This window comes from Lissotriton vulgaris, unplaced genomic scaffold (assembly GCF_964263255.1).
Source record: "Lissotriton vulgaris unplaced genomic scaffold, aLisVul1.2 SCAFFOLD_837, whole genome shotgun sequence".
In the NCBI taxonomy this organism is placed as follows: Eukaryota; Metazoa; Chordata; class Amphibia; order Caudata; family Salamandridae; genus Lissotriton; species Lissotriton vulgaris.
In genome coordinates, this window is record NW_028247673.1 from 169,865 (window position 1) to 241,953 (window position 72,089).

Here is a 72,089-nt window from a genome sequence, read left to right on the forward strand (position 1 = left end):
TTAATAATTGGTTGGACCGGTTCTCAGACAGATTCTCTAAATGTAAATTTAAACCAGATAAATCCCACAAATCATTTAAATAGACCATTGACTTTTGTCTCATTTGATACATGGAAAACTTGAAATCCAGATACTACAGAATTTACATTCTATTCTCCTGTTCATCATACCAGATCTCGTATTGATTATATTTCAATCTCCAAATCACTGTTACCTTGTCTTCTAAAATCTGAAATTGGTTTTTTTTTTATTTCTGACCATGCTCCTGTCTCAACATCTATTGATTTATCCATCACCACATGCAAACAGGGTAAGTGGTATTTTAGTAATTCCCTCTAAACAGATTGTACGTTCCTATCAGAAGCCACAGCCTTTATTAAGGAATTGTTGTCCTTAATAAATATATAGATACATCTGTACACAATAATTGGGATGCTTTTAAAGCTTCCTTTAGAGCTTTTACTATTAATACTCAAAGATTTGGCAGTAGGGAAATGTTTTGCGCTAAATAGTGTAGAATGAATAATTTTCCTTTATATATCTAAATAGCATATGCTCTAAGGTAAAGATGCAACCACCAGCAAGGGTTGTCACCACAGATAGACTAATGTCTATCCAAATTTCAAAACACAATTTCTTCAACCTGAGCAACGCTAATAAATCAAAATGTCCATATCAATAACACTCCTTTTTAACTGTGTAATTTTCGTCTCTTCTTTTTTTTTTCAAGTTCATACATTTCAGTTGTATCATCTCATAACTTGGTCCAGTCATCGGGTACAAATCTTTAGGAAAATATCTTCTGTATTTACAAAGGTCAAACAAGTTTTTGCCAACACGTGTTTCGTCTGGCACTTTGGCCAAAGACTTCTTCAGGGCTAAAAACAAGCAAAAGAATATTTTATACACCATATATTCATCTGGATATAGACCATTATAGTCTAACATAGAGGATATCTTTATACAACTTAAAAGGAACTTGTCGGGAACAAAGAAATTGAAAAGTATAGGAAGGAAAGGGGTGACAATAAAGCCTATCCCGTAGTGGTATTTCAATTATAACAAGTGAGGAAAGAGTTAATTTTACGGAAAGCCGAATTTTCAAAGAGGAAATTAGAATAAAAAAGCCAAAACCCGTAAATCCAAGAGGAGATTTGTGCAATATGAAATAAGCTATTTAAAATAATTGAAGTTCGTGATCTTAAAAGGATGTGTCCTAATTAGGCACAAATAATTGTGCTTTCATATATAAAATATAAAGAAGCTTACCAATTCAATTAATATTTGAGAGCTGGTATTAATAAATAGAATGCAGTTCCAAGAGATCATAGAACCAAATATATTCTCAATCCTAAAGGAACACAAGTTAAGAATACATAACTATCATGAAGTTATCAACTTATTTTAGTGCTAGAAAGTTCATTTCAGAATTATCATTTGACCATTGAAGTCACAATGGAGCAAGATATATATGTGTATAATTGAATGGTTATGTGGGATAACATTGCATAACCTGCATTGCTTTCCTTAATGAAAATATATTTCAACAGATGGAGATCCAGTATCTCTTCTATAAGCAAACTAAAGTGTATTTATTTTTCTTATGTATACCTAATATTTCACGGGTACTGTTAAGGACATTTAATATAAGAAGGTATAAAGTATTGTACCTCCCTTATATTAGATTCTGTTTATGTTTACAATTGTTCCTTCCCATAATTGTATACTTTTTTCTATACCAAAGTTGATGACTGTACTTTTTCATTCCTGTGTTCTTTATTTCAATAAAAATTACTTTAAATAAAAAAAAATAGTGATGTACCCACTTTGGCCGGGCTGGAGCACCATGGGTTTGCAGTGGTGTTCCCACACCACAAATCTCTAAATTAGGTCATTTAGATAATGTCACAGTGAAGCTCATAAACAATTGTATAGCATGACATTATTAAAATGTGCTCTTATATTTCCATTCATAAACTTTTTACTGTTTCCCATGTGGCCAGTGCCAATGTTCAGACCGCATAACACTCTTCTTCAGAACTGGTGGGCCAAACCCATTCATGAAAGGAACACATTTACCATGGTCACATTCGCCAAAGTCAGGCCGACATTTTTTTTATTACGCAACCATGTTTTTATTTTTTTTAACCAGGAAAAGCAAGAGTCATATTACAAAGAATAGAAGCAATCAACACAACTTAAATAGACCATGTAGCAAGGGATAAAGACAAGGCGAATAATCAAGCAAAGGCAATAATTTAAACAGAAGAAATCATAGAGTAAACACATAGGGAAAAGAAATAAAGGCACAGATATTTGGATCAACCAATACCACTAGGAATAATGCCAGCTTTCCAGTTAGTAACCGGATGCCAGAGTGCTTCCCTAGATTTAACTCCTCTCATTTCAAAAATAGCAGTTTCATATCTATAGACCGCTAGGAAGCTTGCTAGCCACATCTGAAAACTTGGCGGGTCAGATTCTTTCCAGCGAGCCGACAGAATTAACCTTAATACCGCTGTGCCTATAAACAATAATCTTTCTTCTGATTTTGCTAGATTTAAAGAATAATCATGTCCTAATAAAAACAAAGTTTCTGACTCAGGTATTTTGTGACCAAATACCTCTTCCCAAAAGGATAACATCATACTCTTAATCAAAGTCAAATCGGGACAATTACAAAACATGAATAAGGGTTGCCGGCCCTTGAGTACATCTAGGACATAAATCATTCTCACGCTTACCCCACAAAAACAATTTAGCAGGAGTGAAATAAAGATCAAATAATGTTTTAAAAAGTTGCGCTTTAAGATTGCTAGCCATAAAAAGCTTCTGACTCATCTCTAACACTCTATCAATGTCCACGTTAGGATTATTTAATTTTTTTACCCATTTACTTTCGATTTTATATAGATCATCATGTTTCTTGCTCAAAAGAATATTATACAAGGTCCCTATCCTGGTGTGCATTCTAGGTATAGCATCCAAGATTTCAATTCTAGAAAGGCAAATTAAGGACTCTTTGGCCTTTAATTTAGCAAATGCCTGAGCAAATTTTAAAAAGTCTCCATTTGGTAAATTATATTTTACTTTCAAATCAAGAAAGTTGGGGCCTTATTTATGAGGCCATGCGTCAGTTTTGCGCCGCCGGTGCATCACTTTTTGTGACGCACCAGCGGTGAAAAAAATGCGCCTCGTTGCGCCATATTTAAAAAGTGACGCATCTATGTAGATGCGTCACTTTTTAAACCCCTGCGCCACATTATACCTGCGTCAGGTATAATGTATGCAGAGGGGGCGTTCCCCCGCAAAAAGCCTCGTAATAGTGACGCAGTGAAATCTATGAGATTTCACTGCGTCACTTTTAGGACGCTGTTGCGTCAAAATCTTGTGCCTGCCTCACAGCAGGCGTAAGACTGACGCAGGCCCTTTCACACGGGGCTTGCCCCATGTGAAAGGACGCATTGCTGGAGTTGCGTCACTTTTGTGACACACTCCAGCAATGCGTCACTTTTGCTCTTATAGATACGTCAGAAAAACTGACGTATCTGTAACTCCTTGCGACATGATGCGTCATACATTAAATATGACGCATCAGGAATGTCGTAAGGAGTGCGCAGTGAAAAGTGACGCATCGCTGTTTTCACGCAGCGATGCGTCACTTTTCATAAATGAGGCCCCTGGTATCAAAATCATTTACTAAGAACTCACCAATTGTTTTGATTCCCATATTGTCCCATTTCCTTGAGACACGATCGAAATCCTGGCCTTGAATGGCATTGGAGCGCCAGAGCGGCGTATATTGATTAATCTTCCCAATATGCATATATTTGGCCACTAGCTATAACTTCTCCCTTAAAATCCTTATAGTTCCTTGCCTCAGTTTTCCGTAAGAGTAAGCCCTTGGCCTCCTGACTTAATAGAAGCTCATATATTGAAGGTATTGCTCCAAAGCCTTCGGGGCTCTCTACACTTAGACCACAAATCATGGGAGTGAGCTGTTTTAAAAACGCCGCCCAATGATAAAGAATTATGTTAGGTATAGTAAGGCTGCCTCTATCATAAAGAAGTGATAATAGCGTAAGCGATCTCCGAATCTTACCATGTTGCCACATAAATTTAGACATAAGCGAGTTAATCAGAACTAACACTTTCTGATCTATGGCTAGCGGAATTGCCCGGAATAAGTAGAGGCAACTGGGTAACATATTCATTTTTAAATAGTTGGCTCTCCCTATTATGGAGAGATGGAGGCTATTAACCCTTTCAAGGTCATCCTTTATCTTAACCACTAATGAACCAAAATTAGCTTTTGCTAATAACTTAGTATTAGCACAAACAACAACTCCCAAATACGTAGCCTTTTCAGCTCTTCGTTGATCCGGACAAATGGTATTATCGGTGCACAGAATAATCGTCTTTCCTCTGTTAAGAGAATACCCCGAGCAGCTCCCAAATTCCGTAGTCACTCTCTCTATTTCACAGATAGCCTCAATCGGGTCAGATGTAGTAACCGCGATATCATCGGCATAGGCCAATACTTTAGTTTCAAAATGACAGCTAATAACAGGCTTAATAATGTCACTTTCTAATAGTTTCAAGATAAGGGGATTAATATATAAAGCAAAAAGCAGGGCCGAGCACGGACACCCCTGCCTAGTGCCCCTAGCAATGTTGATATGTCCTGATACTGACCCTGCTGCTAGAATTTTTGCTTTGGGGCGAAGATACATTGACTTAATAGATTTGATAAATTTGGGGCCGAAATTATTGCGTTTCATGACTTCCCACAGAAAGTCCCATGAGACGCGGTCAAAGGCTTTCTCAGCGTCAAGTAGAATCACCGACATCTGTCCTCCCGTGGCAGCCATAGCATCAAACAATGCAATTACCCGGCGGGTATGGTCTGTAGTCCCTTTACCAGGGATAAAGCCATGCTGCCATGGGGAGACAAGTCGTTCAATGACCCCACTGAGTCTGAGAGCCAATACCTTTGCATATAATTTAGAGTCCGAATTAATCAGGGATATTGGGCGATAAGAAGTTAGCTGCTCGGGGGGTTTCCCCTTCTTTGGAAAAATGATTATGTTAGCCTCATCTCAAGAGTCTGGTGGAACACCATTCCATTGAATCCCAAGGAATAAATCATATAAAATAGGACACAGTTGGTGGCTAAGAATTTTAAACAAATCAATCGGTAATTTGTCTGGACCTGCTGCTTTACCAGATGACAATAAAGATAATGCAGAACCCACCTCTGCTAGAGTAATTTCTTGTTCAAGCTCTTACCTGGTGGTATCATCTAGAAGCTTCATAGCCTCAGAATTAGTAAGAAAATTCTCAATATAATCTGCTATATCATTTTCGGTGGCTGGTGCTTCCTCCGAGTAGAGGCTCTGATAGTACATTTGGAATTGATGACTGATGTCTGTCGCATGAGTAAATGTCTGCTTATTATCTACTATTGAGGAAATGCTATTCCTAAAAATATTCTGGCGCATACGAAGTGTCAGCTGCCTACCAACTTTCTCTCCACTTTCATAAACTTGTTTCCTGTGTGCTTGATATGTTTGGGCGGCTTTCTGACTGAGCTTAGTGTTGAGTTCAGATTTCAACACTGCTACCTGAAACATCAAGTGCCTGGCTTCTTGTTTTTGTGTAATTCTAACAATATGTTCTTCCTCAGCTTTAGCCAAGGCAGATATTTTCAATTCGTACTCCTTTCTTAAGATTCTTCCGGCTTTATTTTGGAAACTAATGGTTTCCCCCCTTAGTGCAGATTTGTATGCATCCCAAACAATATTTCTTGATGCACTAAAGCGATTCATATTGAAAAATTCCTCTGTCCAGGCTTTAATATGATTAATGTACTCATTGTTAGATAGCAGCTTTCTATCAAAAGACCAAGAGCATTGTTGAGTGAGATTGGCATCGTAGGTGGTTGACAATACTAAAGGATTATGATCCAAGATTATTTTAGGTGGTTTATTTATGGATGAATAGGATGCTAGATCCCTAGAGGTAACCATATAATCGATCCGGACGTATTTTTGATGAGGGTGGGAAAAATAAGTATAGCCTGGGTCATTGGGATTGTTTTGTAACCATATATCAATTAAACCCAAGCTACATACCAAGCTTTTAAAAGCAGTACACCCTTGGTTTCTGACCCACATATTTCTGCTTCGGCGCTAGTGCCGTAAATGATGGCAAAAGTGAGATGTTGAAATCACCACAGAGGATTAGCGGACCTTGCCACGTAGCTAATTCCGTTTCCAAAACTTCGAATACTGCAGGGTCATCATAGTTTGATCCATAAACAGAGCAGATGATAATTCTGCTGGCCAATTTAACAATTGCCCACCTTCCATGTGCGTCAGACAGAAAGCGTACTCCCAGGCCAAAACAGGATTTTGTAAAAATTGCTACACCCCTGGTATTAGAGGATTGGGATGATGTTATCAGCAAATTATACCCCTTGAGGCTCAATAAAGCTCTTTTATGCAGGGAACATGCGTCTCCTGAATGCACAATATATCTGCAGGATTTAATTTCATTAATTCGCCCAATCAGAGACGTTTGTCTCTGGATAGGAGCCCCCCTACGTTCCAAGATTGATAACTAAGTCTACCAATTGTTTATGTAAAAAGATTGCAAAGTGACCTTAATCAAATAATATTCCTTGTCTTGCTTTACCTCCTTTCCCATTGTTTCCAAAGTTAACATTGCCCTTGCTAATAGACCTGGTTAATTTTTTATTTTTGCTTCCACTCCCCCACACCCCCCCTTCCCACCACCCCAAGAATCCCTCCCCTGAGCCCTCCCCCATTACCCCTCTCCCCCTTATGTAGGCATTCAGACTCAACCAGAGTCTGGGTGATGTAGTTGCTGCACTTCTACTGAGCTACCGCTCCCCAACAAGAAAAGTCTAATAAAGAAATAAGTACAAAAATATAAACCATGACCGATGTGGCCCCTATATCTTACATAACATCCAAATAAATCTTAGCTCCTACCTAACAATTATTACGAGATATCCACATGTACATTACATAATGCAAACTGACCATGCTTAAATGCTGTTCTTTCCTAAACATGTACAGGATATTACTAGCAATACCTACAATTTATCTAAGATAGTTCATCAAGATAGGCTTTTGCTTTCATTTCAGACTGGAAAAACTTTGTCTGACCACCATATACAATTTTGAGTTTAGCGAGATTGTTCAGGAATGCCAAGGCTCCCTTATCTTGAAATGGTTTAATCAATAGACGCAACCGCCACCATCTTTCCACGGTTGCGTGACAGAAATTGGGCCTTGAAAAAAATGAAAAGTCATTGAATGATAGTTTGCGATCAGGTCTCGCTTTCTCTGCCACCATCTGCCGTAACAAAAAATTTCCAAAATATACTAGAATAGCATGGGGATACAACCCTGGTTGAGGTGGCAGGTTGAACGGGACTCGGTGGGCCCGTTGTATTTCCACATCCCAATTCCAGTTTTGCAATTCAGGCATAGATTCACTGAGTAGTTTGATAATAAAGGCCCGCATGTTCTCCCCCTCCATCTTCTCTGGAACTCCTAAAATACTTAAGTTATTACGCCGCTGCCTATTTTCGAAGTCCTCAAGCTTCTACTTGATATCCATAAGCTCCGCCTCCTGAAGCATAATTTTCTCGGAATTCTCAGAGGAGTCTTTTTCAGCCGACATTACCCTTACTTCCATCTCCGTGACACTTTCACCTATGTGACTGCAGGTTTTAGAAAGCTTCTTAACAACCCCTTGCATTTTGCGCAAAGCTGCACGAGATCTTTTGCTGTCCAGAGCAGTCTCTTCTCTATGTGCTGCTATAGCCTGTAAGATAGTCTCGACCGCCGTAGGGGGCATCTCCGAGATACCGGAGCTGGCACCATGGCTGACACCAGGGCGGTCCTTGGCCAGACCACATTGCATGACTCTAGATCCTGCTTTAGTCTTAGCTTTAACAGTGTTGGCATTCTGTCTTCCTTCACCATAACTATCTTCTGAAGAATTAGGATGAGGTTCCGACTCCTCATCCTCCTCCGTAGACTCATAGCTCTCCGACCATTCCCCCACGACATCGGCTCCGACCTCGCCGGTCTCGTCAGAGAAGGAATAAAACTCCCTAAGGTCTTTTTCACCCTCCGGCAGCAGGGCGGTTTGTAACAGGCTTACATTAGGCATTAGCACATTGACACCTTCGTTCACTACAGTCAGTTCCGAGGGACTGCTAGGATGCATGTGTGGGGGTATAGTCAACTGTTCTTCAGAAGCAACAGGGTGTGAAGTAACTGGTGTAGTGGGTGTAGCAGGTGTAGCTGACAAGCTTGCAGGTATGGTCTGATTTGTGACTAATGCATCCTCCACAGCCAAGTTATCTAACTCATTTTGTACCCCTAGTATGTTTCCACCAGGGCCTGTAAACGACATGGTGCGCCCCTCCGTGCCTCGGAACTCGCCAGCTTCCAGCCCGCTCACTCCAACAGTTTCGGCCAACTCACTGGATTGTAAAGGCTCAGAAGTCTCTGTGAAAATCAAGTTATTTACCATAGCCATAGTTGTGGGCTGGGGTTTGGCGGCAGCACTAGGGGGGCCGGATGATCCATTAATTAAATCCAGAGTGCTATTTGTTTGAGGCATGGGAAGAACTGGGAAGCCCTCGTCCAATATATTATTCTGAACATCATCTGGAGGTATAGCTAATAATAACTCAGCCTGTGGACTAGCCTGAGCCAATTGTTTCCTTAAAAGTAAATCAAGTACTGTGCCCCCCCTGTAGTACTTAGCTTCCTTCATGAGGCGAGGACCTCCTGTCTTGGAGTATTGTTCGTGGGTACAGCTGTTTGTTGCTTCTTCGTCTTAGCTTTCACCATTTTAGCCGAGGTGCTGTCAGACTCTTCCCCGTCCAATGAATCCTCTTGTTGTTGCCTTTCCGCCTCTTTGCGTAGAACTCTAGCTGCCTTCGCAACACGCGCTCTGGCCGCGGCGTCTGAAGCAGCAGAAGCACTCTTCGGCGGCATGACTGGTGATTTCCGAGATTTCCGTGAATATTTCTGCACACGTGGCTGAATCAGAAAGGTGAAGCTGCCACACACTATGAATCCCGAATTCTGTAGCAGCGGCTGTATCGTCTGCGATATCCACCTAAGCTCGGCTACTGAAGCAGGCAGGAGTCTGTCCGGAGCGTTACTATGAGGCGGAGACACGGATTTCCGCATATGCCCAGGTGAGTTCAAATGTTTTTTGCAGCTTTCCCTGTAGTTTCTGAGCTGGGACAGCCCCTGTACCATAACGCCACGTATTTTCGGAGCAAAAAACGGGTAGAGACGTAGAACACGGGTTCAAAATGCACAATTTACATGATTCTCAGCCATCATCATTCAGAAACTGGTCGGCAGTCATTACAGGCTCCATCCGATCGAGCGTTGAGCGGTAAGAGCATGGGTCATCTCCGGTCTGGTCACGGTGAAGCGGAGCTCAGTGAAGTGCTGCAGTACGGTCTAACACTAGACCACCATCTTGCCCCTCCCCCTCTCAGTCGTAATTTGCTATTTTCTATACATGAATCTTTTCTATACATGAACCCCATGGTTTTGTAGAACTTATGATTATTCACTGCAATAAATATTACACTAAAGAAAAAAAAATACAACTTTTTGTGTTGTTTTTTTGCTAATGTTCTTATTTCTTCAATGTTTTTCAGGGAACCTTTTGGTGGAATTAGTAAGCTTGCTTTGACTCAATCACTACGGTCAAGAATGTTGATGTAAGTCTGCCTGAACTGTGGAATCTGCATTCTCAGCTAGAGTTTTACGTATTTTTTATACTTTTAATTAGAGTCTCATTTTCCATGTCCTCTCTTTGTCACTGTTACACCTTTATATTCCTTTACACTCTCTGATCTATTAAGATCAAAATATATAGTGGTTTCTTGAAGATAAAAGTTTTTCTATGCACGTGTATGCATTGAGTGACTTTTCCTTGCAGGTGTCGACATGTGCAAAGGAAAGGTACACCGACCTACACGCCTATTGAGTCCACACTTTTACCTTTGTAGGTCGAGCCTAGAGCCAGCGCGCAAGACTTGTTGTGGTGGAGTAGCGAATAGAAGCTCCGCCCAGTCTCCGCCCATATTTGCCATTTGCTTGTGTCATTGTCTTTCCTAAATGCTGTCTTATGATTCATCAATAGGCTTGTTAATCCCTCCTAACTACTGCCTCCGCTTCATTTGTCACCTCCCAGGCCGACTGGCTCCTTTGCTTTGGTTGTTACACGGTTCGTCTTCTTTAGTCTTTCAGCAGTATTTTCTTTAATGAGGTTCTCCTCCTGCAGGTAAGACATGCTTTGGTACCTTCTCGCCCCGTGCCCTCCCTCCCATTGTCCGTGCTTTCTCCTCTCCCCTCAAGCCCGCCCTGCTGTTGTCCATGCCTACTCCCACTCACCTGTCCTCCCTCCCGTTGTCCGTTGCCATCCATTTGCAATGCAATAGGTATCACGTAAATTTGAGACCTATTGCATTGCAAATGTTTGTTCCCCATAGGAAAGTACTGCCCATTGTCTGTGTTGTCTTTGCTTCTGCCCCTCTCCTGCTGTATGTGTCATTCACCTCCCTCTTCCCTCCTCCTCTCCCTTTTCTGGACACGTGTTTTTTTTGTTTACTTAATGTTAATTACACTGTACAATAGTGCATGATCGCACGTCCACTTACATTACTTGAAGTTGGCGGCCGAGCTCCTTCAGTAAGGGGTTTGTTAAAACCGAGACTGGATCGCTACAGCATATTTTTATAGGCAGAGGCCATCTTATGTGTGGAGTCCACTGGAAGAGGAAAGACAGCAGGGTGACATATCCAGTGACGCATTCAGTTTTATATTATTTATTTTCTTTATTTAATGCGATTTTATATAGCACAAACTTTACCCGTAGGTGTCAGAGCACTTTACATAAGAAACAGTTTCAATACATAAGGACTTAGGATTATGTGTGTTACTTAAAAGATACAAGTAGAAAAAATTGCAAATGTACAAGTTGTAAAGTAAGACAAGGAAGAGAGCCACTAAAGGAAGCGATACAAATGGATAAACTCTAAGCGTCACATAGGAATGGTAGAGAGTACAATGGTCTACAGCATATACTAGTGATTAGAGTTATCTCTATAAACATATATATATATAAAGAGTAGAATTGGGTGGGAGTAGGGAGGGTGGGAGGGATACTGGGGTATGGAAAAAAAGGCAAATCAGAAACATTTGCGGATCGTCAAGGGGGAAACGAGGCCGAAGGGTAAAGGCCGAGGGAACTGACAAGATGGTGGGCCACGGTCAGGAGAAAGAAGCGGCCAAGAGCAGCAGCAAAATGGAAGCCAGGACAAAAGAAAAGAAGTAAAGAAGTCCATGAATGAAAGGAGCAGAGAGGGGGCAGCCACAGGAGCAAGGAGGGAAAGGGATTGAGGGACCACCGAAACAAAAACGAGTCAGTAAGATGGGCAAGCTCTCAGGGGCCACTGGGCAGCAGAGCCGAGGATGTTCAAAGGCACAGTCTCAGGGTCGCAAGGGCAGCAGTGCCCCTCAGGCTGCACACCAAATGTCTGTGGAAGTCTGCGTGGGTGCCAGAGATGCAGTCCAGGAAGGCGCGCATCCCCAGGTTAAGACAGCAAAGAAAAACCCTGGGGCGTCATGCTGAAGTGTCGAGATTCTCCCCGAAACTGCACCCCAGTATCTGGCAATAGGGAAAGGCAACAGCAGCGGAGTGGCTGTAAGATAAAGTGTCCTCATATCGCCTCACGTTATTTGGCATCCCTGTGCTGAGGGCTAGACGGCTGGAAGTGCAAGTAGAAGAAGGTGGGCCTCAGGCGGTGTTAACGTCCGGCTCTGGCGGGACTTGGGGGCCAAGGCTCCATGGAGGGAGCCCGCGCTCCTTGGCACCAGATGCGCCTCAGCGCCGGCCACAAGGCTCTTATGGCGGCAGCCGCGATCGCCGATCCCCGTCCGAGGCTGCGCCTTCATGGCCCCGTAGTGGTTGCTGCTGCGGGTGTCACTGCTCGATGTGCGCAGACTTGGCTTCACTGGAAGCGGCGAGGCATTCCCCAGGCTCCCCGCTCCCCTCACAGGCAACAGAGGATTCTCGCCACTCGTGGCATGGATGGCGGCATCTTGGCGAGCGAGGGATCTGTTTGCAACTCTCCCGATCGCAGGGACACTTCAGCAGCAGCTGAAAAACGCCCAGTTTGTGCCCCGCAGCATGTTCCGCCCGCTGATGGTGTGTTTCACGCAGTCGAAACGCTGGTTTGGCACGCTTTACACGGAAAAGCATGAGGCTGACAGAAGTGCTCTCGTCAACAGTACCACCGTGTACTTGTGAGTCTACAACATCCTTAAAAGAATCATTTTGCTATTTGAACTAGAGTGATAATGTTTTGTGCTGCTTACTTACTGTACAGTAAGCCGACAATTGAGTGTTCTGGGGGCTGATTGGGATGGCACACTTGTCCTTGTGCATTGTGAAAAAAGTGAAAGCGAGGCATCTTTTTGGTACCTTTCCCCTATGAGTCTGTCGCAAAGGACGTGATGCTGGAATCTGAGCAAGTGAGTAGAGAGAGAGAGAAGGGAGAGTAGAGAGAGAGAAGAGAGAGAGAGAGTGGAGAGAGAGTGGAGGGAGACAGTGGAGAGAGAGTGGAGATAGACTAGAGAGAGTGAGAGACAGTGGAGAGAGAGATAGTGGAGAGAGAGTGGAGAGAGAGTGGGGGAGAGAGAGAGTGGAGAGACAGAGAGTGGAAGAGAGAGAGTGGAGAGAGAGAGAGAGAGTGGAGAGAGAGAGTGGAGAGAGAGTCGAGAGAGTGTGGAGAGAGAGTGGAGAGAGAGAGTGTAGAGAGAGAGGGTGGAGAGAGAGTGGAGAGAGAGAGTGGAGAGAGAGGAGAGATTGGAAAGAGTGGAGAGAGAGAAGAGAGAGAGTGGAGAGGGTGGGGAGAGAGAGTGGAGAGAGAGAAAGTAGAGAGAGAGTGGAAAGAGAGAGAGTGGAGAGAGAGAAGAGAGTGGAGAAAGAGATTGAGAGAAGAGAGAGAGAGTGGAGAGAGGAGAGAGAGAGTGGTGAGAGAGAGAGAGTTGAGAGAGTGGAAAGTGAGAGAGTAGGGAGAGTGGAGAGAGAGTAGAGAGAGTGGAGAGAGAGAAGGGAGAGTAGAGAGAGAGAAGGGAGAGAGAGAGGAGAGAGAGTGAGAGGCAGTGGAGAGACAGTGGAGTGAGAGACAGTGGAGAGAGAGAGACAGTGGAGAGAGAGACAGTGGAGAGAGAGTGGAGAGAGAGTGGAGAGAGACTGGAGAGAGAGTAGAGAGAGTGAGAGAGTGGAGAGACAGTGGAGAGAGAGACAGTGGAGGGAGCGACAGTGGAGGGGGAGACAGTGGAGAGAGAGAGACAGTGGAGATAGAGTGGACAGAGTTGAGAGAGAGAATGGAGAGAGAAAGAGAGATAGAATGGAGAGAGAGTAGAGACTGACTGACTGAGAATCTGAATATTGTCTGATGGAGAGACTGACTGACTGAGAGAGACTGACTGACTGACTGACAGACTGACAGAAAGAGAGAGATAGAGAGACTGACAGAGAGAGAGGGACCCAATGACTGACAGACTGACAGAGAGAGAGAGAGAGAGAGAGAGAGAGACTGACTGACAGACTGACGGACTGACTGAGAGAGACTGAATGACAGAGAGAGAGAGACTGACCGACTAAGAGAGACTGACTCATTGAGATGTTTTAAAACGGAAACGAGAAGGAGCAGTGGATGCACTTTTGTCAAAACTGAATGATGAGTGGGCCCGATGTTGTATATCATGACAGCAGCCTGCATCAGGAAACCCACCTAAAATTGGGCAAACTTCCCCAGCCTACTGCTGGCAGGGACCCTGTAATGAATGGACCACCACCTATGATAGCCTGCGGGCAGACTAAGCCCAACCTTTAACTCCACCATCCAGTGTTACTTATAACAGCTGTATTGGTGACAGTGGCGTAACAATCGCCCACATCCCCTGCAGTATGGCGGGTCGCTGGCCTGAGAGCTCTAGACTGGCATGGAGGATGGGAGGAGGGCCCCCTCCATGTAGTTTGCAGGGGGCCCCCTCAAGGTTCGTTACGCCACTAAACCTGCGAGTGGTGGTTGTGGCCTCGTTGTGTAAGTGAAAGCGCACAAAGCACTGAAAACACAAGGGAATTGTAGCCCCTATTGCTAAAGCTCGCGTCTCACCTGTGGTGTTTACATTAATTAGGCAAAGAGTTCTTGCTAATACAAGCTATACATTAAGTACACAGTAAAAGATTCAGTCCTGCTGGGAGGTTACAAATGAAGAAAAGGCGGTACTAAGGAGGAACTAAGAAGCCTATTAATGAATCAGAAGCCATCGTTTACGAAAGGTAATGACATAAGCCAATAAAAAATAAAGGACCGAGAGCTCGGCGGCACCTCCAACCCCCCCGAGTGGGGTGGGAGTCCAGCCGAGCACTTTGCCAGGGATGGTTGTGGTTCCCAGTCCGGCCCTGGCTCGACCTAAGAAAGAATGAGAAAAAAGACAGAAAACAAGGTTTCTTTCCGTCTCCAAACATTCATATCAGCATTCCAGAGCTTTCAGAAAGTTCTTGCATGCTGACCAATTAGTTAGCACCTGAGTCGCTTGTATACAGTCCCGGCTGGACCAGCACTTTGTTTAGAGGGAAGCCCTCATCAAAACAATATATTACTCAGCCTTGTGTTAATGAAAAATCTTGAGTTTAGATAAAAACGTATAAGGTCTCAAAGCAAGACCTATTGGCTATGCCAATGCTTGTTATATTTATCATCGTTTTTGCGATAAGCACGAGTCTTGAAAATCAATCTTCTCACACTACAAAAGAATCCACTAATGAGCAAGTGCCATTCACAGATTAACCAACACCATGTGACATGTGAATAAATTAACATGGGCCCAAGGCAGATGTGTAAACAAATCTGTGAGGCTAGCACTCATAAAAAGGAGATTACATTCGGAAAAAATTACTCTGGATTCATGCTGTTCATATGAGATGTCTTCAAATCACTGAAGCCGTTTAAGTAATAAAAGACAACATGATCTAAAGCATCAAGAATGTTTGTTAAAAAAGGAGCATGATGATTAAAGTTGCATTTTATGTTTTTCATCAAACACTCTAGATAATCAGTAATTATGCTGAATATTGCTCTCTCAGTTTTCATTATAAACATAGAACATAAAAGAATGTCATGGTTTTAGGAAATTGGACCGGAACTGAGCACAGCTGAAATGCTTACATTGTGTGAAATACAGTGTACAACAACACAGCACTGTAAAAGCATAATCTATATGTGTTGAGTTTATTCTAACCCTGAAGAAGACCCTTAAAGCGAAACATATTTAGCTGCATGCATGGATGCAGGTTTCTGCACACTTCAGTAGATGTTCTACAACCACAGATGAGCCGCAACAGTGACTAAAGCACAAAGAGTTTGTAATCATAATTAAATTATAGCTTTTATTCAAAATCATTCTCATTGATCATGTTTTACACAGAGTTTATTTTTTAAGGGAACCTATTCAATGTTTTTCCCTGGCGTCAATCAGAGCTAAGTTACTGCAAAGAAAGTTCTAAGCAGGCTTTACCCAACAAGAAAAGACTTAGGGGCAGATTTATGTCAGACTTACAGCACTTTTTTGCGCAGCCGTTGCGTCACTTCTGTGACGCAGCAGCGGCGTAAACCCTGCGCCACGTTGCGACATACTTACATCGTGACGCATCTATGGAGATGTGTCACGGTGTAAGGTCCTGCGCCACATCAAACCTGCGTCAGGTTTCATGTGGGCGTTTCCACGCAGGGGGGGGCATTCCATCGCATGAACGCCCCTGAAAAGTGACTCAGTGAAATCTACAAGATTTCACTGAGTCACTTTACCAAAGCTGATGCGTCAAAACCCTGCGCCTGCTTGAAGCAGGCGTAAGGCTTCACGCACCACATTGGAGATAGGGCAAGTAGGAATAGTGCTGGAGTTGCGTGCCGCACGCAACACAACTTCAGCACTGCGCCAACTTCACGCCCTAGATGCGACACGCATCTGTTTATTCCTGCGCCATGATGCGCCGCATTGTAAATGTGGGGCATCATGGGTGGCGCAAGGATAAACTTGCGTGCCGTATCTTTCCTGGCGCATCTCTGCCGATTTGCAGAGATGCGTTAGGCAACATAAATCTGCCCCTTTAGGTTATTTGAAGACTCGCAAATCAGGGTAATTTTCCTTTGCTTTTATTTTTTTGTTGTCCTACAAGCCCAGACTACCATCATTCACAAACGATTTGTTTCACAAACTTGAAATTTCATGTATAACCGGATCCAGTGACTTTCACCACTAGTATGAACTTTTCCATGTGAGAAAATATGTCACTAGGGTATGATAGTATATGTTATCCAGCAGGTACACCTGTCAAAGTATGTATGAGTGCATCTGGATTTTGAACTGAACAAGCCTAGCAGCGATGCGCTGTACTGGGTCGAATGAAAAAGTACAGACAGCATTTCCATGGAGAGAGTGGGGGCTAGGTATGGGGTTCTGACTGAGTAAGGGAACTTTTTTCAATTTTTCCCTTCCCTTCCCTTCCCTTCGCCGTCCCCTACCCCTTTCCCATTCCCTTTCCTTTTCCCTTATCCCTTTTGCTTTTCCCTTCCACTTCTTCTTATCTTCACTATTCCCCCTTCCCTTTCCTCTCCATCCCTCCCCTTTTCTTCCCTTCCCATCCTCAGAGCCTCAGCAGCAGTGAGGAGGCTACTGAGTGGCAACAGATGGAAAAGAAGCAGGGCTCTGAAACCATCAGTAGTGAGAGAGTTAGTGATGGTATGAATTAGTGACGGTTCATTACCGCCGGCATTTTGATAAATTAATAATATCCATTGGCTGGTACAATTCAAAGCGTCTGCCCTGGACACCACCAGACTGAGAACACCAAATTGTCTCAAGAATCAACAAATATTGCCTCATTGCTTAACAAGAGGGGCAGCAAAATATCACTTCCTAAACCAAATTAAACATCAGCATCGGTTGATACAATGTCCATTCGTGCTTTGATGATAGTCCAGTTAAAGGAATGTTTGCTCTGTGCTACTTGGCAAGGTGGCTGCACTGAAAGGTCTTTTAGGGTAAATATTTCTATAATTTCCTCTCACTTCAGCATTCTGGGTTTCATGAACTGCTTTGCATACATGATGCTGGGAGGTATTAAGTTGGTTTTATAATGTTTGAATTTATTTTCATGCTTGGTTCACAATAAAAAGAACACAGCCAGCAGAGAGCTGTGGTTAGAGCGGCTTCTAGTACAGACAGGGGCCGCTAGAGATTGCAGCTGGGGTAGAAGGACCAGCCCAGCAGGCAGCCTCAGCAGCATCAACAGAACATATCGCTGAGGGGTTTTTGTCTCACTTCCCCATCAGTTTGTGTCAGTGTGTAAGAGTTGCTGCTATCATAAGACTGACAGTAATACACAGCCTCGTCCTCAGCCTCGACTCCGGTGATGGTCAGATACGCCGCGTTGGGGGTTTTGTCGTAGGAGCCGGAGAAGGGAGAGGGGACCCCCGAGGGTCTGCTGCTGAAGCCATACATGACAAGTTTAGGAACAGTGTCCGGCTTCTGCTGGTACCAAGACACATAGTTGCTGTCAACTGTGCCGCTGCTGCGGGTGCAGGAGAGCTTCACCGTCTGCCCGGGGGCCACAGTCACTGAGGGCCCCTGAGCCAAAGAAAACTGAGCCACAGAACCTGGAACAGAAGAACCAGAGAAGAGGACTGAATAAATGTGTACAATGCGGGTGTTTTACTAGAGTTACAAATAATCTCCAGTATTTAAAGTACTGATGAGAAATTACAAGTAAAGTTATAATTCACAATTAAGCTTCACCTGCACAGAGGGCGCTGAGCGCGAGGAGGAGGAGAGCCCGGGACATGGTGATGCCTCAGCAGAGCTCTGGCCTCTGGTGCAGACAAGTCTCGAGGTGGGGTCCTCCAGCTCCTCCATAAACCCCACAGGACTGGATCAGCCCCTCTATTCAAATGATCTGATGGCTGATTGGTTGTCACAGATGTCTTGAGCTTTTAAATGCATTGATGAGCCTTTGGGAGGTCAGATCAAAGCAGGTGGCCAGAGGGGCGCTCCCCGAAGGCATGTCTACATTTGTTTTCAGCTCTGTTGGACAAATACCAACATTTACAAGTGTAAGTTCCCATTTGAAATTCACATAACGTGAAATGTTACTTGTTACCCAAATTAACATGAGTAAACTTTTATCCAGGATGGAAATGAGGAGGAAACACCCTGATAATAAGTATAATTGCAGGAAAAGAGAATTCTGCCTGAGGAAAAATATTGCACCATTAAACAAGCATTAGAAATGCAATAGGTCTCGCAGCATTAGAGTTAGTGCTTTTAGAATTGTTTATGGGTTTTTTTGTAAATCTTTAGCATTTTTGTTTCCTGTAGCCAATGCTAAAGAATTTAAAAAAAAAAGCCATGAACATTTCTAAAAGCTCTAACTCAAATTCTCCGAGACCTATTGCATTGGAAATGCAATAGGTCTCGCAGTAGGAAAGTTTGAGCTATAGGTGTTATTTATTTTTTTGTTTTTTATTTATGTGTTGTTTTTTCTAAATAGCTAAATTAATAGCTTTCTTCTTTACAAAGCCAATAGTTATAATTTTTGTAAATGTGACACCTCTAGCATTTGTAAAGCAACATGTTTTGTATTAACGGGACTTATATGTGACTTATATGTATTGATATTAAAAAAATCAATGGCTTTAAAAAACAATTAATAATTAATACGTAAATAAAATGGATTTTATTTTATATTGCCAATAGCTTAAAGTTTATTAAATATATTTAGTGAAGATGCTGTGGTTGCGCTGAGTGAGGGTGAGTGAGGGTGAGTGAGGGTGAGTGAGGGTGAGTGAGGGTGAGTGAGGGTGAGGGTGAGTGTGAGTGAGTGAGGGTGAGTGAGGGTGAGTGAGGGTGAGTGAGTGAGTGAGGGTGAGTGAGTGAGGGTGAGTGAGTGAGGGTGAGTGAGTGAGTGAGTGAGTGAGGGTGGGTGAGGGGGTGAGAGGGTGAGGGTGAGTGAGGGGGTGAGGGGTTGAGGGTGAGTGAGGGTGAGGGGTTGAGGGTGAGTGAGGGTGAGGTGTTGAGGGTGAGTGAGGGTGAGGTGTTGAGGGTGAGTGAGGGTGAGGGTGAGTGAGGGTGAGGTGTTGAGGGTGAGTGAGGGTGAGGCGTTGAGGGTGAGGTGTTGAGGGTGAGGCGTTGAGGGTGAGTGAGGGTGAGTGAGGGTGAGGTGTTGAGGGTGAGGCTGAGGGGTTGAGGGTGAGGCTGAGGGTGAGTGAGGGGTTGAGGGTGAGTGAGGGTGAGGGGTTGAGGGTGGGTGAGGGGTTGAGGGTGAGTGAGGGTGAGTGAGGGTGAGTGAGGGTGAGTGAGGGTGAGTGTGGGTGAGGGTGAAGGTGGGTGAGGGTGAGTGATGGTGGGTGAGTGTGAGGGTGAGTGAGGTTAGTGAGGGTGAGTGAGGCATCACAGCAAACCTGTAGAGAAGAGCCACTATAGTTTAGTACAGCAGTGTCCAAATATGCACAACTCTTGGTACTTAAGAAGGAGCGTTTGCGACCATTTTAGCCGCTCTTCAATGTCACGTTGGGTGTTGACGATTACAAAGTGGCCTATGCTAGAATCAAATTCCTCCGTTTGAAATGACATGGTAGCTGCATTTCAACATGCTCACATATGCACATTCCGCAGTATTCATGTTGTGATTGTGAACACTGTAATGGGGAAACCACCATAACCTTTAATGATGCGCCCACCCAATAAATTGATAAAGCCCAGTGGGCTTCCTTGCACAAAGTCAACAATGTATATAAAAACATCATCTCGAATACTTTGGGCGCCAGGTTTTAAAACTGCTAGTAAATTGTGAGGATAAACGGGGTTTACCTAACGGCTGGGGGTTGTTCATGCTGATTTAGTATCTGCGCCATGACTGATTCATCTGTTCCAGTGTTTGTCACAGAGAGACCCGTGGCGTTTTGTGCTTCAAAAGATTGACAATGTAAATTTACATAGCCGCGTGACGTGCCAGCTTACTTCAGAGCTGCCATGTCGTCTTTATCAGGAACAGCAGTTTGAGTGTCGGGGATTAGTTCGACCGAGGGGCGGGGCTTGCGAGTTTACCCAGCAGACTGCAAGCACGCAGACAGCGGTGATTGATGGGATGGGAACAGGCAGGCTGAATGCGGAGATGCCCCTGCGTGCATGTCCTGAAGGGCTCCGCTTGACCCTTCCTGAGCAGACATTGATACTGGGACACACTGATTACCCCTGGAAGGAGCTGCCATTGTGCAGACATTCAAATGCAAATGTTTTCAAAGTCTCCCCTGAAGGTAGCCCACCCTTGTAGTTGTGCCTATCAGTTGCAGGGCATCTCATGTCGCTGAGAAAGGAGAAGGTATGTTAATTGGTAAGTAGCCGTCCACTCAGTGGCTTAAAACAAGAAACATTAAATCAGTCCTGTCTGCAGGAGGAAGTGTTAAAGAGACCCCTTGCCGAGATACTTGTGTGTGTGCTATTTAATTAGTAGCAGCTCGGTAATGTAGGAAAAAGCTTGTTTTTTTTAATGATCCGTGTCAGAAACGCATTCATTTTTTCCGCAATGCTCAATGCATTATAAAACTGACCAGTCCTGGTGGCTGTCTTCGGGCACTGTGTCGGTAGGGCTAAGAGGAAGTTCCTTATGTACACGTGTCATGTGTACCTACAAAAAAACATTAAAAAAGATCGGGAGGCGGAGAGTTGAGGCAGGCAGGCAGGCATGGGAGGAGAGGAGGAGGGGGGAGGAGAGTAGGGGAGGCACGGCCTAGCGGCCGTGCAATCAAGTAGTGAGGGGGCGGAGTTGTGGGAAGGCTGAGAGAGAGAGTAGGCGGCTGGGGGCATGTGCACGTGCATTTAAGCTCAATGCGCATGCGCATTGAGCTTAAATTTATCGTGCACTGCAAGGAATCGCCACTATTCCTTGCAGTGTGGATAAAGAGCGGATAAGTGCCAATACTCTCGCCTTGCTCGATGCGCATGCGCATCGACAGGCGAGACCTAAAAAACACTAAAGACGACATTGGAAAGTGCAAATGCAAAAGGGCAGCACACTCCTGCTTGTACAGAGGCACAGATTCTACACTTGCAAAGACAATAATTTTGCTTGTGAGTAATTTGATATTCACAAAGAATTCTAAAATCACTGTATGACTTTTGTAGCTTTTCTGTTTTACTCCTGGAATGCCAAGTCAATTCCAAAGAAATAGGACATTTTCTCTAAACACAGTTGTAAGTACATTTCCAAACTTTTGAAGCATTGGGGTGATCATTGAGAATACCATATTTATTCAATCTCACATTCTTAAAGAGCACTGGGAGGGTCCAAGCTATCTGGAGGCTGTAATGAAACAATAAAGTCTTCAGAATCTTGATCTCATTGGATGAGGCTTCTGTGTCTCTGTGAGCAGAGGGGCTGCAGGTACAAAGGAAGTCAGAGAGCAAATACCATGGGCCTCATTTATGAGAAATGACGCATCGCTGCGTGAAAGCAGCGATGCGTCACTTCTCAGTGCGCAATTCTTGTGACATTCCTGATGCATCATATTTAATGTATGACGCATCATGTCGCAAGGAGTTACAGATACGTCAGTATTTCTGACGTATGTGTAAGCGCAAAAGTGACGCATTGCTGGAGTGTGTCACAAAAGTGACGCAAATCCAGCAATGCTTCCTTTCACATGGGGCAAGCCCGATGTGAAAGGGCCTGCATCAGTCTTATGCCTACTGTGAGGCAGGCGCAAGATTTTGACGCAACGGCGTCCTAGAAGTGACGCAGTGAATAATCATAGATTTCACTGCGTCACTTCCATGACCCTTCCTTGCGTCAATACGCCCCTCCATGCATACATTATACCTGGCGCAGGTATAATGTGGCGCAGGGGTTTACAAAGTGACGCATCTACCTAGATGCGTCACTTAGTAAATATGGCACAACAAGGCGCATTTTTTACGCCACTGGTGCGTCACAAAAAGTGATGCACCAGCGGCGTAAAAGTGACGCACAGCCTCATAAATGAAGCCCCTTATGTCTGTGAGAAGCAGCAAGACTCAGGCTCAGAAACATAACAGAGGAACCACGGGCCCAGCTTCTCTCACCATGACCTCCTCAGGTCGGACTTTTAAAAAATGAAAACAAGTCACCACCCTTCCCCACCACCGATGCCCCATCACGCTTTTAGCTCAGCTGGCCCCTAGAATGGATCCAGCTCGATGACGCTCCAACGCTCTCAGCTGCGCTTGTGGTGACGCACAGTTGCTTACAGGGTGCAGTTACCCTTGTATTTCTCTGGCAGCATCCTCGCTTCAACCAGCAGTAGCTGGTATTTAATCCATTGTAGTGCTTCCAGTGAGTCAAGTAGGGTCGCCGTGGAGGACATGGAGTTTTTACAGTAACTGAATTTGACTGTTTGTTATTTGTTGTCCCAAAATATGCATTTGATGAAGTTTTTTATGTATCTTTATGCTTTTCTGTCTCCTTCTCCCTACATTACCATTATTAAACATACAGTGGAAAAGAAAATTTGATTTTCATGAGTAAACATTTATGTTGTGAAAGATACTCGAATCGAAGGTAACTTCAGATGCTTATGTTTGATCTCCACTGTTCCACCAGCCAATCCAGCTACAGGTTCAAACAGCCGCAACTTTCCCTCTCTACCTTCTCAAGTGAGGCTGCCACAGCCAACATTCTAAGGCAGCCTCTAGACCAGAGGTCTTCAACGTTTTGATGCCGAGACAACCTTGTCAAACTTTTTCAGGAGTAACTACACTCCGGACAAACATTTCTAGTACCTGGTACTCATCATCGACAACCATAAATGCCCCAATTCCAACACAAAATCATTTTTACAGTGGGGAAACATTATTTAACACTGTTTAGCAAACCAAAGGTCAGTGAGCAATGGGGCGTGGTCAAAGGTGTTTTGTGTGGGAACCCCCACGCAGCGCCCACGGAACACCTCCTTAATGCAGTGATAAGCAAGGTAGTGACGTGCGCTGCTTTGTCTTACTCCATATCTATGAGGCCACGCAGGATGACTTTACGCCGCCTCATAGGAATCTTTGAGATGCTTGCACAGCCGGAGTGTCAAAATAACGGACGCTCAGGTGGCGCAAGTCCCTCATAAAGAAGACCCTAATAGTCTGTATGTTTTTTAGGTTTTTCACCATTAGGTATCTACATATAAAATAATGGGCAGCGTAAATGAAAAATAAATGAAAAAAATTGTTACTTAGTGGGAAATGCACTGTAGTACATTATGAAGCCTCTATTAGTTAATGTACTGCAGAGGTCTGTGTGTAACCAGAGGGACACAGAATTAAATCTTGCATTAGACACAGTAAAATATAGACTGATACAATATAGTTTTACAATAAAAAGGTGCTTCCAAAATGTAGATTTTGGTAATACCAGGGAGTTTGTAATGCCGTTTCTTTGTTACATAACTGTCCCTTCAACACCTCCTTAGGGGTACTAAGGGCTGCTGTGTAAGTCCAATTAAAAGCAAGCACTTGAGTTGTTAACTCTTTGCACTACCACTCCAAAAAGAACAACTCATTGTCATCACAAAGCTTGGAGTGATTCAGCACCCTTTGCACTTGCAGATTAACTAATGGGGCTAATTTGCATTTCTTTCAGGAGAACTTGCACCCTGGCACAAAAGCTTTTCACAGCACAGTAGACTCAGCTGAACCATTTTAAACTAATCCTGGGCAGAGTTCGCAGAGTTGCACTACGCAGAGCTCCGCAAGCTGTGGAGTACAATAGAAAAATTCATTTCGTTGTGATTGCACAGTGCCTTGATGTTGAAGCTCGATAACGAGGAAAAATCTCACAGAGAGGTTCAATTTCTTCACTTGCGGTAGCAAACTTGATGTTGACGTACATGAGCGAGGAAAAAAACTCTGCTCCGTGGAGTGCAGATAACTCCGCAAGTGGAGCGGAGTTCACTCTTATTTCAAACAATGGAAATTAGCTGTGCCAGGACGGCTGTATTTTTCCAAAACCAAAGCAAATGTAATGCATTCAAGCCCAAGTGAAGCTGGGGAATGCGCAACCCCCTTACCAGGACTCCACAGCCCCTCTGGGGTCGCGCCCTACAGATTGAAGACGTCTGCTCCAGACCAACTGAAGGGCAGTACTAATGCAAACACGACGTCAGGAGGTAGGAAGAGGGGCACAAAGGGAGAAAGGCATCCCCATATAAATACAATACAACAAATATAATATAGAAGAAATAAAACCAAAGGAAACAAAATTCAGTAAGAGGATATAACATTTCAACCTCACAATGTGTATAGAAAAGACTAATATTTTGAAATCTGACATAGACAAATGGCCGATCAAATAAACAATAAATGCCTCCTGGTCAGGAGACAAAAAATTCTAGCAAAATATAGAGCTGAGGATGTACATGCAGGAAAGTTATATGTCAACAATTTGTAGCAGGCAGAGTTTTGCATTTAGCCCTCAACTTAGATTGAAGTTATCAAGCTTTAGACTTCCTGGACTTTGCAAAATTTGCAGCATTTACCAATCAGTGGCTATCCAGGGGGGAGGCTATCTGCTGAAGAGAGCTCTGCAGCTACACAGGGATGCCAGAGCAGGGGAGAGGGATCAAAGAGCATGAGGCTTCTAAGGAGGATAGGACGGGCAGGGAATGCCCGGCCTACGTACCCCCAGTTCCCTTTGCCCCAGCCAGCTAGCAGGCTTAAGGAAGAAATTTGCTGATGCTTGGGGTAGGAGAGTAAGGGAAAAGAGCCACACCGAGACAGTTGGTTTAGTTAGCTCTTACTGCTCTGTTGCAAATTCAGCCACCATGGATTTTGGAGGAATAGTGCTTTCTTGGACAAGAAGATGCCACACTTTAGAGGAAGTTGTCATGCGCCTGGGTGGCACCCTGCATATCATTGGTCAAGGGTAAACCCCATCTTGATGCCCAGAAGCTGGGACTAAATATTTAAGAGGGACACAAATCTCAGTTCTGCTGCCTGAAACTACAAGAAGAAGAAGGATTGTCCAGCTGGACTCTTGAACTGCACCAAAGGGCCTGTCTGGTAAAGACTGTGCCTGCTGCACTACCTGGGACTACAGCTTTAAGGACTTTGCCTTGCTTCAACAAGGAGCAAGGAGTGGACTCCCTCCAGCAGGTGCTTAGCAGATCTTAACTGACCCATCTCCAGCCAGAGTCCCCCTCCTAGAGTGAGTCCTGTGGAGTTTTAAGGGCTTGACCAAGTGTATAGTGGGAAGTGAAGTCCAGGCCTGCCAAGAACCATCTAGGAGATTTCAGATCCTTGAATGTGGGTTCTGGACACTTGAAACCCACCAGGACACATTCTGAAAGGATGTCCAGAAGTTCAGGAAAGTTTGGAGAAATTTTTTGGAAAAAGCTCCATGGGGTGACCGACCAGACCGCGAGAGCCAAGCCTGCCACCTTCAATCACTACTAGGCTAGATTCCAGGTTTATCCCACTGAAGAGCTCCAGAGGTCTGACTTCCAGAGTTTGACCCGGAGCGCCCTGAAAGTTCAGCCGGCAAACCCTCACCGAATCCAGACTGGTGGAGAGCAGCAAAGGCCCATGACGGAAAATGCTCCAGGAAAAGTTTTTAAGTGTGGAGGTAAAATTTTGACAGAGGGCTCCCACGTGGAGTATCCGTGGAGAGCTCCATTGCAGTCAGATTCAAACTTTGAATTTTGCTCAGTCAAACATGACCAGATGTCCCAGACTGGTGCAGTTGGTTGCTAAGGACTGGAAAGTGTTTTTTCTTTAAAAATGCATATCTCCTGTTACCTACATTGGATTTTGGTAATTTTGGTGTTAATCTGTAAACAGAAAATTGTCCTACTGTTGGTGTGGGATTTATATTGTGTGTTATGTCTTACCTATTTACTATATTGATGTTTTTAAATGCTTTACATGCCTGTCTCCAAGTTAAACCTTATTGCTTGGTGTCAGCTATCAAGGGTTGTGCAAGGGACTAGTTTATAGGCCCTTATTAGGGATCCAGTACCATGGTATGGGCCTTGTTTTTGGTGTTGAGTGCCTACCTACCACTACCAATAAACCCCCTTCCAACAATATTCATTCAGAGACTCCTATCTGCCATAATGCAACACAAATAGATCATGCTGGTTTGCGCTGGCCGACATGGACTGATAAAGGGCTTCCTACTATTAAAGGGTCTTCCCTCCAGAAATCACTAATCATCAATTGTGCGTTACGTACAGTTCTGGATTACCAAATAGGAACAGTAGGCACCAGCCTATGGGCCCCACTCTTTTTAGAGGGTCCGCCACAACAGATCAAATAATTTTGATTTGATCTTAGAAGAAAATTATAATCTAGCATTTTTAAATATTATTTCCAAAGACAGAAAAAAAGGAATCAACTCAAAGAAACGAAAAGTTTACATTAAAGACTATAGAAAAAAAACTTGATTCATGTAATGTATCCATTAACAACTTAAAGTACCTAAACCAGAGACATCAGATTAACATAACAGCTTGCATCTTGAAAGCTCATCTTCTGGTAGCTGTTAGTTTTCAAAAAGATCTGGTCTATTGAGTATTAAGAGATAATTTGCGAGGGAAACCACATACGTTTGTCTAGAGGCCTCCATAGAGTTGAATCCAACACTGGTTTCATACATACATGTAAATAATTTTTAGGTACATTATCTTCTTGTAAGATCCTGCACAGGTGGCACTGGACACCATACATAGTACACATGGCAGGTATGATAGCTACTATGAGGTGCTGAGGATGTGATTAGGGGGAGGGAGATGTAGTTCACGTAATATGGGAATGCACAGATCTTAAACAGTCTGCGACAAGGTCTATTCAGAAATACAATCTGTTTCTGATTCTACTGGGCTCACTCATCTCAGGCTTCCGAGTCAATATGTTAAATGAGACAACATCCAGGAAGATGTCCTTGCAAAGAGGGAAAAAGAGAGAATGGAATTCTGTGTTCTGAGTATTCTAGTGGTATCAGGAGTGTCTGTTTTAAGAGTTGAATATAGGTGACTACGACTTGTGTTAAAGTTCTATGATATGAAGGGAACTGAGGGTGCATTATAAAGTATTGTTTTGATATGTGTACTGAATGTACGCTTTAATTCATCATTCATGCTGATTAAAATCTTTAATATACGAGACCAAAACTTAGTATGAATATCTCTTTTCTCTGAATCGAAATTGAATGCGTTGGTAACTTGACCCTAGTCAAACATGTTCTTGGTTCATAAACTAAATCTTTCAAGTATTTAAAGAAAATAGCAACAGCAACATTGAAACACAATGGGGCGCTATGAGAACCGCTGGAGGTAATAGTGGAGAAGTGTGGCTCAACGATGAGAGCGGCAGACCCTGATGCAGAGGTCTAGCCCGGGACCAGGGTTCAATTCCCCGCCTCGGCGGGTCTTGGGCTCAAAATTCCACGGACCTGATAATTCTCGCCTCGGTGCCTATTCCAATCATGGAGTCCCACTCTGCAACTCTGGGCAATAGCTTGCTTAATCTCCACAACGGCCCCCACAACGCTAAGGATGCCTGGCCTCCACCTTGGGGGTGCCCAGGAGTGGACGCCTCACAGGGAAAGCCAGGATGGGTTCCACAGCGGTATTCGTACAAGCGCCTTGAGACCCTTGCGGGTGAGTAGTGCGCTATACAAGTATCAATTTAGATTTACATTTACAATATAGGTAAATACAGACTTGGTGAGCAAGTACCTCTATATTCTAACTTCTACAACTCAGAATGAAGGATAACATAGCAAAAACTAATGTTTCATCTTATTCTAAGGTACAAAACTCAAAATAAGGGGCCTCATTACGAGCGGGATGAAGACCGGACGAAAAGTAGTCAGTGACTCCACCCACTATGTTATAATGTGACCGCTTTGTAGGAGGGCGGAAACATGCCTTTTACTATTGCGAATTCTGCTGCAGCCCAGAAAAGGGTCACAGCACAAGCCACAGTAGTAAAAGGTTTGTTTTTAAACATCCACGCACCGTGTGCCAGGCACCATGTGGTGCCTGGCACACGGTTCATGTATGTTTGGTGAGGCATCACATGTGCCCCCCTGGCCACATTGCATGTATCCACAGTGGATAGGGGCCTTGCTAGGGGCCTTCAAAGTCCCTTTATGACAGCCTTTCCATGGCAGTGGGACCGTCATGAAATGGTGGGAAAAGGACATCGTAATCCGTACGGCAGTGCCTGCACAGGCACCGCCTTCATTGTAGAGAATACTGTCCGACCGCCACTACGACGGGCTCCTTGAGAATGTCGGAGCCAGCAGTCTTTTCCCCGCCCGCTGCGCTCCAACCACCGGAATCTTAATTCAGCGGTCGGACTATTCCTCTGAATGTCGGGCGGACTGCCAACAATGGCCTGTCGGTGGCGGTCCGACCGACATCCTAATGAGGCCCATAGTGTCATTTCCTCATTCAAATTCTTCCCTGTTTTACCTACCAAATTGTGTGCTGGGAAAAAAAGTCTGGTATTTTTGCACAATTTGGAATCCCATTCCCAAGCAAAAAATTAAGGACAATGACCTGCCCTCCACATTTTAGCCACTTATATTTTAACATGCGCTTCAATGTACCTCACACCTCTCTCTTCTGCAAGAAACAAGAATACCTCCTTAAATACACTTGCTCTTTAGGATACATATGGATTTTCACAGCTTCATGTCCTTAGTGAGAGAATGTGACTGGTCAGCACTTCCACTCTCAAAACTTTTCCTGCATCGTTGAATTATGTAATCGTTCTTGGCCGCTTCAATATTATATGATGTAACTGGAAATTAGCACAACTCCGTATTAGCCAGGACTCTCCTAAGCCCGTACTGGCACAGAAGCTTACATGAGACAAGGACTGGCACAGAAGCTACATTGACAATCTCAAAATTGGACATGGCACATGGATAGATTAGGACAGTGTGTGAGAATGTCTGGTATAAAATCATTCCATTAATTTTCATCCATGGAATGATTCTCAAGCCTGCAGACAAATCCTGGTCATATGATCCGCTGACCCAGGTTCTGCCTGGGGCATGAGGATGATAACACATTGCTGGACCTGTTCAGAGGCTGCTACTTACCGTGGTGCTGTGATATCTCAGAAACAAAATCTAATTGAGTCTATCACTGAGTGTAATATTAACAAAAGAATGAGGGAGGGCCTAAGGGAGTTTAAAGACCACGCACAGACACATTCCCTTAATAGTAATATAAGTCACAAAAGTGTCAAAGGGTCGAGAACGAGAGTCTATGTGTAGCACATTAAACTTATGCTGTCTGTAATGTCCTACTTAATAAGAAAAAAGACAAAAGAAGAGTGTCCTGTGACCTATCAGGATACCCATCAGTCACCACACGGAACCGCCCTTCATCATTTGGGACTCCTGTTAACCATATACTCGGACCATTACCGGTAAATGTGGAGGGTCAGATCTAATAACCCCCAGGGAACCTGGTAATGTTCAGTGAGGTTTAGATATCAGTGATATCAGTTAAAAGATAAAGAGGTGACTGATTTGCAGTGCTTGTGAAAAAGAGAAGTGAGTGCTGGTGAAAATTAAAATTGGGTGAGGGAGCATGAATGAAATTTTATTCTGTCTTTTGCTCGCTCCACCAAGATTAAAAGAGCAGCAAAGGTAGTCTTGATAAATAGCTACCTAGATGAGACCAGAATTGCTACACACGTGATGCAGCTTATGGGACCTCAGCTGGATATGAAGCAAAAATAAAACATTTAGGGCTAGATGTAGGTAAATCTTATTTACCGATTCATAAATACCAAATTTTAGCGATTCGGTATTTATGAATTGGTAAATAAGATGTAGGTAAAAATGTGGTAATATTTACCGAATCGGTAGGATTCGTTATTTACCGATTCGATAATTACCGAATCGGTATTTGCCATTGATTCCTATGGGCCTTGAAGCCCATAGGAATCAAGAGCAAATACCGATTTGGTAATTACCGAATCAGTAAAAATACCAAATTGCCAAGGGGGACAGGGTGTCACTTTGGCATCCTGTTACACCCCTGTTTCTGGCTTGTGTGCCATGTGGCACACATACAAGCCCTTAGGGCATGTATGTGTGCCACATGGCACACAAGCCATGTATGTGTGCCATGTGACACACATGCATGCCTTTGGGGCATGTATGTGTGCCACATGGCACAGGTGTACATGCACAGATGTGCATGTACACAGGAATTCGTCATTTACCACCCAATGGTATTAGGTGGTAAATAACGAATTCTAAAGGCCCTGTCGCACTGTTTAAAGAGCTACCTACATAAGAAATTACAGATTCAGTAAATTTACCGATTCAGTAATTTTACCGATTCAGTAAAATTACCAATACGGTAAATTTACCGAATCTCTATGTTTTTGCTACCCCTACATACCAATGTCCAAATACTGGTCGGAAACGGCCGAAAATCGGTATTTTCGGCCGTTTCTGACCGGTATTTGGACACCTACATCTGGCCCTTGGTTGATTGTTGAGGAGGAAATGCATGTGCTCAGAACAAGAGCTGATGTGAAAATTAGCTAATATCTAGTCAAGTGTTTCTGGCTGTTGTATGATTTGCAGTACCAGCCTCGCGCACTGCTACCTTGAACTGGAATAAAAATCTGGAGTAGATTTGCAGCCTTCATAGCTCTGTAGATTTTGTTCTAATGAACTGCAAGGGTGGGAGAGCAGGTAACTCGATGTGGGACCTGGCATTCTCTTCACTCTCCATCACTGACACAGTAGTGAGCCAGAAAATAATGCAATGCTGATGCTCAGCCCTGACTCTGTTTTAAAAATCAATAAAAAAGAGTTTACACAAACTTAAAGGGACCAGTGTAAAGGGGACACAATGTGTGGAAAGAGCACCAGCATGTGCAGTTGTGTACATGTTCTGGGCAGGTAGAGTAGCTGCTTACTGGAGATGAATTAATGTTACCAAATAAGAAACAGTGTAAAGAACATAGTTGCAAAAGCTCCCAAACACTGTGTACAGAGAGGAAAAGAATGTTTGGATTACCTACTGTTAATCTTCATTACTCCCACTTCCTTCCTCACCCCAGTATTTGCTGTTGAGTTTAGGCTCCAACTTCTAACATCTGAACTTCTCCCCAAGCTTCTTTTTATCTTCATGATCCCTTCAGCCATCCAATCACAACCCTTCTCAGCAAAATTCCCGTTCCTCCATGTTCCTGATATTTAACCAGGCATTTCCACCTGATTGCTGATGAAGAGCAAACCAGTGAGTGAGACACAAATAATGGGATGAGGAAGGAAGAACTGGTGTAATGAAGACTTCTATTAAGAGTGCCAAACACTGCCTCCTCGACTGATTCCATGCCCCACTCCATATTAATGAAGATATAACCAAGAAGTTCTCCTTCATCACTATCTGCACAAATTTGAAGATACCTTATAAGTGGCAGGTGTGCTACTTCCAAAAACATACTTTATTATGAGCACTGCCGAAAACAAGAATTATGTCAAATCGCAATAGCAAAGTCTATTGAGACAACAACTTTTCAAAGGATCCATGAGCAAAAGAGTAAAACATTTGATGATCTATATCTAATCTGTAGTTAGAAATAAATGTAAAAGGAGTAGCCCACATTGTTGCTCCACAAATTTCAAAACTTCACCACAGCAGCCCATCCTGTCCCGGGCAAAAGACACACAGATGTTGGATGGAATGCAGAGCAAATCAAATACTCACCACCGGTCAAAAGATCTAGGTCAAATCCATTGTTCTTTTGCTCACCATGCCATCCCAGTTTAGACCCAGCCATATGTAAATCAATCTTGACTATGTGCCTCATGGGAGCAGTCCAGACCAAACTGCCTAGCCAGGTCCTTTCTGGAATGGAAACAAACATCCTGGGACTGGTTTCGGGGCATCACCCCTCATCAGCCAGGCTAGCTTTTTCATCCCGCTTTCTCTCTTTGTCTCTTGTCTTGTCTTTTGCATCTTTTTTTCCTCCTTCTTTCCTTTATCTGTGTTTTTCTGAGTCTTGCTGTTGGTCAAAGTCTGATAAGAAAAACGAAGTGCTGGTACCGCAAAATGAGTTCCGGTGTGTCCCACCTGTTACCACTGGCCCAAATTAAGCATTGCAGCATCGCACAGTGATGTCAGTCAAGTTTATAAAGTTTTGAAAACAAAACTTTGTCAAATTGGAGCAGGTGAATTTTTACATGTTTAACCAGCCCTGGGTAGCATCAAAACGCATGTAAAAGGGCCACATATAATTTGCATAATCTAAGGAATTATGTGTTATGCCTGTTGGGCCAAAATATTCTAAATTAAATCACTATGCCACGTTTGCATAGTTATACTGCCAATCACAGAAAAATTATAGTGCATGACTAACACAAACAATCAGAACACTAGTTGATGATGTTTGTGGCAATTGCACTTTTTGTGCGATTTTTTACCGTGAATTGTGTCCACGTCAAAACTTGACGAGCGGACTCATTTCAAGCTAAAATAAAGCACAAAATTATGGATTTGCATCTCAAATAACTATGCATAAGTTTGCATTACTTTCCCCAAATGTTATGGACCTCCACAAAATTCAATTACAGAAATTTTGCACACTCCTAAATTGTGTAACTACATATAAAAGGGTGCCCCATTAATGCCTAGATCAAAAGACCATGTTTAATCTCGAAGGAGGTGTGGAAGATGAGGAGGCAAACAAGCAGATGATGAAGGGAGCTCTGAAACTTTTCAGACACTCACTACCAGTCACAGATCTGGGTTGAATCCGCCATCATTCTTTAGCTCACGTCACCACCTCAGTTTGGACCCAGCTGTATGCAAATCAGTCTTGATCCTGTGCCTCATAGGAACAGTCCAGCCGGAACTACCAAGCCAGGTCTTCCCTGAATCGGAAAAAAGTTTCCTGGGACCATTTTCGGGGTAACACCCCCTCATTAGCAAGGCTAGCTTGAAACCAGTGGCAATGTGAGCAAGGGACCCAAGTCTTGGGATAACCAGCCAACTAAGGCCAAACAAAGCAAACACAGGGAGATGATGGACAGAGCGCTGAAACTTTTCAGACACTAACCCCCCAGTCCCAGATCTGGGTTGAATCCATCATCGTTCTTTAGCTCACTTTGCCAGCCCAGTTCAGACACAGCTATATGCAAATCAGTCTTGACCCTGTGCCTCATGGGAACAGTCCAGCCCAAACTGCCAAGCCAGGTCTTCCCTGAGCCGGAAACAAGCACCCTGGGACTACAGGACTGCATTCCTGCTCTGTCCCTGGGTTTGGACAACTATTGATTAAACTCGGTACGCCCTCGAAATATGTATACTAAGTGCAAGTATTGCCAGTTACCTTTCCCTACCACATAGTGACTAACTATGAGGGAGCTTCAAAAATTAATAAAAGGGATCTGTATCCTGAGGAAGGTCATCGATTCTGTTGGGTGGTAGATAAAGGCTGAGATGTTTTAGTACAGCAGATAGGGTAATGGAGATGTTGTCGCTCCCACATACCCTTTTACAACAATTTTCGTAATCCTGCCAAGTTGGACCCACAATAATATTTACTAGGGTATCCACTTAGACAATTTTAATTATCTTTTTTTCTGCATTAGGGATACCTCTTATGAGGTAACTATTCTTTCATAAAAAATATGCACTCCGCCCTGAACGTTGATCTGCGTCAGGGTGTATTGGAGGCCCTATAATGAAGCATGCCACTCTTTAGTGGGTGAGGGCAGTTTTTAAAACCTTTAGGGTTCCACAGAAAGATTTTTCTTTTCATTCTTCCTTCTTACCCCTTGGTTTGATATGGCCTGAAGATTTGGGACCTGTCTTTCTTCCCCTCTGTGAAGTAGTGTGGCTCACTGGTTAGAAGCGGCAGACCCGAGAGCAGAGGACGGCCCGGGACCAGGGTTCGATTCCCGGCGCGGCAGGTTTCTGGACCAGGGTCAGCGGACTTGATAATTCTCTCGCCTCGGTGCCCACTCTGATCAGCGATCACACTCGGCAACTCTGGGCATTAGCTTGCCTCATCTTCACTAACGGCCCCACCAGACCGCCGGGGATGCCTGGTCTCACCCTGGAGATACCCATTAAGGGACCATCTCTCAGGGAAGCCAGGAAGGGTTTCGCAGCGGTCGAAGCGCCTTGGGACCCTACGGGTAAGTAGTGCGCTATATAAATGCCTATACATACATACATACATACCTCTTTTTTTTCAGTCCTTCCCGTGTAGTGAAATGTGTAGATTGCTTAGGAGAGTGAGAGAGGGTGTAATCTATTGTCCCTTTTGATTGTGTAGATCATAAAATGGAAGCTGCCTGATGACAAATGCAGGGACAGCAACACAGATTCATTGAGGAAGAAGAGCAAAGGTATTTGCATTTAAGGTGTCAAAGTCCCAATCTCTTGGTTATGATAATTAGTTTTAAAACCTCTGTATTCTAATAAAGTTAGCTCTGCTCAGACGAAACAAACCGTCGTTCTTGTCTCAGTTCCTCTTCGTCCTCAGTCACTGTGACACTGGTGAGTGCTGCCGCCGCCAGTATACGTCTGACAGTAATAATCCGCCTCGTCCTCCCCCAGGGACCCGGTGATGAGCAGGTGACAGGTGTTACTGGAGGGGTCCTTGGAGGCCGAGAACCGAGCGGGGACCCCGGGGACCTGCTCCTTGTCAGTGTCAGTATTGAACCTGAGGAGATATCTGGGGGGGCTCCCGGGCCTCTGTTGGTACCAGTAGATGTAGTCGTCCTCGATGTTGTACTTGCTGCTCATCACGCAGGGCAGTCTGGCCGTCTGTCCGGGGGTCACTGACAGCGAGGACGGCTGGGTCAGGACAGACTGTGCAGCAGCGCCTGGAATGAGAGGGTGGGGTTATCACAAAACATGAATTCCAAACAATATCTCAAATATATTTTTATGATGAGTGCATAAAGATAATTGTTATTATTATTATTGTATGTTTTATGAAAGAGCACTGAGAGGCGCGCGCACCATGACCTGCACAGAGGGCGCTGAGCACGAGGAGGAGGAGGAGGGCCCAGGACATGGTGCAGCGTCAGCAGAGCTCTGGCCTCTGGTGCAGACAGATCTCTGGAGTGGGGCCCTCAAGCTCTTGCTTTAACCCCTTGCAGGGCTGGGAGCCCCCCTCTCCCTCCTTGCAAATGTGCTCTCAGTTTATTACTCATTGGGCGGTTCTAGCGATCACCAGACTTTCATACTTGGACTGAATATTTGAACTCATTCATTCTGTTGCAACAAGTCCCTCCTGGTGGTCTCTTCCAGATATTTATAACTAGCGGGTCACACTCTGCTCTGCTGACCTTTAACCCCACTGCTGTGGAGCTTTGAAGACTAGAATGTTTTTCTTCTGTTCTTTAATACTTATTCCAGCACCCCAGTAAATGTAACATTTGTGAGCCCCAGAGAGACTTTGGCCTTGAAGGGTGTATGCATATACTGTGTGTGGGAAGACAATAATACTGCCAGAAGCAAGGAACAGGCTCCAGGGGTGCCCCACGCCTGCACCCCGGGGTGCTGCACTATTTGGTTGAAGTACCACTGATTACTAGACTTAGAACACCCTCGAGGTGATAACTTGAATTGGAATCAGGATAGAAGATACTGGACAAGCAGCAGGATGAAGAAGAGGCAGCAGCATGTGAACCGTGGTGGGAGAGGCAGACACAGGTCAGACTCCATTGGAGCTGAGAGGGGGTCAGGAGGTTGTATTTACCCTCATCGCTGCGGCGGTAATTTTTGCGCTACGCGGCTTTTTTCAAAAAGCCGCGTTAGATGAGGAGCTCAGCTCGTCATCCGCATCGAAGGTGTTAAGAACTCTCTCCTCCCGCTGCACACAACCTTTACACAGGACAATGAAACCAACACTAGTGATAGTCTGGAGCAGGTGTGCCCCCTTTATTCCAAGACAGGTGGGATCCATGCCAGACATTCAAGACAGTCTTGTGAAATATTTGTGCATAGAGTGAACATAAGTAGCCAACAGTTTGGTTGAATATTTGGAGTGAACCAAGATCTCCTGGACCCACTTTAGATAATTTCGGCTTACAAAGTTACTACAGAGAGTAGAATATTGTGCTACAGAAGATGTGGCCTCATCTAATATTTTGTGTATCCAGATGAGGAACTTTAGGCCACACATGCAAGGTGTTTTTGTGTTCGCAAATGTGCTGATTACCAGAATGTACAAATCCCTATTTGCGGTTCGTTATTAGGAAGGGGCGTGTTTAGAGTGTCCCTTCCTAATACCGAATTACTGAGGTATGTAAGAATACTTTGCGACTGAAATGCGATCGCAAAACATTTGCATTTTACCACCTACTTTAAGTAGGTGGCAACCCATTTGCAAATGGCGAGGGGTCCCCAAAGGACCCCTTACACTGTCTGAATGTTTGTAAACCACTGCCTACTAGTAAAAAATGAAAAGAGAACATTTAATTTTACTTTTAGAAATGCTTCCCATTTTCCTTTGACGTAAACGGGCTGCATTAAAAAAAAAAGACTGCTTTAATGAAAAGCAATCACAGACATGGTGCTCTGCTGATTCCAGCACGCCACCATCCCTGGGAAATTTGCAATTCCCAATGGTTCACAAACCAAGATCCCCATCTCAATAATATTTATGAGGTAGGTCTAGTTCAACCTACTGAGAACCGCAAAATGTATATCACACAAACATGGGTATTTGCGAATACCAAATAGTAAATCACAAAAATATGCTACTTGGTAATCAAAAACACTAACCTTTGCACATGTGGCCCATTATGAGAGCTCAGAAAATGTACACATAAAAGGGTAGAGGACTCGACACAGATATTCAGAGTAAACCTTTACCTGGGATCCCTGGGTATGGGTGCAGTTTTGATGTATTCAGAACAATCTTTAGTTCAAAAACGTTTATTAGAACATTGGAATGTTTCGAGCTCAATGAAGCCAATGGGTGCCTCAGGGCCAATAATGGCTGGTATTGTCCTTCTGCTCCAATGTTTGTTTTTCGTTTCCCCCCTTTCCTAAGTTAGCACATTCGATCCACAATGGGTGGAACGCTCTAACAGCATTATAGCCCTACAACTTTGGATTCTACCAATCGTTACAGGCCATCTGCCTTGTTACAGGCTCACCACTGCTGTTCAGGTTTATAACTTGAGTACAGGACATTTAACAACAGTATTGCCCCAGCAGAGGGCTATTATGCTACATTACACCATCATAGCATGTAGATATAAAGAAAATAAACACATTACGAAAAAATCATAGTGTATGCAAGATAAAAAACATAAAACACTTGCTATTTACAAAATGTCAATAATGCATTCTTCTTGCAAGAAGTAAGTTCAGACACAGTAACCTTTGTCCTTTGCAGTGGTCAGGAGCTGGCATAGGAGGGCAAATCAGGAATTGTAAAACTGTTGATAGAGAGTTTTACTTTCCTATATCAGCTTTTGTAGTGATAACATAAGAAGTGGAACATTTGGGGAGGCGTGGCTGCAGCCGTCGAGTATGGCCGTAGCCTGACCGAAATTCTGCCTTCCCTCTACTAATCCTGCCCCATCCTGAGTCATTCACAAGACTATAAGGCAGAGCAGTGAAGGTGATCTAATCCCGGCCCGCCCTGGAGTAATTCGGTCCCTCCGACGATGCTGGTGAGGCTCGGTGTCGTCCCGACTGAAGAGTGCCCCGATCACTGATGGCGGCTCCGAGCCGGAAAGAGGAGTGAAGGTGGGCTTCGGCACGCAACAGAGACTGGACCCAGAAGTCTCTGAGGCCAGCTAAGAGGTGTCCCCGCAGCGCATGTTGAGTGAGGAGCGCTGAGAGTCGTGCCTGGTCAGGAGACCGCCCGACGAGGACTGAGAGGGTGAGGCCCTCCGGTGGGAGACTTGGCTACTTGAGGCCCCGGCTTCAGGGCCTGGGCATTGGCCATTTTGTGAGCACCAGGACCGGGAGCAATTAGCACTGAGGCGTCCTGCTGTGGTATTGGGTTCCCAAGGCCTACATGCTCCACAGAAATACCCACTTACACCAAAAGAACTGTTGGCACGGAAACTGAAAAGTACAAAAGACAAGTTTATTAAGACCCCATGGGGTGGTGGTACATTCCTACAGCACCCTTCGGCAATGCAAGAAGTATCACACCGAACGTTGGTGTGAGTCCTTCTTTTATACAATTTACAGGTAATAAAAAGGTAGGCGGTACATGGTTACAAAGTTTAGGTACATATATGATCATTTTTGGAACACAGCCAACTCATGGGAGGGGTTACAACTCCACTGGTCAGTTTGGCGGAACATTCCTGAGGGGTGACTGGTCAGTTGGAACTGCGCATGTACAGGTTTGACCGTTACTAAAAATAGCCTGTTGCTGGGCAAACTCGAGTGGTCAGCGGCACGGACAAAGGACTAAAGGGCATGCTGACCACGAGGCCGCTCATTCCCTAAAATGGCCGCCGTAACATACAAAATGGCGTTTTCGAATAAGGCCAAGTTAAGGGAAATAACGTATAGCAAAGCTAAGCGCTAACCCAGTCATTGCCGAATTACGACAGACGACCCTTTTAGCGTTTAGCTGAAGCTACCTCATAGTGGACGTAGTCGGGATACTCATCTTCAATATCAATCGACATAATTTGAGCCACTTCTTTATGAAGCATCAATTCATTTTGGGTAAGAGCTCGTCTAGATGGAATACAAGCCGATAAACACACAGAACATAATGCAGGGCCACATTGTATACATAAACACAAGAAGAAGAATATCCCAACTATAATACATAAGATTGTCAGCAGCTTCCAGCCCCATGTACTAAGCATTGACCAGAACCACCCCGAAAGGGTCCATGTACCATTGTCAGGGTGTATTTCAGCAGCGATTTTGTGCAGTTTTGATATAGCATCATATACAGATGGTGAGTTGTCAGGCACGTAAACACAGCAGCTACTTCCGAAAATTCTACATGCCCCCCCTCGATCGGCTAGAACTACATCAAGAACCATTCGGTTCTGGAGCGTAACAATTCTAGATATTTGAAGCTCTTCCGTTATATTCCCCAATGCAAAAGCGGTATCATTAGCTACAGCCTCAACAACACGGGTCAGTCGTCGTATTTTCCGACTGTTCAGAGCAGCCCCCACAAAGGAAAACAAACCCAAATTGAAATCTACATATTGTTGTAGTGCAGTATCGGTTTGGTCAATTGCTTCCAGGACTACAGCACGTTTAACTCTATTTAACACAAAGTCATGGTACAGTATATAGTCATTATGGTACATTGGTGGGTCAATGAATACAGGGGGCAATACAAAAGAGATATAACATGTACCTAGCCATCCTAACGGGAGCTGATGATAACCTTTATTACCACAGATAAAATATGTATTCCGGGATGCCACAAATGATATGCCATTCGGACTGTCAAATGTAAGTGTGGTGTTACATTCACTTTTTCCAACCGGGATTGTACCTTTATTTCGTATACAAAGATCTGCCTTAGTATCAATGACATTTATAACATGAGAACTGGACAAATTAATGTTCCTTTGGTTACTGTAAACCCGGGGTGCAGATACATTATCGGGGCGGTAATCCTCCCATTCGAACCGAGTACCTTTAGCTTGTGGATAGCCATCCCGGTCATGGTAGCATATTTTATTCAAACGGAACAGCACCCCCCCTTTTGTTGGCCAGCGCAAAGTGAATAGAAGAGTATACCAAGCATTGCAGGAACCATTATGGGAAAACGGGAGTGGGATGAGCGGTGTGCCCCCTTTCTTCTGATGCCCAGGCAACATCCCACACACCCAACAGTTAGAAGTGTTCGTCATATTGTGAGTATGATGCAGGATTTGAATGAAGCTATTGTTCAAATAAGTCTGTCGGTGCCGTTCTTCATGATAGGGTATGGTGAAATGAAAATGTTCAGATGGAGCCGGGGTAGTTGGCAGCAAATGTTCTCGTACAGGCACCACAAGTTCTACTACCCAGGCTATCACTGCTTTCACCACAATTGTCAGTACGAACAGAATAGCACCAAGAATTCTCTTGTCTCGTGAAGCAGAAGACGCCATAGTTCAAAGAGTTCACAATGTCTCAAATACACAACTAAAAAATAAAAAACGTTAGTGCTGGGCTCCGAGGTAGCCGTTGTTTTCTTCTCCGGGGTCAAGACGGGTGTCGCTACTCTTGGCAGAACTGATCCCCCCCCTTGAGATTCCCAGCTTCCGTTTCACAAACCCCAGAGTGGTAACCAACCAGTCTCGCACCAAAAAAAAAATCTTCTTCCTATCGTGGCCGCAGATTGTAGCGCTGTCGTCCAGAAACGGTGTGGTCCGGGAAGGCTCCCTCAGATTCAGCCGACGTCACAGCTGGGCTCTTTTCTTCGTCCAAGATATCTCTGTAGTCGGACAGCACAGTAGGATTCACCAGGTCCGGAGAGACGCGACGGCAGTGAGTTGAATGCACCCACCGCTTCCTGTTGGTCACTCGCAAAGCCGTTCGAGTTGCAAGCAGGACTTGCTCGGGGCCACGCCACCTCGGTTCCAAGCTGTTCGCTCTCTCAAACGACTTAATCATTACGTAGTTGCCAGGACGAAGATTGTGAGCCTCTCCAATGGAATTGTCAGGGAGCGCTTCTCGAACCTGTTGGTGAATCATTTGTTAATCGTGCCAAATAATCGTTCATCATTATACAAGGCACATCATGTAACAATCGCGGCTTAGGAACTCCCCATATATTCATAGGCCTTCCAAACACCACTTCATACGGTGTGAGGCCAGTTCGAGAATGGGGCACTGATCTAATAGAGAGTAATGCTAGCGGCAAGGCGTCCGGCCTCTTCAATGACGTGGACGCCACAATCTTAGCCAGTTTTAGTTTCAACGTGGCATTGTACCGCTCGACAAGACCTGCTGACTGAGGATGGAACACAGCATGGAACTTTTGCTGAATCCCCAATCCCTTTAGCACATACTCCACAATTTTCCCAACAAAATGAGGACCATTATCGCTCCACAAAAATTTGCAAACTCCAAATCGAGGGAAGTACTCTTTGAGCAGAACCTTAGCTGTTGTTAAAGCCGTATTATCTTTCGTGGGGAAGGCCTCAATCCATTTGCTAAAAGCACACACCACCACTAAGACATACTTAAGGTTGTTGCAGCGCTCAAGCTGGATATAATCCATTTGAAGTACCTCGAATGGTGCAGAAGGTGGAACGAACCCTCCTTTTGGAGTATGCGTCCCTTTTGCAGGATTGTGTTGTAAACATATCAAACAAGTCTGCACTACTCTCTTAGCAGTATTGGCAATCTCAGGATGCTCCCAAACTCGTGTTAACAGTCGAGTGATTGCAAGAGCTCCAACATGTGCCAACCCATGTGTCATCTGGACCATCGCTTGCAAGTAAGCTGCAGGCAATTTCCATCGTTCCATGTCCTTGCTCCTCCAGCAACCCTCATCATCCAACACCCCTTCTGCTGCCCATGCTACAAGTTCTGCTTCAGTCGCTGATTTTTGGATGTCTAGTATTTCTGCTCTAGCATCATGCCATCGCTCGGCCTGCGACTTCACTACATACATGGGGGAGTCATTTCGGGCCATAGCTGTTTGTCTTGCTATACTGTCTGCAAAGGCATTGCCTTGTCCCACTTTGTCAGTGACCTTTTTGTGTGCACTGCATTTGATTATCGCTACTTTCTTTGGACAAAGACACGCGTTTAGGAGATCATGCACTAGTTCTCCGTGCATAATGTGTACTCCATGAGAGGTCAAAAACCCACGCTCTCACCAGAGTAAGCCGAAGTCATGCGCTACTCCGAAGGCGTACCGGCTGTCTGTGTAGATGTTCACACATAAGCCCGCACTTAATTCGCAGGCTCTTGTCAAAGCTATCAGCTCCGCTGCTTGGGCCAATTTCTGGGGTTTTCGTGCTGTTTACCACTGTCTTAAGCGTCGTGATTGCATATGCTACAGAAGTCGTGCCATCTGGCAGCCTCAAACATGATCCATCAACCCACAGTTCCCCATCCACATCTGGAAGTGGCATATCCTGTAAGTCGACACGACCCTTTGTTTGTTCCTCGGTCAGGAAAACACAATCATGGTGTTTTTCCTCCTGGCCTTCTTCAACCGGATAAGGCAATAAAGTGGCAGGGTTCAGGGTAGGACATCTTTTCAGTGTGATATGTGGCGCCAGGAGTGTGAGCTCATATCCTGTTAAACGTGCGCTCGTAAGATACTGAGTCTTTGTTTGATTTAACAGGGCATCTACTGCATGGGGAACTAGCACCAACAATTTGTGTGACAAAACTATTCCCTCACTTTGCCGTATAGCCACTGCTGTTGCTGCAACTGCTCGGAAACACCCAAGTAACCCTCGTGCTACAGGATCAAGGATGGCTTAAAAATACGCGCATGGCCTCTGCTTATCCCCGTGTGCCTGCACTAACACTGATAACGCGCACCCATCTTTCTCGTGCACGTACAACGTGAAGATCTTTGTGTAATCTGGTGTACCTAACACGGGTGCAGAGCAAAGGGCCTGTCTCAATTGTTCAAAAGCATTTTGACATTCATCTGGCCATTCAAGGGGCATTGGTGTAGTTTTGGACAGTAGCGCAAACAAAGGTTTTATAATGTGCGAAAACCCCATTATCCATTGTCTACAAAAGGACGTTAATCCTATGAAGGCACGCACATCTCTCTGAGTGCGGGGGACTGGTGTATCTAAAATCGCTTGAATTCGATCTGATGTTAATGCACGCCCCTCCTTAGACAAAAGATGACCGAGGTAGGTCACCTTGGGTCTACAGTATTGTAGCTTTTTCTTGGAGACTTTATGGTTGTTCTTAGCCAAAAAGGAAAGCAAAGCAAGTGTACTCTCCTCACATTGTGCATAGGTGTCTGCAGCCAATAGGAGATCATCAACATACTGTATAAGAGCCACACTGGATTGTAATTCAAAAGAGTCAAGCTGTCTTTTTAAAGCCTGGCTATAGATGCTGGGACTCTCAGTGTAACCTTGAGGAACACGACAAAATCTATACGATTTATTATTTAACGTGAAGCCAAATAGGTATCTGCTGTCGGGATGAATGGGAATGGAAAAGAATGCATTCTTAAGGTCAATAACAGAAAAGGTCGTCGCTGTTGGGGGGATCAATGTAAGCAATGTCGTGATGTCAGACACCACCGGGTATTGGGGATTGACAATTTTGTTAATTTCTCTCAAATCAATAATAAATCGATGGACTTTGTCGTCAGTATCTTTCTTAAGGATCGGAAGAATAGGGCTGTTACAAACATTGTAAGGAACTTCCTCCACTACTCCTGCAATGATCAAATCTTGAACAATACGTGTCAGGGCAATTTCACCTTCCCTAGAGATCTTATACTGTGGTACACATGGCAAAAGTACTCCCTCCTTGACAGTAATTCGAATAGGTGGAATAAGCATCTGTCCCACATCCGTGTCTGATGTCGCCCATAACGTGTGTGGGAGAGAGGCTAATGCTTCAATTTCCTTCATTGTACAAAATCTGTCCGAATCTGGGTAATTGTCGTTCAAAATAACCCGCACTCCTTCAGGAGCACAGCGTATCGTTGCTCGAAAATATTTGAGCAAATCAATGCCCATAATATTATCTGGGGTGTGAGGTGACAACAAAAATGGGCAAAAGCTGAAAAATTTGTCAATACAAAGTGCAAGAGGTTGTGATAATGGGCTAGGAGAGGGTGTGCCATCAAACCCTATACATGTTATCGTTTCGCCAGACAGGGGAGCCCTTGGAACCAAGTTTTTGGACAAAGCACTACGAGTAGCTGCTGTGTCAACTAAAAACTGATCAGTAGAACCCAAAATGCCCGCTGATACATATGGACCTCTTTGATCTACTGGCACTTCAACTGATTCCCTACCCCATCCTACGCAATCCTATGCATGCACATAATCCTGATGCTCCACATTCTCACCCTCCGATATCTGATATTGATTCCGTCTATCAAAGGTATCTCGTTCATCCTGACCACGACCCCTCGCTTCAAACCTACCACGATCACTTCCACCACCTCTCGCTCCTGAATAACTATTCCTCGACCTTCCACCTCCTCGACCACGCTGGCTACGTTGCTCACGAAGTACCGGACAATCTTCAGCCCAATGCCCAAACTCTTTACAATATGCACATTGGTCCTCAGCAATGTCAGTACGACCGTACGACGCATTACCCCCTCCTCGCCTGCCTCTAGATTGCGCACCGCGAACCTGTGCCAACATCACCTTCGTTTTCAATTCCTTCGTTTTCTTACCAACACTTTCTTTAGCCTCTAATTCCTGCCGCTCGTAATACTGAGCCATAGTTAACAAAGACGCAGGGGTCGCCGTGGTCCAGGAACTTTCACTCGTTTTTAACCGCTTTGCAATCTCCGGTAGGAGATTAGCCACATACTTATCAACAAACAGATGCCTACCCGTATCATCTGTTAACGATTGACCACTGTAATCATGAAACGCTTCTTCGAAACGTGTAAAGAAATCAGATACCGATTCGTCTGGCTTCTGTTTGCACGAAGCTAGCATAGTCCAATCGATCTTTTTAGGAGGAACAAGCGTTTTTAGTTTATTCAAAATAGCCGATGGGAGTTCTAAAATTAAATCACATGGTTTGCATGCAGGTTTCCTGTCTAAGTCAGCCTGGCTTATCTCTTTCCAAGTTGCCCCAAACATCGTTTGATCATTAGTCTTACGAATCGACCTCCACATATCAGGCGGAAGAATTAACCCAAAGAAAAGATCTATATCAACAAGAGTCATAACACAAGAGGAAATGGCCCCCTCCACCCCTTCATAGAATGCGGCCGGATTCTTACGGAGATCAGGTAAAGCATTTTTCAATGCCATAACATCTGCTCTATTCCAAGGCGTATACACCCAATTATATACAAAATACCCCTTTGAATTTGCTGACATTTTATCATCATCTGTACCGTCCCCTTTAGGGGGACCATACAAAGGTGCAGCTTCATGCATAGGCATAACATGCACTTTAGAATTCTTATCTGAACCCAGGATAGAACACTGTTTGGACTGCTCCGTCGACCCCGGCACGGACTCCTTATCTGCTTTTCATGCTTCCCGCAATCTGGACGCCTCATCCCGTAGCTGGAGCAGTCGTGTGAAAAAGTCATCTGCATCTGCAAGAACAAATACACCTTTACCCAAATTCTCACAATGGACTGATATATCCTTAGGTTCTAGGTCCTCTGAATGTTTACGGAATCGAGTAATAACTTCATCTGCAAGAGTATAAAAAAAACACATCAATTCTCGTTCTGTCCACTTATTCCTTTCAGCTACAACTTCTGACACAGTTATCTGATTAAGGTTCAGTTTCCTAGCAAAACTACGCAAATCCGCGGCTCTCTGCGCAGTTAACCTGACACTCGACTTATCCGTCTTATCCGACTTATCCCGTTCTTCATCACCAGAATCCTCAGTCGGGGCCGTAGGCTGAACATACGGAGGCGGAGATCGATCTAATAACGAAAAATCATCAATTTCATTACTAAGGACAGGATAAAGCGGACGTCGAATAGGAAATTGACCGGTCGTTTGCAAATTACGTTCCCGTGCCTCCCTCTCTTTCTTCTCCTGCGCCTCCTTCTCCTCAAGCTGTAAAGCTTTATCTTGAGCAGCCTTGCGCTGCTCTTTGTCCGCCAAGGCAACCTCACGCTTCATACGTTCACGCACCGCTTTCTCCCACATTCGCACACAATCAAACATATCCTGTCTAGACCTGCGCTGAAACAAACATTGCTCCACAAACTGAACCTTTCGCAAATCAAACGACCCATGTAGTGGCCATTGCAACTCGGGATCGGTTCTAGTGTATTTATGCCATAATTTACTGTACAGTATAAGGGGAAAGGCCGAATTTCACATACATCTCACGATTAGGTGTTCCCTCTGGGGGAGCCGGCTGGGATTCTGCTAACCTATATGTGGTACCATTTCCAAGACAGCACATCCCTCGGAGTGTGCTTAAAACAGGCATGTTCAAAAAGTACCACGAAAACGTGATACCGTAAAAATGGCACTTACAGTACTTCACACAATGTGCCGCTCAAAGTACAAACAAAGTTAGAGAAACATCTCTACATGCCTGCCTATGTGAAGTGCACTACACATATATTCAAAGTTCACAAAGTCAAAATGTTAGCTAACTCAAATCATAGTCACAATCATAGAACTTCAGTAAGCGTCCGTAGACTACCTTACCGATCACAAATCTTACCCAATCTCAAATATCCAGATTCCAACTGCCAAGGTCTTTGATCGAATCAGCCAAACGGGCACTGTACAGCAACGCAGACGATCAGGATCTCAGTCGGAGACCGGCGCCACCTGGAAGGTCAGATCAGAAGGAAGGGAAGAAAACACCGTGGGTGCCAAGACTCGGGTCACTCAGTGGCAGCGTACGCGTCCATGGCGAGTTTCCAATCCTTCGTCACGACCTCTCCTTCGGGCATCCGAGTCCCCGATGAGTCCCTTTGTGGTCGCCAATTTGTGGTATTGGGTTCCCAAGGCCTACATGCTCCGCAGAAATACCCACTTACACCAAAAGAACTGTTGGCACGGAAACTGAAAAGTACAAAGGACAAGTTTATTAAGACCCCATGGGGTGGTGGTACATTCCTACAGCACCCTTCTGCAATGCAAGAAGTATCACACCGAACGTTGGTGCGAGTCCTTCTTTTATACAATTTACAGGTAATAAAAAGGTAGGCGGTACATGGTTACAAAGTTTAGGTACATATATGGTCATTTTTGGAACACAGTCAACTCATGGGAGGGGTTACAACTCCACTGGTCAGTTTGGCGGAACATTCCTGAGGGGTGACTGGTCAGTTGGAACTGCGCATGTACAGGCTTGACCGTTACTAAAAATAGCCTATTGCTGGGCAAACTCGAGTGGTCAGCGGCACGGACAAAGGACTAAAGGGCATGCTGACCACGAGGCTGCTCATTCCCTAAAATGGCCGCCGTAACATACAAAATGGCGTTTTTCGAATAAGGCCAAGTTAAGGAAAATAACGTGTAGCAAAGCTAAGCGCTAACCCAGTCATTGCCAAATTACGACACTGCCACTGCTGCAGATGAGTGTTGGGCTGGAAGAATGACCCAACATAGGACACTGTCTTCCTGAGACCACGGCGGCCAGATCTGGAGGCCGGTGGAGGGTGGAGCCTAGTGTCGGCCGGAGAACGCTGCCAGGGCCGCCAGGGGGTAAATCGTGGCCCCCGCTTGCGGCCTTTCCAGAAGCGGGGCTCAGGTCATTGGCTGCGGTGGAGTTATGGACTGTAGTGGTATTGAGGTGCCTGAGTTGAGGGAGGGACTCGGAGGCCTTTTGAAGAGTGCTGCATCCTGAAGACACTGTGAGGGCTGAGGACGTCTGGGGGAGTGCGCACACCTGGGTGGCTGCTGCGGAAACTGGGGCAAGATCTAGATGACTGTGATGATGCCTGGCTGGATCCTTGGGCAGTGAAGAAGCGCAGCGGAGGTCCGTCAGAGGTGCAAAAGTGGAAAGGTCGGCCGGATGTGGCCTGAGATGTGTGGTGCTGGGGCCTGCAGGGTGTGCATATCTCCCAGGCTGGACAACAATTGAAGACAGTGGGTGGTGCGTTGATTTACCCACGTCAGTGCCCTGCAGAATTTGCATCCTTTGGAGGTCCAGGTGCATGGGAGCGCTGACTTCTTCTGAGGCACTGCACTGGCATGGTGGTAGGAATGGTCTACATTGGACAGGCAGAGCTGTGACAGAGTGTCCCCCGCCCAACGTATGGCTGGTTTGAGGCTGCGGTAGCTGAAGTTTGGAGAAGCGTGAGGAGCCTTCTGATCCCTAAGAGACTGGTGTGCTTGCATGGCCTGAACTGTGGGAGGTGGCCCCTTACAAGGAAATGTTGGAGGAGCACCAAACCATATTGAAGGTCGCTACTACACGTAGAGGGCTCCATCCTATGCAGCTAACAACTGACAGCGGTGGTACGGGAGTGAAGGCTCCAAGGGGACAAAACACGCTGGTGGTCGCTTCTGCAGATGCCCCACGACTGCCGGGGTGGGGGGTACCCAAAGCCCTCGATTAGGAGACCACCTGGTGGAGCGGAGAAATGGCGACAGGTGGGAGAGGTCCTAAGCTCAACGCCCAAAAGCAGCTTGCTAAATTTGTGTGGTCCAAGGCCGGAGAAAGAGGAGACTTGACGCAATCGGACAAAGATGGTGGAGCAGCCGCCGCCAAGCAGGGCCCGGAGCCCACCCTACACAACGTCATGGTGGTCATCAATGGAGTGCGTGCCTCGGTGGACTCAGTCACTGTGGAGGTTTCGCTAATTAGGGCGGACTTTTGGAAAATGGACGAAAAGGTCAAAAAGCTCAAAGTCGGATACGTTGGAACTCCAAATGCAAAAGCTTGAAATGCAAAAGAAGCAGGAAAGGATGTTGCAGCATCTTGACGACTACGAAGGTCGTGCCCGCCTTAATAACATTTGCATTTTGGGGGTTCCGGAACGGACGGAGGGGCCAGCGGCGGACCTGTATGTAGAAGATCTCATCACAAAGCACGTAAGACCCTGTCCAGCTATTTCTCTATTGAAAGGGCCCACAGGATACTGGGGGGTAGACCAAAACCGGGAGCGCCCCCAAGACCTCTTATTGCTCGGGTGTTCAATTACCAAGATAGAGACGCTATTCTGCAGACTGCACATTCCGCTCCATCCCTGAAGATAGATAACTATGAGGTGGCTTTCTTCCCGGACTTCTCCTCCAAGGTTCAGGTTCTGCGTCGCAGTTTTCAGGTGGTGAAAAGAGAACTACGCAATCGGGAGGTGAAATACACAATGCTCTTTACAGCGTGGTTGAGAGTGGAGTCGGACACCAAGTCGTGTTTTTTTGACTCTCCAGAGGCCATGTGGGAATGGATTGAGAGCTGGAGCATGGTGGGAAGCCAGCGACGAGACAGAGCGGATAGACAGGGTCGAAACGGAGGACTCCGGAAGGAAATGGCTCACAATGAATCGGCAGAGGAGGACAACCAGCTGTGGAAGAAAGACTGACCGACTGGGGCGGCCTGAAGGAAGCTTTGAGCACACCAGTCAGCGTAAGTAGGGGGAGTGGGGGAGGGATGGACATGCCCATCGGGGAGAGACATCTGATCATAAGGGGACTCATTGCGTTACGGTACAATTGATAGGGTTTATTGCTCCGACCTGAATGGGAGAAGGAAATATTTGCAAGTGAATGGCTATATTTCGAGTTCATTGTAAGGTGTACTTGCGGGGAGGGGAGCTGGATCACCCTGGGTACTTTCAGCATTTCAGGGAAGGATATAGGCACTCTGCCATGTTGGGGCGTGGGTAGTTTTGAATCCACGGGCGGGGGGGCATGGAGGGGGGTTGAAGTTGGGGGGATGAGGGGGGTTGGAGTTACGAAGTATGTATGTGCAGCTGGGACTTTTACTACTGGACAGGATGTTTATGTTTCTCACGCTGACCTCAATGATCCATCTAATTGTTGCTCCTTTAGTTACTTGGGATGGGGGGTTAGAGATAGGACACTTTCTGTGTTGACATGGAATGTCAATGGGATGGGGGACAAGATTAAGAGGGGGGATAGTGCTACAGTACTTGAAACAACACTTTCCTGATGTTGTACTGCTACAGGAAACACATTTGGTAGGACAGAAGACGAAGGCCCTCACTAGGTGGGAATACAAACTCTTGGTTCATGCTGATTACACTTCGGGATTGAGGGGAATGGCAATCCTGGTAAAGAGGTCTGTGCCCTTGTCGTTCATAAAGTATGGGCGGACTCGACAGGGAGGTTTTGCGGGTGTGGAGGCCCAATGAGATGGTAGAGACCTCAATATAATTTCTGTCTATCTGCTGCCTGCTCTTGGTAAACAGGCTCTGGAGGAACTAGGTGGGAAGCTGATAGGATTACAAGACGGCACGCTGATAATGGGGAGCGACTACAATATGACACTAGATGACACGATTGACCGCTATCCGCCGAGGCCAAAGGCAAAATCCACCACCCTAATGACCGATTTCATGGAGGCGCTGGGACTGGTAGATCTGGGTTGGGCGCTTCAGCCCACGGACAAGCTGTTTACCTTTTTCTCTAACATGCATCACAGCCTATCACGAATAGACTATTTCCTCACACACCTGTCGGCGCTAGGGAACTTCGTCAACTCCCGAGTTTTACCGACGGGTATATCTGACCATTCCCCGGTCTGGGTGGAGTACACACACTGGAAAAGACAGGCACGCACTACTATTATTCTCAACCCATGGCTGTTACACATACCGGATATCAGAGAGGAACTTCGCACACAAACAGAGAATTACTTTGCCGAAAATGTGGGGTCAGTCCCATCCGCTCAGACAATATGGGAGGCATATAAGGTGGTTTTGAAGGGACAGGCCCTAAATTTGAAGATGGGGTACATCGCGAAAAAGCGCAAACTTTTGGTGCAAGCGGAAACAGACCTTATCAATCTCGAGAGGGATCATGCACAGAATCCCTCGACTGAAACGGCTCATAGGTTTAAGTTAAAGCTAGATGGATATCGTATAAAAACTAGAGAACACAAGCTGACTAAGTATCGCCATACCTAGCACAGAGTGTACGAAATGGGGGACAGTGAGGGTAGGACACTGGCTTGGTAGGAGAGGCGAGAACAGGGATTGAGATGGGTGATCAGGTTGATAAAGTTAGGAGGAGGTATTGTGACACATCCGAGGGAAATAGCAGAGGAATTCGCCTCTCACTTGAGCAGGTTTATTTTAGATCTACTCTCTATACGGCAGAGGACTCACGTCAGCTCCTCAGGGATATTGATGTTCCGACCCTATCGGAGGCAGACAGGAAATCCCTAGAGGAAGATCTTTCGGCCGAAGAATTTGGGAAGGCTATAGGGCAGATTAAATTGGGGAAGGCGATGGGACCGAAGGTATCCCGGTTGAATTCCTCAAAGTCACTGCATCTCGGACGATAGTACATCTAAAGGCCATGTTTGAGGAGAGGTTGGAAAGAGGGCGGTTACCAGTGGATCAGAGGCTGGCCACAATAGTGGTGATTCACAAGCCGGGTAAACTGGCGGACGTATGTGGTTCCTACCAGCCTATTTCGCTGATCAATGTTAAGGCAAAATTCTTAGCAAACGTTCTCACCAATCGGCTGGGTCCACCCAGACCTGTCTGCGTTCATGCCTGGGAGGAACACCACCCTCAATCTGAGGCGCTTGCATAATGTCATGGCCCAGAGACAGTATATTGGTATATTGAGGAAGATGCCCCTTTGTTGTCTCTTGATGCCACTATGGCCTTTGATTCCATAGAATGGCCATATATGTTTGAAGTTTTGGAGAGGGTGGGATTAGGTCCCAAATTTATAGCATGGGTTCGGCTGCTTTATACGGATATTATGGGTCAGGTGCGGGTAAATGGATATACCTCCAGGACATTTAACTTGCGGAGGGGTACTAGGCAGAGATGCCCTCTGTCTCTGCTGATATTTGCCCTTTTGTTAGAGGATATGCCGAGATGTTATGGTATGTGGGATGAGGTAGGCAGGTGATGTAGAAGACTGCATATCTTTATATGTGTATGATATACTCTTATACTTGGCTTCCCCATATAAATCCATATCGGTGGTGCTCGATATCTTTAGAAATTTTGGCAAGTATTCCGGGTATGCGATTAACTGGCATAAATCTGTGTTGTATATGTTGTGGGGACAGGTTTCCAGGCTTTCGGCTGACTGCTCCATAGCAGTGGCAAAAGATGGGTTTAGATACTTAGAGATCTATGTTACGCCACATCCAAATCTGTTCTACCGCTCTAATTTGGCCCCTCCGCTGGCTTGACTCTGAGCGGATGTGAAATATTGGTGGTCCCTCCCGCTCTCACTGATGAGCAGGACGGCACTGTTTAGGATGCTGGCCCTTCCTCGCATCTTATACATCCTTCAAAACTGCCCGTATAAAGTCCTGAATTCTTATTTCAAAACGGTGGAAGGGGAGGTCTGTACGCTATTGTGGGATGGGAGGGCCCCAAGGGTGGCGCTAAAAAAACTGACAAAGAGTGGGTACGATGGAGGCATTGCGCTCCCCGACCTACAACTATACTATTGGGCAACACAACTAGTGACTGTCAATCGCTGGATCTATTGCCCTCCGAAAGGCCCCGCATACACACTTGACCGCTACCAAACTGACCGGTCCAGATATTTGGGTGCCCTGTATGTTAATGACAGGAAAAACAAGGGGCGCTTCTTTGGGCCTACATTACACACGTTGGAGATCTGGCGAACAGTAAACTCCAGACTGGGGTGGGCTGACATTCTTACCAAGGTGGCCCCACTGTGGTATACGCAGAAACTAGGCATGCTGTGTCATCAGCCCGGCTTCGACAAGTGGGACCTTATTGGTATCTCTGTAGTAAAAGACTTGATCAAAAAAGGGGAGGTACTTTCATTTGAGGAACCCCAGAAACATTATCAACTAGCCCAAGGAGAAGCGTATAGATACTTGCAAATCCGCCACGCCCTTAAGGCGCCTTTCCCATCTATCACAGACATACCAGATTCATCGCTGCTTGAGGACAGATTGTTGGATGGGCCAATGACCTAAAAGGCTATTTCCCTCACGTATAGGAAACTATGCAACAACGTTCCTGATGCTTTCCCGAGTCTTAGAGAGAGATGGCAGGATGATTTTGGAGTGCTTAGGGCCGAAGAGTAGCAGGAGACCCTGATGTCTCCTCGGGAGGCGGCCATTACGCAAACATTTAGGCTAATCCAACTTTGTATACTGCACCGCTCGTATATGAAGGCGCAGACTCTGGCGAAAATAGGTTCTAGATCGGATGATCTTTGTCTGAGGGGATGTGGCCAACAGGAGAAATTTAATCACAATATGTGGAGCTGCCCGAGGCTACGTGTCTTGTGGGAGGGGGCCTCAAAACACATGCATAAGGCCTTACGTAAGGATATTGTCCTGATGCCACAACTGGGTTTGTTGAATGTATGGGAGGCGACTGACCTGACAAAAGTGGAACAACAGTTTACTACGCTTGGCTATACGCTGGTTAAACAAGAAATAGCGAAAGGGTGGGGTGGAGCAGCTATTCCGAGTGTCCATATGTGGGCGAAAGAAATTGACAGATACATGCTGACGGAAACAGAGGTCTTTGTAGCGAGGGGGTGCCCCAAGAAATGGGACCGGAAATGGTCCAGCAGGAATAAATATCGGGGTGATATAGTGGTGTCCCCGATGGTGGAATTGGAAATGCATAGAAACACAGAAGGTGTGGATACTATGTAATGTATAAATACTGTTCGATAACTGTCCAGAACTGACATCTGTATATGCTTAAAAGTACTGTCCTCTAATGCACACAGTTTGTTGTAACTAATAAAGAGATTTAAACAACAACAAAAAAGAAGTGGAACATTCTAAATGGGGACATCTGAGTAGTATATGAGCTGAGCTCGAAGGATGCTGAACGAATCGCCATCCATAGTCCTCTTTTATATGGGCTCTATGTTGCCTGAATATGTCATAAGGGGATCACTGAAATAATATCGACGGACAAAATATCGAGTTGCCAAAATATCGTGGACAAAATATCGACAGTCAAAATATCGAGTTTGTATCTACAAACAGGTAAGTACAAAAATATCGAGTACAAAATATCGTTAACAAAAATATAGATGTAAAAAATATCGACTTTATTAAAAACAGTGTTAAATTAAATTAATATTAAATTTTAATTACTAAAATATACTTAAAACGACTTAAATTAAATTATAATAATTAAATAATAAATGAAAATAATAAAAATAATTTTTAAAAATCTTATTTGTTGACCCTGAACCCTAAAAATACCCCTTTACCCAAAAACCCAAAACTGACCCTGAACCCTAAAAATACCCCTTTACCCAAAAACCCAAAACTGACCCTGAACCCTAAAAATACCCCTTTACCCAAAAACTGAAAACTGACCCTGAACCCTAAAAATGCCCCTTTACCCAAAAACTGAAAACTGACCCTGAACCCTAAAAATGCCCCTTTACCCATGAACTGAAAACTGACCCTGAACCCTAAAAATACCCCTTTACCCATGAACTGAAAACTGACCCTGAACCCTAAAAATACCCCTTTACCCATGAACTGAAAACTGACTCTGAACCCTAAAAATACCCCTTTACCCATGAACTGAAAACTGACCCTGAACCCTAAAAATACCCCTTTACCCATGAACTGAAAACTGACCCTGAACCCTAAAAATACCCCTTTACCCATGAACTGAAAACTGACCCTGAACCCTAAAAATACCCCTTTACCCATGAACTGAAAACTGACCCTGAACCCTAAAAATGCTCCTTTACCCAAAATGTATCAATATTATTTAATTAGCAATTAATTATTAATTAACAATAACAATAAAGTAAATATATTAGAACATTAGCTGTAATTATTTTAATAATTAATATTATTTTTTCAAAATTAATTACTTAAAAATTACACAAAATTATATATATTAAAAATGTACTCTAATTAATGTAATTAACTAATTACAATTAATTAATTAACAATTATTTACTAATACAAAATATGTTCAAAATTATATTAATTAATTAACTAATTAATATTAATTAATTATCAATTAATTATTAATTAAAAATATTAACAAACATATATTAATTAATTAATTATTATTAAATTACTTCCCACCCTATTCCCCTATAAACCCACAACCCGCTACAGAATTACATTACGCAATTATTATAAAAACAAAATTCATGTAATAAAATATTTTATAACATTAATACACACTATTCACACATATTATTACATAGAAATACACTATAAAATATTATATATTATTAAAAAATCGATATTTTTGCTATCTATATTTTATACAGTCGATATTACTTCACTTACCTGAAAAACGATATTTTTGTAGTCGATATTATGTCCAGTCGATATTTTGTCCAGTCTATATTAAAAACTCGATATTATGTCCAGTCGATATTTTGGAGTCGATATTTTGTCTCTATACCGTCATAAGGTGCCCCTGTGCTGAGGACGATGGGTTCTTGAGTGTCTCTTTCAGGGACCATTCCCATATTTGCTTCTCTGTTCTTAAGTGTTGAAGTTTGACCTCCAGTGGTCTTCGCTTCCCATAATTCCAAATCTGCAGGTCACTCAAACGGAAAATGTTCAGAAATAGGACATAGACAGATCAGACAATGTCCTTTAGCACTCAGTAGAAGCAGACAACACACCTAAATAATAAAAATTGATAAATGGTCATCAGGACAATGGCGTCCAGTAGGCCAGGGATTCCAGTTGTTCAGACCCATTAAAAATGAACACCCATCATTCTAGTTTCTGTCTAAGGCCCGAATTATAAATCCGAGGAAGTGGTATCTCCAGGAGAGGTACCGCAGGGCCTAATCATGTCAGGCCCGGTGCTCCTGAACCCATATCTTCCTGGTGTGAGCGTATCAGACCCATCTGCATCCCTCCTACAGCTTTGGGAGGGAGGGGGGGGGGTACGTAATGTCCTTCTCTGCCAGCTCACAACCCGCCCTGCCACTCTCATCCTGCCCACCGTCTTCCACCACCCTCCACCCTGCTATGTCCCCTGGTCTTCCTTTTACCACCTGATTAAAGAAGGTGGTAAATGGGGGTATTCCATTAATCTGCAGGGAAAGGGGGATGTTGTGTGGAATTTGACCCTGAAAAACTAAAGTCTTAGCCAAGTTTAGCCCTTAGCCACCCCTATGTCTGGCTAAGGGCCTGTCTATGGCAGAACACAGGAAATGCAGAACAGTCTAAACAAGAGAGCTCTCCATGTACAGTGACTAGACCACAGCACCGAAACTAGCAGAGCTGAGACGGTTTCATTTCTGCAGCCTCTGAACAGTAAGCACAGTACGAGTCTGCCACCTACTGGTCAATGTGAATCTCAGACATGAATGAACCGAACTTCAAAACCATTCCTTTTTAACAATTTCAAACAAACAGAACGGAAAATAATTCGCAAAGATAAATGAACGCATGTACAGTTACTCACGTTAATCTCCACTACTGCACGTAGGTGGAAATCGACACATTTTTTTGTTATGACACACTTTTTTGCTATGCAGCTTTTCAGACCGTAAATGAACACCTAAATGTAGACTTACTTACATGTCCTCTCCCTGGTTGAGACTCTTAGAAAATGATTTTTTATTCTAAGCTAGCTACTTCTAATAATTTTTGACGCGTAAGGACAGTTCTCCACTACCGAATACATAATATTCCTATAGGAAAGTATAGTGAAAAATGTTAAAGTGTATTATTCATTAAGAAATCCATATCCATACTATCCATACTAATATAATAAAGAGAGAGCCCAAACCTTTGAGGCGGGTAATCTCAGGAACCACAGCACCAATCACAACACCCAATACAGCGTTGGAAAGGGCAGTTGCAGCAGAAGGACATAGGCTATGCAGACGGCCACCATATACATTTAAAAGGTAAAAGAACCGTGCCAGCAAAGTAGTCCCTTGTGGGCGTGTCTGCAATGTGCTGTGGGAGTGTGCTGGGGGCGTGACAAACACTGGGGACGTGTGGTACGTTCCGCCCTTCATGCCATGTCTCATATCGTGTGCTAATCCCACCCTGCTCCCTTTAAATACCCCTGCACCCCATAATCATAACCCAGCCTTACTCCTTAAAACACCCCAACACCCTTAAACACTAACCCATCTTAACCCTATAAATATACCCTGTACCCCAAAACCCAAACCTATATCTAAACCCTAAAAATACCCCTATACCCCAAAACCCAAACCTAGCCCTGAACCCTATAAATACCCCTGTACCTCAAAACCCAAACCTACCCTGAACCCTAAAAATACCCCTGTACCCCAAAACCCAAACCCAGCCCTGAACCCTAAAAATACCACTGTACCCCAAAACCCAAACGTACCCCTGAACCCTAAAATACCCCTGTACCCCAAAACCCAAACCTAGCCCTGAACCCTTAAAATACCCCTGTACCCCAAAACCCAAACCTACCCCTGAACCCTAAAAATACCCCTTTACCCCAAAACCCAAACCTAGCCCTGAACCCTAAAAATAACCCTGTACCCCAAAACCCAAACCTACCCTGAACCCTAAAATACCCCTGTACCCCAAAACCCAAACCTATCCCTGAACCCTAAAAATACCTCTGTACCCCAAAACCCAAACCTAGCCCTGAACCCTTAAAATACCCCTGTACCCCAAAACCCAAGCCGACCCCTGAACCCTAAAAATACCCCTATACCCCAAAACCCAAACCTAGCCCTGAACCCTAAAAATACCCCTGTACCCCAAAACCCATACCTATCCCTCAACCCTAAAACTTCCCCTGTACCCCATAACCCAAAACTATATCTCAACCCTTAAAATACCCAAACACCCCAAAACATATACCTCAGTACCCCAAAACTGCTGGGGGCGTGACAAACACTGGGGGCGTGTGGTACTTTCCGCCCTTCATGCCATGTCTCATATCGTGTGCTAATCCCACCCTGTTCCCTTTAAATACCCCTGCACCCCATAATCATAACCCACCCTTACTCCTTAAAATACCCCAACACCCTTAATCACTAACCCATCTTAACCCTCTAAGTATACCCTGTACCCCAAAACCCAAACCTATCCCTAAACCCTAAAAATACCCCTATACCCCAAAACCCAAACCTAGCCCTGAACCCTATAAATACCCCTGTACCTCAAAACCCAAACCTACCCCTGAACCCTAAAATACCCCTGTACCCCAAAACCCAAACCTAGCCCTGAACCCTTAAAATACCCCTGTACCCCAAAACCCAAACCTACCCCTGAACCCTAAAAATACCCCTGTACCCCAAAACCCAAACCTAGCCCTGAACCCTAAAAATAACCCTGCACCCCAAAACCCAAACCTAGCCCTGAACCCTAAAAATACCCCTGTACCCCAAAACCCTAACCTAGCCCTGAACTCTTAAAATACCCCTGTACCCCAACACCCAAACCTACCCCAGAACCTTAAAAATACCTCTATACCCCAAAACCCAAACCTAGCCCTGAACCCTAAAAATACCCCTCTACCACAAAACCCATACCTATCCCTAAACCTACCCCTGTACCCCATAACCCAAAACTATATCTGAACCCTTAAAATACCCAAACACCCCAAAACATATACCTCAGTACCCCAAAACATATACCCCTATACCCACACTTACCTTATCCAAACATTTTAAAAAAAAACATTATTTTACCATTCATGCATTTACAACGAATTTCATTGTAAATGTATGCGCGGTAAAAGCATATAAAATGTAATGCCATGCGTTATAATGGCATTGCGGAGTCATGGTACTTTCGTAATGAAAGTATGCGGAGTGATGGTATGCGGAAAGAAAGTTGCGGAATAATGGGTGTTTACCCTCCCCCGGTAAGTACATTGGTGGCATGGCGGCCCACATCTCCAGCAACATACTCATATTTTTTCACCACCCATTTGAAAAATGCACAGGTCTCTCTCATTGATGGCCAGCACTGACATACACTTTTAGACACACCTCCCGCCACAAGTTCTAGAATTGCGAACTTTAGAGCGGGGGAGCTACATTTGAATCTCGGCATCAGCTCAACATTCTGTGATTCCAGGTAAATCGCTTTGTCTCCCCGTGCCTACCACAAATGAATGTGTTCTTCTGTAATGTAAATTGTGCTCATGCCATGTTGTCGAGTTCGCGCTATATAATATTGCAAGGAAAAATAAAGTAGGGAAACTCGAGTTCACACACTACTGAACGCGCACTCTTAAGTGCATCAGCAGTGCACTGTGAATCGGAGCGTTTCACAGGCCTGTCACAGATAAGAAATGCTATCTAAACTAAATCCTACAAAACAATATACTACTGGCCGGCAGCAATTCATACCAAGATAACGTCGGGACGGGCTGCTAGTAATATTATAAAGAGAGAGCCCAAACCTTTGAGGCGGGTAATCTCAGTAACCACAGCACCAATCACAACACCCAATACAGCGTTGGAAAGGGCAGTTGAAGCAGAAGGACATAGGCTATGCAGACGGCCACCATATACATTTAAAATGTAAAAGAACCGTGCCAGCAAAGTAGTCCTTTGTGGGCGTGTCTGCGTTCTGCTGTGGGCGTGTGCTGGGGGCGTGACTCAAACTGCTGTGGGCGTGTGCTGGGGGCGTGCCAAACGCTGGGGGCGTGTGGTACGTTCCTCCCTTCATGCCATGTGAGTTGTACATACAAGCGCCAATTACGCAATTGCGCCGCATCAAGTGGCACGCTGGGGGTGTGACACGCTGGGGCCGTGACAAACGCTGTGGGCATGATAATGGGGTGCAGGGGTATTTAAAGGGACCAGGGTGGGATTAGTTTTTAGGGTATAAAAGGTAATAAAATGAAATAATAAATAAATATAATATAAATAATGCAATTTAAAAGAATAAATGTTTAAATTAAATTTAAAAAATGTGTACATATATATATAAATATATATATATATATATATATTCAATGAAAAAACCATAGGTTTGAGACCATATATAGTTAGGTGAATATTTTAATCATACAAAACCAATGAAATTCCATATATAGTTAGTTGCACTAACTATATATTTCGCGCACCCGTAATCTACTGCTGATGATGTCATATATTACATCATTCATGACATGGTCAGTGACATCACTGATGACATCACTGATGACATCTCAAATGACATCACTGATGACATCACTGATGACATCTCATTTGACATCATTGATCACATCACTGATGACATCATTCTTGTGCTAATACGATGAACCTCTTCAGACTCTAATATAACCTTAGATACACTCAGTGTATACAGACACTCACACACTGTCACTCATCCATGGAGTTACTCACACACCTAGTCAGTCATGCAAAGAAACAATCTCACCTCCATTTCCTCAACTATACAGTTATACACACCTTACTTATTCAAACATATACTAACACATATTTACTCTCTTATACAATCCCTGATACAAGTTCACAATGATCCATCGAGCCACTCACACATTCACTGGCTCTCATGCACAGTTATTTATATATGCCAACTCTCACATGTACTGTGTTTTACATATGTACTTACTATGACATGTAGCATTCAGATATCCATTCACTCATCAATACACTCATGCACACAGTCAACCGCCCATGTAGCTGTTTCCACATGCACTCTTGAACTCATACACCTAGTGAATCAACTGCTCACACATCCATGCACAGAGTCACACACCTCCCAGCCACCCCCACACACACTCAATCTCCCATACAAATACTTGAGCAACCAATCAATAACACATATAGCCTCTCGTATAGCTAATGATCAACACATGCAGCAGTTTACACCACAACAGACATACTGATGCACACATTCAGATAGTTTAGTCACTAACCCATGCATTTAGTACGACACATCTATTCACTCACTCATACAGTCAGTCACGCACCTACTAAATCCTTCATCCAGACACTTATACATCCACTCATTCTTCAATATGTAAAACATATTTAAACTTTACAGAAACACACAGTCACTGGATGATGTCATCATTGATGTAATCAGTGATTTCATTTGAGATGTCATCAGTGATGTCATCAGTGATGTCACTGACCATGTCATGAATGATGTAATATGTGACATCATCAGCCGTGGATTGCGGGTGCGCAAAATATATAGTTAGTGCAACTAACTATATATGGAATTTCATTGGTTTTGTATGATTAAAATATTCACCTAACTATATATGGTCTCAAACCTATGGTTTTTTCATTGAATTTTCAAGGTTTTGTAAATGCAAATACCTAACTATTATATGGTCTCAAACCTATGGTTTTTTTCTGTGAATTTCAATGTTTTTTTAATAGCAAATATCAATAGCTGTAAAATAGATACTTCATTAAAATGAATAATGTATTTTATATTTATTTAATAAAAAAAATGTTATGTTTAATTTTATTTATTTTTGTAAAAATTTTTTATCCCGGAGCGCTCCCGTTACGCGCACCGGGTAGTGCACCGGTAAGCGCAACTCTGTTCAGCACCCCGGTGCGCGTTACGGTAAGCGCCCCGTCAGCGCAATTGCCGCGAACAAAAACAACATCGTGACGCGCTGCGTAAGCGTGACGTATCGCGTAACCGCATGATGCGTTCTTTCGGCGCGCTGAGTAAACGCACCCGGAAGCGCTCCGTGGCGTGACCCGGAGCACGTAACGTAAGGGCGCCGGAGCGCCTAACGTAAGCGCGTCGGGACATGTGACCTGAAAATAACACTTTTCATTGGTTCTCAACTTTTTTTTTCTCCAAATGATGAAAGCCCCCTCCTTTTTTCCTCATTCTTACTTTCTTCTTTGAGAGAGCAAGAGCTATTTGTGAGCAGAGAAATGGCTTCAGTAGTAGCTGCAGCTGGTGTACCCCCACCACCACCACCACCACCCAGAAAGGAAGGTCCACCACCCCAGATCCTTCTAGGAGTTGAAGAAGTGGAGGAAGAAGATGATGAGGAGGAACAGCGTAGGAGATTCTTGCCGGAAGAACCTAGGGAAAGGCATGTAAAAGTGCATTTTATATGGGAGTACTTCTCCATCCCTGCTGGGCAAAAAAAGTGAATGCCCCACATGTCACCTGTTTAATTTGCGACAAAGTCCTCTCCAGGGGCAACCCCAACAAAAAGTATTCCTTCGGGAATTATACAATGATCCGCCACATGGAGAGGTGGCATCCTAACAATTTGGCACGGGCTGAGGTACGGGACATGATTCAAAAGAACAGAGATCCTCAGGCCAGCACCTCCACAGGTGAATTTACGGTTGCAGCACCAGAAGGGCGCCAAATGGTGCCAAACATACAAAATAAATTTGGTGGATTAAAGATGGCCTGCATTTATTGTGGAAAGACCATCTGTTACGGGCAACTAAGTATTTCCCTTATTAATGATGCTGTAGACAACCACCACTGCAGCAAGAAAAGAAAGCAGTAGCTTTTTTTGTTTTTTTTTGCTCCTGTTGAGCCACTGTTAATTCACAGTTTTTTGTTTCTTCCCTAAAAAAATACACCCTCAGATAAACTAGGGGGTCATGATATGTCTACCGTGCCCCCTTTAGCCCATTCCCAACATTGTTTATCCTCCATCTTCTGTCTAAAGTCGACCGAAACACAAGATGGCGGACTCCCGTTACGCTGCCGGTAAGCTTCCCGGTGCGCGCACCAGTAAGCGCAACTCCCGCGAAAAAATGCAAACATTTTTTTTTCTTTTTTTTGCCCCGGGGGGCCTTTTAATAGCCCCCACATCAAACCTAGGGGGTCAGGGGGGATCTACCCTGCCCCCTTTTGGTCATTTCGCACTTTGTTTTATTCCACCTCTTGTGTCTCTATCCTACCGAGACACAAGATGGCGGCCGCTCCGAACTGTTTGGAATGTTGTCAGACACCGGAGAGCCAATCCGCTTCTCCTCGCGAAGTTCCGTAACGGATCGCTGTCACAGATATATACATTTTTTTGAACCTTAATTTCTCAAAATCCACTGGACCACATATCTTGAGACCTAGCAAAGGCACATCGGGGTACCAGTCCCTACAATTTTGCCAAGTTTGGTGGAAATCCATTCAGCCGTTCGGGCTAAAAGTGAGTCCAACCGCCCTATGGTAAATTGCATGGGGAAAACACGTTTTGGGACCCCCCTTTTATCTCGGCCCCCGCTTGACGAATCCCCCCCAAACTTGCAGGGAAGGACCGGAGAGTAAATGTGCCATTTTCAGGAAAATTTCAGCCAATTCCGTCCATCAACGCCAAAGTTATTCAACATAGAATTTTGAAAAATCCCATTGGAAAAAATCCTAACTATATATACCTACTGGCGACCGCCAGTAGGTTATATATATATATATATATATATATATATATATATATATAGGTTTGAATGGATGAGGCTTTGTTATGAAGCCCGCTTCACCCTGGAATTGAATTTTGAATTTGCCAGAGTTTGCGAAGGATTTTTCCTGAAGCACAGCGCACTGATGAACTTTACTGAGGCAAATAAGAACCAGCAGGAAACGGGATGGTTGCAATCTTTTCCACAGTATCTCTGACCATCACATATAGCTGCAAAATGGTACTGTACCTGAGAAAGGCCTGTGAAGGTGTTGGAGAAATGCTGTGAAAGTCTGCTAAAATCCACATTGAAGTAAGCTGTAAAATCGGAGTACCGACAAGAGGCATTGTGGGACATGAAGTCCAAATACCTAATAATGAAGGCGTACAGCGAGTTAAGATGAACCTGGATGCAACCACAGTGAGACTCAAGTATTATACAGCTAAAAGAATAATACAAGTACTATCAAACTTAACCCTACACTGTATTTAAAAATGTTTAAAACAGACTGCCTCTTTAAGCAAATTGACATTGGTCCTACTTCAATGTTTAAGCTACGTTTTAAAGAACTAACGAACCCACCCTCAATGCTGTGCATATGATTAAGAGGTGTGTTACCTCGAAACGCGTAATGCATTTCTGCCGAAATAAATGTATTTCAAGTACGCTGGTGTGGTCGGTTTCACGCTGCTGAGGTCTGCGCGTGGGTTTGGATGGATTTATGAGGTGCTTTGACACACCTGGTACCGACCCCAACTCGCATGGAAGGGCACCTTAATTGTCAAAGACTTTTGGAACTTTGTGAGAAACAAACAGGAGCGCCCGCCGGCTAAAACAATTATCACCGAAAGATTTGAATGGATGAGGCTTTGTTATGAAGCCCGCTTCACCCTGGAATTGAATTTTGAATTTGCCAGGGTTTGCGAAGGATTTTTCCTGAAGCACAGCGCACGGATGAACTTTACTGAGGCAAATAAGAACCAGCAGAAAACGGGATGGTTGCAATCTTTTCCACAGTATCTCTGACCATCACATATAGCTGCAAAATGGTACTGTACCTGAGAAAGGCCTGTGAAGGTGTTGGAGAAATGCTGTGAAAGTCTGCCAAAATCCACATTGAAGTAAGCTGTAAAATCGGAGTACCGACAAGAGGCATTGTGGGACATGAAGTCCAAATACCTAATAATGAAGGCGTACAGCGAGTTAAGATGAACCTGGATGCAACCACAGTGAGACTCAAGTATTATACAGCTAAAAGAATAATACAAGTACTATCAAACTTAACCCTACACTGTATTTAAAAATGTTTAAAACAGACTGCCTCTTTAAGCAAATTGACATTGGTCCTACTTCAATGTTTAAGCTACGTTTTAAAGAACTAACGAACCCACCCTCAATGCTGTGCATATGATTAAGAGGTGTGTTACCTCGAAACGCGTAGTGCATTTCTGCCGAAATAAATGTATTTCAAGTACGCTGGTGTGGTCGGTTTCACGCTGCTGAGGTCTGCGCGTGCGTTTGGATGGATATATATATACATATATACAAACATATATATAATGTTTTAATAATGTACTTTTACAATGTATATGACTTTACCACAGATGCATTTGCGTTATAATGACATGCGTGATAAAGTCATATGCGTTGTAAAAGTTTTAGAAATTATGGCTTTGCGGAGTAATAGTCCTGAGTTATAAAAATTGCGGAGTGATGATATGCGGGATGTTGGTTTGTGGAATATCATCACATATTCGTTTCCCGCTGTTCTTATTTTTTTCTGACCCACACCGACTCTCTTCGGCAAACCTAGCCCTGAACCCTAAAAATACCCCTGTACCCCAAAACCCAAACCTAGCTTTGAACCCTAAAATACCCCTGTACCCCAAAACCCAAACCTAGCCCTGAACCCTGAAAATACCCCTGTACCGCAAAACCCAAACCTAGCCCTGAACCCTTAATATAACCCTGTACCCCAAAACCCAAACCTACCCCTGAACCCTAAAAATACCCCTGTACCCCAAAACCCAAACCTAGCCCTGAACCCTAAAAATACCCCTGTACCGCAAAACCCAAACCTAGCCATGAACCCTAAAAATACCCCTGTACCCCAAAACCCAAACCTACCCCTGAACTCTAAAATACCCCATGTACCCCAAAACTCAAACCTAGCCCTGAACCCTAAAAATACCCCTGTACCCAATACCCAATACCCAAACCTAGCCCTGAACCCTAAAAACACCACTGTACCCCAAAACCCAAACCTATCCCTGAACCCTAAAATACCCTTGTACACCAAAACCCAAACTAACCCCTGAACCCTAAAAATACCCCTGTACCCCAAAACCCAAACATAGCCCTGAACCCGAAAAATACCACTGTACCCGAAAACCCAAACCTAGCCCTGAACCCTAAAATTACCCCTGTACCCCAAAACCCAAACCTAGCCCTGAACCCTAAAAATACCCCTGTACCCCAAAACCCATACCTATCCCTAAACCCTAACAAAAAACCCTGTACCCCGTAAACCAAAACAAGATCTGAACCCTTAAAATACCCAAACACCCCAAAACATATACCTCAGTGCCCCAAAACATATACCCCTATACCCTGTCGCAGGGATTCCGTGCTCAGACAGAACTGTGCATAGAGGCTTGGAACCTCAGTGAATTAGGGTGTGCCAAAACTCACCTTAGTACCCAAAAATCCCCTACCAGACTAGCTACAGTGTCTCATTGGTTATCATAAACTCCCAATGCTTAGACAAACCAGAACATGGACTTAGTACACCTCAGGTAACGTGGAACACATGAACACTCTTTCGTTATACAACCATTCCAATCCAGAACAAGGAGTAAAAGAGGACACGTGCATATTTGAAATGTTTATTCACTAATGCAGTGTTCTCAAGTGCAGTATCTTAGCTAATACAAGCAAACATATTATAAGAAACAAAGTAATCAGCATAGTCACTAGTCCTTAGAACACAAATGGTGAAAGCATGGTATTATGCTAAAATGAATAGGGTTTAACAAAAATGTAATTCTCACCCTCCCTAGCTTGTATATTATATTATATCTAAGAAGGTCTCTTTTGGGTTTTTGCAGAGCGGCCCCATACCTCAAGATCCTAGTGGTAAGGGATCACATCATCTTCCACCAGCTCTCTGCATGCGAAGCACCATCAAGTGTGTTTGTAAGCTCTTGTGCAAAGCAATATAAAACGCGCCTAAAGCCAGAACTTGGCCGCAGCTACATGTAGGTTATGTCTAGGAACGTGCGAAGATCAGTGCACACAACAACCACTGTGTTGAGATATCCTTGAAGGTTTCTGCACTCACTGTACAGACACAGCTCGCCAAACAAGACTGATATCAGAGTAACAACATATTATTTTTGCTTCAATCGAAAACAGTCTACTAGGCTCAAAGCTAAAGCAACAGCTATGTGTCGTGTGCAAAAGCAGCAGAAAGGTAAAATGGCGTTTAAACTCCTAAAAAGCTCATGCTAACTTAACATAGCATACAGGCTATATATATCAATATGACACCCTCCCTTGATCCGAGCACGTATCAGATAAGATAAGATAAGATAAGAGACTCAAATGTTGAAAGCAGAGTTCAATAAAACGTTCAGTTCGAAATCGAGTAGGTGAGGAAAAAAAAATGTTTTGTCCGCCCAAAAATCCAAAATCTCACCAGCATGACAGTATAATGTCCACTGTTAGTAAAGCCAATAGGTGTGAATAATAAAAAAATATCCATCATAATTCCGGAAATTCTTTTAGAGAAAGAAAAAATTATGACATCAAACGTCTCAATAGGAGTCAGCCTAAAACTGAGTATGCGAAATAAGCAGCAACTGCTTCCAAAAGGAAGTCACTATTATCATCCGAAAACAACTCAGCCATCCAATTCAATAGTGAGAAAGAACATACATGCTCTTCAATTACCGGAGCCTCTAGTACCATCAGAGGACAACTCGGTAGGTTCTCAATGAAGCTGTGTGCCAAGAAATCTTGCGCCGCTGCAAATATATTCCAACGACCAAGTATTCCATGCATCGCTGCAAAGGCCATAATCCCTCCGTCAGAACAAAGCAAATTATGAGTAACTAAGGGACTCATGAGATGATTAAAATCCACTTCAGGAGACACCAAATTGCAGAGACACAAATCCAAGGCCCAATCGAAATCGCAGCTCAGGCAATGAAAGACAGGCTGAACACAGGTGAAATAGGAAAATCGAAACGATAATCCATATGTAGCACTTAAGGTGGCAAGAGGCAGCGCACCATAGTATTCAAGCATCCTGTTGCGAAACAGTGCTAACTGCTCCTGCTCGTCTGCGAACACAGGACGGGCATCCATTTTGAAGAAAACAAAATAGCAACAAAAAGCCAGCAGCCAGCGCCAGCAAAACAGGAAATCCACCAAATAGGCTGGAGAATATCGAATGGAAGAAAGCAGGAATGACTTCAAATATCTTTTGGAAAGAAGTCACTAGACCACTGCTCACTACTTTAAAAAAATGAGCCAGCCCCGTAGTGGAGGATGCGTTAAAGATTGTATGAATCAGCTCACCGAAATGTAAAGGCAGGTCAGTATTTAACAAAGCATACACTTCTGTGCGGGTGTTAGCTACGTGAAGGACAAATGTTTCGCGAGCAGATGTCAGGGCAACTTCTTTTTGTGACAGTAATGCTCTTATTCTGCTCATCTTATTGAACTCTGACTTCAAGGCCGCAATTCTCGGCCAGATGGAAACATCCAGGTTCCCAGGCGGGGGTGGATACAGCACATTTTTACAGCAAACCACATGCTCACTGACTGTTACAACATAAGCTATGCCTTTCAATAACCCACAGCAATCTTCATTATTTAAAAGTAAATAACTCCTGTTTGCTAATAAAGTAAAAGTCGGGATAATAGCAGGCACCGGTGTTCCTTTCAAAACACATGCTAAATTAGGGCGGTCTTGATTACAGGAGCCATGCAATTGGATGTGCCTACACATCAACGAGTGATCTGGTGTTTCCGTACACTCTTCCCCTTTCAGATAAACTTCCTTTCCGTCCCTAAGGCATCTGTAAGTGAAAGGGAGAGACCAGGCTTCATGTAAATAGGAGCTACCAAGTGGCTCACATCTGCCAATGACAAAATATTTCATACAATTCGTAAACTGGAAAAGCGCAAAAGGTAAAGTTATTAACCCGTGGATAAGCCACGTTGCAGCAATGGCCTCTGCCACCGAAAAGGGCAAAGACTCCAAGCGTTCAATGTGTAACATGGAAAAAGAAGCATCTCTCATTGAAAGCAAAGGTTGTTTTTCAGTTAAATTAAAAGGTGCAAACAGAGAGGTGACATTAATGTAATTCCAAGGCACTTTTAAATGTTTTAGTGTCTGCAGGGTCCACGCAAACTGCATAATAGAACGCAATTGATTTTGACCATGGTACAAAACAGATACTTTATCCTGTACAATTTCAACAACAGATGACACAATATTATCCAATGTGTTGTCGTGTTCATATCTAGGACCCTAATTCGATATTCCCGATTTATGCCCTTGTAGGGTTATAATCAATAATATCCTGACAAAGGCATGAGAATCAGATTCATATTCAGTAATAGCCCATGCAATCCAAAGCACAGCACGGCTACTCCCATCGACTCCTAGAAAGCACAACGCGTTCTTTAAACAAACCAAGCCTCCAGCAGCCCTGGAAAACCCCCTGCTTTTGTTTTGATTTGAACAAGAACTCCTGAAGTCCAGCAAGAACTGTTAGTTCTTGGTGACGTCTTATGTCCAACCTTACGTCAAACCCAGCACCTTTCAGGTATAAAATACCAACAGTTGCCTTAAGCAAACACATGGTGGTTTGGAGCAGAGCGGCCATCTACTTGCCCGAGAGCCCAGCTGATGCGAGAACCCACGGAAGCCACCCCTCCCATTTGAAGCGCTGAGAGAGACACTGTCTTTTTCTCCAGCCGAGAAAATCCAGCTCTGGCGTTTCCAGCCTACCCTTGCGGGTTGCTGGAATATCGAGTCCTGAGGAAAGAGATACCAGACCTCCCACATTCTATTACCAAGGTACGGAGCTGACTAAACCCTTAAGAGAGTTTTTGATGCAGATTCTTGGCAAAACAATCTTAGCCAACTTAACTTTAAACTGCTACTTACTCATCCCTTCCCACGTATTAGGCTTATGTCAGGTACACCGGGGTAGGCTTAGTTAGAAACACCAGTTGAGTATGTTAGTCAATGTATTTATGTATGTATATATTTTATCCATTTTAAAGTATCATATGGCTAAGAAACCATATCAATGCTTTTACAGTATTATTTCGTATTACTGCTTTTACTGTACGCACTTTACTTTACTTTAAGTATTGCAATTGTGGCAATTCATTTCTCTTGCATGAGAAAGAAGACTGTTCAATAAATACCACCTTTTTATTGAAAACGCCCGTCTCTCTATTTCTCTGCACTCTGGTGAAACTAAGTATGCACTGCTGACTGAGTGAAATAGCTGTCTATTGTTTTCACACGACTCTAGAGATATACTCTTATTCTGAGGGAGCAAAGTTGTCATGTTTATGCGGTTGTCGGAAACTGAATCCCTTCTTGTCTGAGCCAAGGGAGCTTGTCCCTCCCTATTCATTCAAGAAAGTTTCCAGTGACCTCTGAGCTAGCTTGCGCAAACCTAAATTAAGTTTAACATAGTCAGTAGAGACCTAGATGACCTCAGTCCTACGTCTACACTGCTGTTTATGTTATTCCAATGCGCACAGCCTATTGGGAAAATAGGAACTACACTACAGTGTAAATTCGGGAGGAAAGGGTGTTAATACTGTTATCCACAACTGCAAGCACTTTTTCCAAATTAGCTTGATCAATAGCTCTAAGGTGTGTAGCCGCTTCAATCTGTGATGTTTTCCAGAGTTCATTATAAATGGCATAGATCCATCTTTTAGATCTACCATTAGCCGGGCCCTTTATGAAGTCATTCAAGTCAACCTCGTCAGTCAGTTTAGACAAATGCAATTTCACTGACGCCAATGTAGAGTGTTGGAGCCAATTCTGACACAATTTGCCTACTGAATAAGTGGTTACAGAATGGTCACTCTCAAAACGGGGATCTACTCTGACCTGTATAAAACCCTCTGCCAGGCCCAAAAAACGATGTTGGCATTAATCTGCACTTCTGTGCCACATCAACCAACCCTTGGGATCCAAACTGGATATGTTAAAGGATGAATTTAGCAAAAGGGTCCGCAACTCTCTAATCGAAAATTTAGTTTATTTATTTATTTATTTATTGACATTTGTAGAGCGCGGCGAATACCCGTGGGCGTCTCGGCGCTAGTTAAGGGATGGATCAGCAACTGGGTAAAGAAGATATACAAGGCTATTGGTCAAATAACCACGTCTTTAGCTGTTTGCGGAATGTGAACAGGGAGGGACTTGCTCGGATATGTGCAGGAAGGGTGTTCCAGAGTCTAGGGGCGGCAACCAGGAAACGCCTGTCGCCCCAGGTGACTGTTCTAGTGCAAGGCACAGCCAAGAAGTTCTGAATAGAGGAACGAAGAGATCGGGTTGGGACATGATGGAGAAGATTCTGTTGGAGAAAGTGGGGAGCTTGATTATTGAGTGACTTGTAAACAATACACAGCGATTTGAATTTGATACGGCTGCGTATCGGGAGCCAATGGAGATCCCTAATGATGTTTGTAACTGGTGCGAACTTGGGGATCCCAGCCAGCATTCGTGCGGCTGCATTTTGGATTGACTGCATCTTATTTGTCACTCGGACTTGGGCATTTAAGAATAGAGCATTACAATAGTCCAAGGAGGACAGGACTAGTGAGCTGACCAGTGTTTTCCCGGCCGTGTTCGGTAGGAAAGGTAGTATTTTCCTAATCATTCTCAATTTCATATGAGCTGAAGCCGCAGTTTTATTCGCATGTGCCATAAAATTGAGGCCAGCATCGAAGATGACGCCTAGATTTCTCACTTTGCTAGCTGGACTCGGCGGGGGACCGAAAGATGGTGGCCACCAGACAGGTGACCAGCCCGGGGAGAGGTGACCGAAGATGACCACTTCCGTTTTTTCTGAATTGAGTTTCAGACAATTCGTGGCCATCCAGTCACCTATTGCCATCATTCCTCTCGTGAATCGATTGGCCACTTCCTCCCTGTCCCCTTTGATAGCCAGTACCAATTGGGTGTCATCGATCAGGGAAGGTAGGAGTATTCAATTTTTTAGAAGTAGCCAATCCAAAGCATGTTATCTGTGAGATAGTAGCATTCAAAAACAACATATGATTTGGGATGAGACATGCACGGTGCAAAGCCTCAGTGCCTCGTACCTGCCAACGTTTAGAACCCCAAACTGATTTAAGGTCAATCGTTTCCTTCCACAACTCGTAGCCACCAACAGCTAGCTGGTCTACAAAGGACTTCGAATACAATAACTTAGTATCGGTAAGTCTAACTTTTGGAAATGGATTTGTCTGTCATTTTAAAATAAAATGAAGCGGGATTGGACTGATTAAAGGCAGTAAAATAAGTGTACTTTTTCAAAAAAGTATTCGAGCTGGCTCTTAAAGGAGCTGGGCAATGTTCCCACTGGGTATAATTCACAATACTTCTCATAGAATTAGTTTTGTGTAAGTAGTGATTGCCAAAATGTTGGAAACAAAACAAATCACCATGATTAGCAGATTCTAAATATAAATCTTCAGCATCAAAGGCAGCATAATACTTTAAATCAGCAAACAAAGCCTCTACGGCCTGAACATCCCAATCATCAGAACGTATGTTTTGTTGAACCACATCCCCCATGTTAACTCTAAGCACA